Below are 72089 nucleotides of genomic sequence, written 5' to 3' on the forward strand. Positions count from 1 at the left end.
TATATATTATGCTTTAGGATAAATGTTTAAATTAAATTCTTTATTTGAATTTATTTTCCAGGATCAAACACACACACACACACACACACACATACACACATACACACAAACACACACAGAAGTGAGAGACACACAAAAGCCGAGAGATACAAGAGAGAAACAAAGATGGATCATGCTTCAGCTGAGGGCTCTCTTGAAGGAGTTATTAGTGTAGTAAATAACACCAGGGTCTGAAGAGAGAGGGGGTGACTTAGGCATCTCTAGACAAAGAAAGGTACCTATTTTTATCGATTTTCTAGGCAGGGATTTTGGCCTTGCACCATACAAAAGTAATCTAGTTTACAACTCACTCGTGCAATGGATCTCAATTAACTTGGTTGGTGTGATAAGAGTCACAAAGTCATTAGATAGTCAAGTAGAGCAGGTGTCGATAGTCAAGCTGCTCAAACATGGGGCAGCAGAAGGGTTGGACATTCTTGGATTCTTTTCATAGAACCAGGGGATTGAGGATGGTAGGTGAAATGAGTGACCTCTTCATTCAGAAGCACTAAGAGGAGAGAGAGGAAAAGTTAGGTCAGATACACAAGGAAGCAGTACATGGAAGGTCCGAGATCTGCTGCAAAGGCATTTCTTGGTCAAAAATTCCCAATGGCAGAGATCTAACACAAGTTGACTTCATAGAAGTCCTTATTTTAGGAACCTAAATCAAATCACAGACACAGGCCAGCCATGTTTTAATCTTCCAGGATTTCTGCTTACTTGATCAGTTCTCCACTGAACAGGTTTTACTTATTGGTGGCACAGTGATGAAATGTGTGTCTTAGACTCACATCCTCAGGGGTCAAAGATCAAGAAGATAAAAAGGATACTAAACCTTCAGAACATCTCCAAATTTTCTCACAACTGAGTATTAAGTTTGGGCTGCTTGTCTATCTTTGAGACAATCATCATGGCTACAATCAAAATCAACTGCACTTGAACCACGGTTACTGAAAATAAGGAAGAAACCTTTCTTTAGAGACCAATCGTAGGATAGAGAGAAAGAAGGTGTTAAGGGCAGAAGCCCATAAAACAACCACGGACAGACAATAATAATAATGTACTTTAAACTGGCCATGAAATATCTCAAAGTCTGATAGGACATTCTAGAAACCAAACTGCTATTAAACTCTCTCTCTCTCTCTCTCTCTCTCTCTCTCTCTCTCTCTCTCTCTCTCTCTCTCTCTCTCTCTCTCTGTGTGTGTGTGTGTGTGTGTGTGTGTGTGTGTGTGTGTGTGTGTGTGTTAAGTGTTAACATCTTTAAAAGCGCTTATTATTGGAGATTGAAGGAGTGGACATGCCATGACCTGAATGTGTGAGCCAATGAATAACTTGCTGAACTTGTTGCTCTCTTTCCACCATGTGGACTGTGGGGTTAAATTCATATCATCTGGCTTGGCAGCAAGTGCCTTTACGTTTGGGCCATCTGATTGGCTCAGATATGTGTTTCTTAAATAAAGGAATATATGCAATAAGCTTTTCTTAAAGTTTATAAACTATACTATGACAGTTTTAGATTTACATAAAACTTTAAGTGATGGGAAAGAGACTCCTTGAGAACCCCACATTCCGTTCCCCCTTTTATTGTTTTTTTTTTTAATTATCATACAAAGTAGTGTGATTTTTTTGTGGCATTTTTATATATGTGTCACTACCCCCTCTGTCATCAGTATCCTTCTGTCCAAATAGTACCTTTTCTTTCAAGTTGTATACATATATTTAAATGTATATTTCAACATTTGTATTAAAATATATATTTAATAACACATTTATATAATAAGTAGAATAGTTATTTCTATATAAAAACTTATTTCAGAATAGATATTTAAATCTATATTTCACATAAGAGAGAAAAGGAGACATTTTGTATTATTTTCTTTAAAAAATGTGGCAAAAACCAATATAGCCTTGTTTTTTTTATTAGATACTCTTTGTATATACATTTAAAATTTTATCCCCTTTCCTCACCCCATTGCTATCTCACTCCCCCTCTTCTTGTCTTCACAAAGGTGCACATGCTCCTAAACACCCTCTCCACCTCAGTGCCTTGGTATTCCCCTACATTGAGAAAACATGCCTTCTCTGGACCAAAGGCCTCTTTTCACATTGATTCCAGACACTGCTATCTTATGCTACATATGAAACTGGAGCCATAGGTCTCTCAAAGTGTGCTCAATGGTTGGTGTTTTAAACCATGAGAGTTGTGGAGGGTTTGGTTGATTGATCAGGTTGTTCTTCCTATAAGGTTGCAACCCCATTAGCTCCTTCACTCCTTTCTTTAGAACGTTCTTCGGGGTCCCCATATTCAAACCAATGGTTTTCTTCAAGCATGTACGGCTGTATCTGTATGACTCTGGTAGAACCCCTGAGGAGGCATCTCTATCTGGTTTCTGCCAGTAAGTTCTTCTTAGAATCAGCAATAGTGCTTGGGTTTGGTGGTTGCACATGGGGTGAATCCCATGGTGAGGCAGTTTCTGAATAATTTTTTTTCCAATCCTTGATCCTCTATTTGTCCCAGTATTTCCTCCCTTAAGAATTATGTTCTTGCTTCTAAGAAGGACTGAAGAATCCACATTTTGGGCTCCCTTCTTTTTGAACTTCATATGGAATGAGAGTTGTTTTTGGGTATTCTGAGATTTCTGGAGCTAGTATTCAATTATCAGTGACTGAATTTCATGTGTGTTATTCTGTGACAGGGTTATCTCACTCAGGATGATTTTTCTCTAGTTCCATCCATTTGCCTAGGAATTTTGTAAAGTTGTTTCTAATAGCTGAGTAGTACTCCACTGTTTAAATGTACCACATTTTGTGTATTCACTCCTCTGTTGAAGGACATCTGAGTTCTTTCCAGCATCTGGCTATTATAAATCAGGCTGCTATGAACAGGGTGGAGCATGTGTCCTAATTATATGTTGGAGCATCTTTGGGGTACATGCTCAGAAGTGAAATAGCTGAGTGTTTAGGTAGTACTATGTTCAGTTTTGTGAGGAACCACCAGACTGATTATCAGAGTGGTTATACCAGCTTACAACCCCAGCAACAGTGGAGGATTGTTCCTCTTTCTCCACATCCTCGCCAGCATCTGCTGTCATCTGAGTGTCAATTGAACCATTCTGACTGGTGTGAGGTAGAATCTCAGGGTTGTTTTGATTTTCATTTCCCTGATGACTAAGTATGTTGAGCATTTCTTTAGGTGCTTCTCAGCCATTTGGTATTCCTCAGTTGAGAATTTTTTGTTTAGCTCTGTACCCCATTTTTAATAGGGTTGTTTGATTCTCTGGAGTCTAACTTCTTGAGTTCTTTGTATATATTAGATATTAGCCCTCTATCAGATGTAGGATTTGTTAAAATCCTTTCCCAGAATGTTGGCTGCCGTTTTGTTCTCTTGACAGTGTCCTTAGCCTTAGAGAAACTTGTCAATTTCATGAGGTCCCATTTATTAATTCTTGATCTTAGAGCATAAGCCATTGGGGTTCTGTTCAGGAAAATTTCCCCTGTACCTATCCTAAGCTTTTCCCCACTTACTCTACTAATAGTTTCAGTGTACCTGGTTTTATGTGGAGGTCTTTGATCCATTAGGACTTGAGCTTTGTTCAAGGAGATAAGAAAGGATTGATTTGCATTCTTCTGCATGCTGACTGCCAGTTGAACCAGCACTATTTGTTGAAGATGTCATTCTTTTTCTATTGAACATTTTTACCTCCTTTATCAAAGATCAAATGACCATTGTGAGGGTTTTGTGTGAGGGTTCATTTCTGGGTCTTGAATTCTCTGTACCAATACTAGGCAGTTTTTAATACAATTGCGTTGTAATATGGCTTGAGGTCAGGGATAGTGATTCCCTCAGAAGGTTTCTTGTTGTTGAGAATAGATTTCACTATCTTAGGATTTTTTTTAATTATTCCAGATAAATTTTCAAATTGCCTTTTCCAACTCTATGAAGAACTGAGTTGGAATTTTGATGGGGGTTGCATTGAATCTGTAGATTGCTTTTGCTAAGATGGCCATTTTTATAGTGTTGATCCTTCCAATCCATGAGCATGAGAGATCTTTTCATCTTCTGAGATCTTATTCATTTTCCTTCTCCAGAGATTTTAAGTTCTTTTCATACAGATCTTTCACTTGCTTAGTTAGTGTCACCCTAAGGAATTACATATTGTTTGTGACTACTGTGTAGGGTATCTTTTCCCTAATTTTTTTTCTCTGCCTGTTTATTCTATGAGTAGAGGAAGGCTACTGGTTTGTTTGAGTTAATTTTATACCCAGCCATTTTGCTGAAGTTGTTTATCAGCTGTAAAAGTTCTCTGGTGGAATTTTTGGGGTCACTTAAATATACTATCACATTATCAGCTTATAGCATTATTTTTACTTCTTCCTTTCTGATTTGTATCCATTTGTTCTCCTTTTGTTGTCTAATTGCTCTGGCCAGGACTTCCAGTACTATAATGAATAGGTAGGGGGGAGAGTGGGCAGCTTTGTCTAGTCCCTGATTTTGGTGGGATTGCTTCAAATTTCCCAGCATTTAGTTTAATTTAGGCTACCAATTTGCTGCATATTTCTTTTGCTATGCTTGGGTATGAGACTTGGATTCATACTCTTTCCAAGACTTTTAACATGAAAGGGTTTTGAACTTTGTCAAATGCTTTCTCAGCTTCTAAAGAGATGATCATTTGTCTTTTTTTTCTTTGAGTTTATTTATATGATGGATTAAGTTGATGGATGTCCATATATTGAACTATCCCTGCATCACTTGGATTAAGCCTACTTGATCATGGTGAATGACCATTTTGATGTGTTCCTGGCTTCAGTTTGCAAGAATTTTATTGAGTGTTTTTGCATCAATGTTCATGAGGGAGATTGGTCTGAAGTTTTCTTACTTTGTAGAGTCTTTGTATAATTTAGAAATGAGAGTAATTGTGGCTTCGAAGAATGATTTTGGTAATGTTCCCCCTCTGCCTCTACTTTGTGGAATAGTTTGGAGAGTATTGGTATTAGGTCTTCTATAAAGGTCTGATAGAATTCTGCACTGTATCCATCAGGTCCTGGACTTTTATTTTATTTGGGAGGCTTTTGATGACTGCTTCTATTTCTTTGGGTGTTATGGGACTGTTTAGATGGTTTATCTGATCCCGATATAACTTTGATATATGGTATTTTTCTAGAAACATTGTTATATCTCTCCTTTTGTTTCTCATTTTGGTAATTTGGACACTCTCTCTGTGCCCTCTAGTTAGTCTAGCTAAGGGTTTATCAATCTTGATTTTTTTCAGAGAACCAGCTTTTGGTTGTGTTGATCCATTGTATGGTTCTTTTTCTTTCTACTTGGTTGATTTCTTCTCTGAGTTTGATTATTTCCTGTCATCTACTCCGCTTGGGTGTACCTGCTTCTTTTTGTTCTAGAGCTTTCAGCTGTTCTGTCAAACAGCTAGTGTATGCTCTCTCTTGTTCCTTTTGAAGGCATTCAGAGCTATGAGTTTTCCTCTTTGTACTGCTTTCATTGCATTCCATAGGTTAAGGTATATTGTGCTTTCATTTTTTATTAAATTCTAAAAAATCTTTAATTTCTTTCTTTATTTCTTCCTTTACCATTTTATTGTTGAGTAGCACATTGTTCAGCTTCCATGTGTATATGGGCTTTTTGTTGTCTTTGGTGTTATTAAAGACCAGCCTTAGTTCATGATGATCTAATAGGAGGCATGGGAGTATTTCAATCTTCTTCTATCTGTTGAGGCTTGTTTTGTGACCAACTATGTAGTCAATTTTGGAGAAGGTTCCATGAGGTGCTGAGAAGAAGGCATATTCTTTTGTTTTAGGATGAAATGTTCTGAAGATATCTGTTAATTCCAATTGTTTCATAGCCTCTGCTAATTTCACTGTGTCTCTGATCAATTTCTGCTTCTATGATCTTCCCCTTGATGAGAGTGGGATGTTGAAATTTCCCAGTATTATTGTGTGTGGTGCAATATATGCTTTGAGCTTTAGTAGGGTTTCTTTTATGAATGTGTTGCTCTTGTTTTTGAAGCATAGATGTTCAGTATTGTGAATACATTTTGACAGATTTTTTTCCCATAATAAGTAAAAAGTATCCTTCCTTATCTTTTTTGATAACTTTTGGTTTAAAAATCTAATGTATTCAATATTAGAATGGCTACTCCAGCTTTTTTCTTGGGACCATTTGCTTGGAAGGTATTTCCCAGCCTTTTTTTTTTTAGTAGTATCTGTTTTTGTCTCTGAGATGAGTTTCCTGTATGTATAAAAATGCTAGATTCTGTTTATGTATCCTGTCTGATAATCTATGTCTCTTTGTTGAGGAACTGAGTCCACTGATGTTAAGAGATACTAAGAAATAGTGATTGTTGTTTTCTGTTATTTTTGTTGTTAGAGGTAGAATTATGCTTGTGTGTTTTTCTTCTTTTGGTTTTCTTGCATGATTTTTTTTTTTTTCATTTTCTAGGGTGTAGTTTCCCCCCTTCTATTGGATTTTCCATCTATTATCCTTTGTAGGGCTGGATTTGTGATCGGATATTGTGTAAATTTGGATTTTTCCTGAAATATCTTGGTCTCTCTATCTATGGTGATTAAGAGTTTTGCTGGAGATAGTACCCTGTATTGACATCTGAGTTCTCTTAGTGTCTGTATGATGTCTATCCAGGACATTGTAGCTTACATAGTCTCTGTTGAGAAATCAGGTGTAATTCTGATTGGTCTGCCTTTATATGCTACGTGTCCTTTTTCCCTTATGGCTTTTAGTATTCTTTCTTTGTTTTGAACACTTGGTGATTTGACTATTATGTATCAGAAAGAATTTATTTTCTGGTCCAATCTATTTGGAGTTCCGTAGGCTTCTTGTATGTTCATGGTCATTTCATTCTTAAAAGTAGGGAAGTTTTTTTCTATGATTTTGTTGAAGATATTTACTGGGCCTTTTAGTTGATAGTCTTTGCCTTCTTCTACACTTATTATTCTTAGGTTTGGTCTTCTCATTGTGTCCTGGATCTCCTGGATATTTTGCATTAGTATCTTTTTGGTTTTTGCATCTTCTCCTACTGTTTTGTCTATGTTTTCTATGATGTCTCTGCCCCTGAAATTCTCTCTTCCATCTCTTGTATTCTGTTGGTGATGCTTGCATTTGTGACTAATGATTTATTTTTTAGTTTTTCTATCTCCAGGGTTGTCTTTTTTGTGTGATGTCTTTATTGTATCTATTTTCATTTTCACTTCCTTCATCTCTTTGGTTGTATTTTCTTGTAGTTCTTTGAGTGATTTCTCTTGGTTCTCCTGCAATTGTTTAAGGGAATTATTCAGGTGCTTCTGGAAGATCTCCATCATCATCATGAAGTATGATTTTAAGTCTAAATCTTGTTTTTTGTTTTTTTTTTTTTTTTCTTTTTCTTTTTTTTTTTTTTTTTTTTTTTTTTTTTCTCTGTTGGGAAATCCACTACTGGCTGTCATGGGAGAACTGGGTTCTGATGTTACCAGGTAGTGTTAGCTTCTTTTGCTTTCATCTTGCCATCTTGTTGTTTTTGATTATAGGTGATCTTTCTGTTTCTGACTGGTGCTTGTCCCTCCTGTGGGTCTGAAGGCCCATGAGCTCAGAATATAGAGTCTTCCTGGGTGTTCTTCTCTTTGTGGGCAGGCAGTGAGTTCTGTTGTCAGTGACTTAGTTCTGTCTTTGTGGGTTCAGGTGTGAGAGCTCTTGCAAGGCTATTCTATGAGCTCAGCCCTCTGTTCATAGGTCCTGAGTCCTAATGGTAGAGACCTGGCTGTTTCTCTAGGCCAGAAAGAACTCTTTTCCAGAGAGCACCACACTTCCTGTGCTCTGAGAACTCCCTGTTTTTTTTTTTTTTTTTTTTTTTTTTTTTGAGGACAGCTGGTGGACCTGTGTCAGTCTCATCCTTGGTCTAGGTGGAAAAAGCACATGTGCAGCTGATCTGGGAGCACTGCCGTCAGAGGGCATATCCTGAGTCCTGATGACAGAGACCCAGCCCTCTCTGAGGGCCAATAAAGAGCCTTTTTCCAGAGAGCACCGTGTTCCCTTAGCTTGGAGAACTCTTGATGTGACCTCCCCAGGCCTATGCCTCAGGCTCACCCCTCTATACTTCTTTAAGTATGTTATTTATGAACTTCTGAAGAATCTCTATCATCATCATGAAGTATGATTTTAAATATAAATTTTGTTTTTCTGGTGAGTTGGGATAACCACTATTTGCTGTGGTGGGAGAAATGGGTTCTGGTGTTGCCAGGTTATCTTCGTTTTCATTTTTTAGATGCTTGTGCTTGCCTCTTGCCATCTAATTAATCGGTGCTGCTAGGTGATCTTGTTGTCTCTGACACTGGTTCCTTCATAGTGTATGTTCATGTAGATTCATGTATATAAAGATACTCGGGCACACCCGGGACAACAAACAGAGAATCACATTGGTGCACACACTGTCACTCCACACAGTTGCACATGTGCACCATGAGAAAAATGCTCAGGACATTTGGTCACATATTCCAGATTGAGGGAGGTCATTCAGGATGAAGGAACAGGAAGATTGTGAGGCAAATAGGGAAGTGAAAGTCCAGTGTCCCACCCTGTCAGCAGGAATTGTGATATAAGGCATGGGTTTCTACAGACACACAGATCCTGTCAAAATGTCCAAGGGGTTCCTTCTCTTCTGGCTGGTGATGGAGCTATGGTGGCTTTATCTGAGTAAGTATTCTAGACACTTCTATTCTGGGCCCTGCAGAGTGAAGATTTTCTGTTAAAGAGGTTCCACTAAAGTCTGCCTCCTTGATTTGCATTTTTGTAGGATCTCTTCCTCACCTTGTAATGAGGGGATTTTTCTAGAGACTGATTTGGGTGTTCAGGGATGAAATAAATGGTTTAATTAACTGTTATTTCTAATGTAAGCAAAGACATAGAAACAAAGTATTAAGTAAACAGGTGTAAACAATTGTATCTGAAGGTGGTACAAAGCATGAGGCAGGGGCATTTTGTTCTGCTATGAGCTCTTGTTTTGACTCTGAATGTTCCCCTTGTGTTCAGGAGATTTTATTTGCTTCTTATTTTGCTTTGCTAGGGAGAGGTCTTCAAAATGAGTTTTTTTTTTTCTCCTTTTATTCTGTTGTTGGTTTTTTGTTTTGTTTTGTCTTATTTATTCTGAGACAAGGCTTCTCTATTGTGAAGCTCTGGCTGTTCTTGAACTCACTATGTAGACCAGGCTGTCCTCGAAACCACAAAGATCCACCTGCCTTAGCCTCTCAAGTTTTTTCAGTAAAGGAATGCCTCACTTGACTAGCCCTACTTCCTTGAGACAGGATCTTACTGTGTAGCCCAGGCTACTTGGAAGTCAACAATCATCCTGTATCAGCTTTCTGAGGGTTAGTACTAGAGGGGTCTGTCATGTGCCCAGCTAAGGGGAGACTTTTCTTCAGAATATTGATACAAATGAGCAGTTTGAATAGATATCCCAAGGCATGCAACAACCTAATTGCCCAGTGCTATAACCCTCCTGTTCACTGATGCTGACAATTCACAGTGAAACCCTCCAAGTCCCCAATACTGACAGTGTCAATATGTTATTCTGCTTCTTCCTCTTTCTCTTATTCTTGAATAGAGGTCAACACAGGTCTCCTGTAAACTCTGTAAGCTTTTCCTAGTCTAGCTTACAGGCTGCTTCAGGGGTTTTTCCTGACTTTATCTCTGAGGTTACTGTGTTAAAGACCTTGTTGCCATACTAAGTGTTGGCTCTATTGCCTTTATCTACAAATATTCTATACTTCCTGGAAGGTGGGCAAGGACTACTTCACCTCCTAAATTTTGGTACTGAATGCCATAAGTACATAGATATTCCAGAAGTGATTGATGAGACAAAAGCAACCACTTTTGTTTTCAAATTGACTATTGGAAATTTACCTGGGCACATTCAGTCTGCTTGTCTGTCTGTGTGTCTTTCTTTCTTAAATTTATTTACATTTATTTGAGATGGTGTCTACATCTAACAAGATAACTCAGATTGGACTTCAGCTTGATAGTTTCTGGCCGTATTGCTCTGAGTGCTGGGGTAACAAATGTCTGGTCCAAACAGTTCTGCTGTTGACATTGTTACATCCTGAAACTGCAGAAAAAAATATTGCTGGAGTTTGTGTCCTCGTGTCCATCTGTGGCAAGACAGGGATTGAATGAGGTTCCCGAACCTTGCTAAAAGGAGTTTGCATCTGGTGAACTGACCTCTCTGTTCACTTATTTGACTGTTGTTTGGCTTTGAAATAGAGTCTTGCAGAGTAGCACGGGTTACTTGGAATTTGTAGGCCTCCTGGCTTTGCTTACTAAGTATAGGGACCATAGGTGTGTATCACTATGCCTGACTTATTTATTTATTTTTAATGCATCATTTGCTTAAATGGTTAACTTGGAAAAGAACAGCTGAGCAGTTTCCAAGGATAAAGTAGATGTGTCAGAAGAGATGACGCATGACATCTTCACCCCAGCAAAACTTCAGTTTGGATAGGGGAATGACCAAAATGTTATAACTAGAGAAGAAACAGTCAGACCATGACAAAGAAGTCGAGCTCCCATTGGATCAGATGAGAAAATCACAGTGTAGTTGTGATTTCTTTTCTCTCGGGTATTTTATAGCTGAAGGAATCATTTCTCCTTCTGTTTCGGCATCTCATGTGTATGGTTCCTCATTCTGAAACATTTAGGTGTCCCATGAAGAAAATTTCATGATGCTTCTTGGCATATTAACTGTGGAACTCCTTTTGTGGCAGATACTGTTTTCTGGGCATTGTGATAGCAAAGAGTGTGGCTTTTTAAAGAACCCCACAACACACACTGGCTTCTAGAGTGACGTTCACATTGTCACCCTAATGGGGGATTTTTCTGCCACATCAAGTGTCTTGCTTCCTTTTTTATAGTAAATTTTGATTAAGTGAGTAATACTGATACTTTTGGGTGAAACGATTAAGAACATTGTGAAGTTTAAATTTCTTTTTCCTCTATGACCAGTTTCAATTATGTCCTTCCACCGTGGAGGCATGGGTGCTATGAGATTGCTGTTCATTCAGCAGATGCTTTATTGGTATCTGTTATACCAAAGTCCATGGAAAAAGGCAATGCTTTTGTTTATTCACTTCACAAAAGAAACATTATCAGAATAAAAATGCCTATTTCCAACATCCTAAATAATTTTTAACAATCTCTCATGCTCAAAATGAAATGCATTCCTGACATAGTAAAGCTAAGTTTAGATTGACGACCTGGTTCTGTAAACATAGTTCAAAACATTACATTGTACCCTATAAATACACACACACACATACATACATACATACATACATACATACATAAAATGCTTCAGAGCTCTTGCTGCTTTTCCAGAAGCCCTGGGTTTGGTTTCCAGCCCCTACATTGCAGCACACAGCCATTCTTAACTCCAGTTCCGGGTGATACCGTCTTCTAGCTACCATTCCACTAGACACACATGTGGTGTGCTCATGCAAACAGGCAAAATACTCATACATACTAAATAAAAACAAATATTTATGTATTTGATTTTTCAACACAGGGTTTTTCTGTATACACTGGATGTCCTGGAACTCATTCTGTAGACCAGGATAGTCTCAAAATTGTAGCGATATGCCTGTTTCTGCCTCCTAAGTATTGTGATTAAAGTTGTACACTACTAGTGCTGGGCAAATAAATATTTTTAAAGAGAGTAAGTAAGTGGAATAGAGGCTGTAACTACATGCATAAAACCTACACAAGAGCAAGCCAGAGAAAACCCTAGCATGAATGATTGAATTGGCCATAAAGTGCCACCCCTAGGAAAGAGGCTGTTGGCAATTCAGTTAATAGCTGCTAGGAGAGAGACACTCAGTTCTTTCAGGGCTGTGGCCCTGAGAGGCTGCTCATATGGTAGTAAATGTCTCTAATGGCCCTACATGAATTCACATATGGGCAACACTAAGTGTACATATATTTTTTAACAAGCAAGCACATAAGGTTTGCAATTTGCAGCCTGTGGAGCAATGGGTGAGAAACTGGAAAATAAAAGAATGGAAGATAGATCTCATCAAATATATATGCATGAGTGAAATTATTAAACAGTCTTGAAAAGAAAGTTAGGGCTAGCAAGATGGCTCGGTGGGTAAAGGTGCATGCTCTAGAGCAATGGTTCTCAACCTTCCTAATGCTGTGATACTTTAATACAGTTTCTCACATTGTGGTGACTCCCCAATCATAAAATAATCTTATTGCTTCTTCATAACTGTAATTTTGCTACTGTTATGAATCATAATGTAAATATCTTTATTTTCTTACTGGCTTTTGGGGTTCACAACCCACAGGTAGATAGACACTCCTCTAAAGCCTCAGGATCCAAGTACAGACATTAAGGTGGAAGGAACAAGCCGATTTACAAATGTCCTCTGACCATCACACACTCCCTGTAACATGTATACAACCGACCACACATGTACACACTATTAAAATTTAAAAGAATAGTCAAGAGGTGCAAATCCACAAACTCTTCCTATCTTTGTGTTACCAAAGTGTCTTAGTCAGGGTTTCTATTCCTGCACAAACATCATGACCAAGAAGCAAGTTGGGGAGGAGAGAGTTTATTCAGCTTACACTTCCTTATCACTGTTCATCCCGAGAGGAAGTCGGGACTGGAACTCAAGCAGGTCAGGAAGAAGGAGCTGATACAGAGGCCATGGAGGAATGTCACTTACTGGCTTGCTTCCCCTGGGTTGCCCAGCCTACTTTCTTATAGAATCCAGGTCTACCAGCCCAGGAATGGCATCACCCACAATAGGCTGGGCCCTCCCTCCTTGATCACTATTTGAGAAAATGCCTTACAGCTGGATCTAAGGGAGGCATTTCCCCAATGGAGGCTCCTTTCTCTGTGATAACTCGAGCTCCTGTCAAGTTGACACAAAACCATCCAGTACACAAAGTGATCACTTAATCCAGAATGAGCAATTCCCGCCTCCATTTTTAGATATAGAGTAGGACAGTGGAGTCAATTACCATAGCTGTCATTCCTGTCTGAATTTTGTCTGGGCTGGGCAACCCATTGAGACTTTCAAATTAGCAGCACACAACATCCACTTAGTGAGATGATGATGGTGGTGATGGTGGTGATGGTGGTGTGTGTCTGTGTAGCACAGGTTTTGGATGGCTTTAGATGAAACAAGTGACCTCTTCATTTGGGAACTGATTTAAAGACTGGTACTCAATATTGGAGCATTTAAATTGACAAAAATCTTGCGGTCAAGAAGCATTTAGAAATTTGGGACCACCTCTAATTTTGGAATGAAAATATAGGAACTTAAGAGTTCAACAGCCCAGGCAAGCATTTGTGCTAAAGGAACTAAGGATGCTCTCTCATCTTCCTAGGTGTGCCCTCTACGTGTACACAAATGGTGGAGCATATTTGAAAGATTTTTGTCTTTGTAACAGCTTTCCAACTTTCTCCCATAGCACCGGCTGCCTCTGAGGATACAATAATAGGGTTTTTGGGCCAATCGGTGACTTTACCTTGTCAGTACCCATCCTGGTCCCAGAGTCGCAACAGCATGTGCTGGGGCAAAGGTACATGTCCCAATTCTAAGTGCAACACGGAGCTTCTTCATACTGACGGAACAAGAACCATCTCCAGGAAGTCAATGAAATACACACTTCAGGGGAATATCCGGTTAGGTGATGTATCCTTGACAATCTCAAACACCAATCAAGGTGACAGTGGAGTGTACTGCTGCCGTATAGAGGTTCCTGGCTGGTTCAATGATGTCAAGAAGAATGTGCGCCTCGAGCTGAAGAGAGGTGAGGAAAGAGTGGGGCTCAACTCTGAGATAGAGTCCTGTAGTTTGTGGTAACATATTCATTCAGTGGGTTCTGGTGATGAAGCCATGCTTATTCGAGTAACAGGCAGAAAGGCTGCCTTTCAAATAGTGAGCCACATAGTGTGGTTAAAGAAACCCACATATTAATTACAGCCAGAACAGCTACATAGATGAATAAGAGATTCCAGATGATAAATAAAGAGTCAGACTAAATATTGGAGGTACGATTTATCTGGGCCTTTCCCCCACTTTGCAGAAATTTGGCTAAGTGTTTTTTGGCCTCTCAATTTTTATGTGAACCTTTCTTTCTTTCTTTCTTTCTTTCTTTTCTTTTCTTTTCTTTACTTTTCTTTCTTTCTTCCTTCCTTCCTTTCTTTCTTTTATTCTTTCTTTTCTTCCTTCCTTCCTACCTTCCTTTTTTCATTCTTTCTTTTCTTCCTTCCCTTTATTCCTTCCTTTCTTTTTTCTCTCTTTCTTTCTCTCTCCCCCCCTCTCTTCCCCCTTCCTTCCTTCTTTCCATTCTGTTTTGCAGATTATTTGATTTCCAAAGAATAATAAAAAATTACTGTGTGAACTGAATAATGTCCATGAATCAGTTTTAGCCTACAAGCAAATGATTTTTGATCCCTCACAGAGGGAGGAGGCATGGTATTGGGCACCACTTCTGACAGCTCTCATACTCTCTTTCCATTTCTATCCAGTGTTTTGGATAAAATTTGGCATGGGAAAGGACTCTTAAAGTTTTTGGCTGCATAGAACAGAACACATGAAGCTTATGGGTGATGTATGTAAACAATAGGCACATACACATGTCTCAGCCAAAGCTTTTTAGATTGGATTGGGCTTTGCTTCTGCATCAGCATCTCCTGTGGGATTTTTGAGTCCTAGGTTTTATATAGAGTTGGAAGGCTCAGTCTGGATGGCTGTGTTCTTAGGCTGTCAGGATGATTCTCATGTATTCTAGAGTTGTAACTAGATGCTTTTAATTAGTGAGCCCCAGGCACATTTACACACTTTACTCTTACAGCAACTTTGTGATATCAAAGAAGAATAAGGAGAAGTTGAATTAAATAAACTTTAAAAACTTTTGTCTTTTTTGAGTGAAGGATTTCCTTGTGATTCTGATAGTTTGGTGGGAGAGGCAGACATTAAGGAAACAAAGAAATGTGTGGTTATAAGATTATAATAGATGCCAGGATGGTCTAATATTGGGGCGACTTGTTACTGCACAGAAGAGAGCTCTCTTTAGCTGAGGTCTGAGAAATAAGTAAGGGCTATCTTATGGAAGAGGACAAGCAGTCAGAAATGAGGATGGGGTGTGGCAGATGCAGAATTTGCTGCAGCTGGAAGGTCATGGTGTAGTGTAAGAAATACAGAAAGAACAATTGGTCAAGGATAGGGAGATTCTCTTCCAGCAACATATGATGGGAAAAACAGAAGGGCAGGTGGTGCTTTAAAGGGCAATGAGCAGGGCCAAGTGTTTTGTTTTTATTTTTTGTTTGTTTTATTTGATAAACAAGGAAGATGGAAGTTGAATTTTAAGCAGGGCATTCACATTAGATTTGTGTTTTTGATAAGATTTCTGTAGCCGGAGTATGACAAATAGACCAGAAAGGACAGAAATAAAGACAAAAAACTCAGGTGGAATGAACAGTTCAGGCGAATGGACCAAGATAGGGCAATGGAAAGGATGGAAAGGAAATAATTTTTTATTTCTTTATGGTATTTCCTGTCCCTCATTTCTACTTGGTGACAGATGCATCTTCTGTTGGTTACAGCCACAACAACCAAAAAACCAACAACAACCACCCGACCAACCACCAGCCCTTACATGACCACCACCCCAGAGCTGCATCTAACAACAGTCATGACCACACCTGATCCTACAACCACAGCACCACCCCAAACACTGGCCACCACTGCCCTCAGTACAGAAGTAACCACGTACCCCTCAACAATGCCTGGCTCCTTCTCACAAGCAAACACAAGTTTTTCAACCATGGAGATCTTCACACAAGGATCTGCCATCACTGCAGGTGAGGATTGTCCATTTTGTTCCTTCTGCTGGTCAGAAATAGGGTGGTTTCTTTGAACAAGATGCTGCCTTCTACAATGCACAACCCAGTGACCTGCACGTGTGCTCATGTGTGTGTGTTTCTTTTCCGTTCTATTTTTGAAAAAGTCAGCATTTTGAGTTCTCTACTTGACCTCCGAGGAGTCTTCTGAATCTGTGTGTTGAAGGTTATTTTAGGTTAAACTCTAGTCAGGATTGGACCTATCCTCTCAGGAACAAAATCTCTGAGTGTTTGAGGTTTGTTGAAGTGAAATGGCTAATTGGTGCCTTAAAATTTGTAAGAAGAGGGGTCTCATGATTTCTACTTCTTTCCAACTCATGGTTGCTGAGAAAGAGATGTTCTTTAGAAGTATAGCCACTGGTATGCTGCCAATGCTGCTATAAATAATCCATCACCTAGGTTTCTGTAAGCAACTCTTATATCCTCAGTGGAGCACTCATGCACACGCGCACACACACACACACACACACACACATATACACACATATACAACACACACATACATGAGAGCATGAGTACATTCATACAAGTACACATGCATCCACAGACACAAATATGTGCACATGTACTCACACAAACAGACATATACATACACAAGCATGCATACATGCACATATGCACACACATGCTTACACAGACACAGAAATACACACAGACATGGACATATACACATATACACAGACTTATACACACACAATGCACATACACAAGAGAGACATATACACATGCATGCATACACATGCACATGCACGCACATGCTTACACAGATGCTAAAACACATACACACATGTACACACACAGACACAGACATATGCACATATACAAAACATACACAGAAACAGAGACAAAGAGATTAAGAAGAGGAAGGGATCAGCAAGATTGAGAAAGAGATAAGACAAGATAATGGGGTAAATATAATAAAATGCATTTTATATGCATATATGAAAATGTAATAAACCCATTATGTACAATTAACATATGCTAATAAAGCATTTTAAAAGAATATAATAAATTCCTTGACAGTAGATCAGCTATATCCTTGTTTCTTAACTTTACTTCCTTCTAGTTTGATTTGAATTTACCCTGTTTCTGAATCTTATAATGCTGGGTGACCTACTTCAGGGCTTGGGGTCTTGTTATAGCTCCCACCATACTTCTGATTACTAAGTAAGACTATCTGAAAGTCATTGTTATGTAGCTTGGCTGCTTTTCCAGGCAATCCAAATGCTTCGGAAATGTCTAGACAATTGAAGCAGCTTTCCAAAATAGCATTGGTGAATTCTACAATACTCTGAATAGTCAGTAAATGTTTTTGAGTTCTTAACTAATCACAATTTGTGTGTTTTGTGTGTATTTTTTGTTTCTTTTAAAACAGTCAATCTCTCTGTTTCTCTGTCTCTCTCTCTGTGTGTATGTGTGTTTGTGAGCTTGCTCGCATGCACATGCATATACAGGGCAGAGGTTGAGTGCCTTCAACTCAGTGCCTTTCTCAAATCACTATGCAACTTGGGTTTGATACGGGGTCTCTCTAAATCTGGGCTCACAGTTCCACCTGGAATGGAATACCTAGGAAGCCTGCTCCAGGGTTCTACCTGTCTCTGCCTCCCCTGCTGGAGTTATAGGCACATGACATCATAACCAGCTTCTTACATGGGTGCCAGGGATCCAAACCCTGGTCCTCCTGCTTGAATGGCTGGCACTTTCTATTGCCTCCGCCACCTCCCCAGCCTTACAATAGTCATCTTAAACCAAGAATGTACTATCTTGTTGTTTTTCATTTTGTTTTATTTTTGAGATAGGGTTACTCTGTGTAGTTTTGCTTGTCCTGGAACTTGCTCTATGGACAAAGTTGACCTCAAACTCGGAAATAGGCCTTTCTCTGCCTTCCAAGTGTCCCACCACTGCCTGGCTATAATTTCCCATCTATCTATCTATCTATCTATCTATCTATCTATCTATCTATCATCTATCATCTATCTCTGTTTGTTTGTTTGTTTTATAATTCCAAAAATTATCCTTGATTATTGAGAAAAACTGAAAATGTATCAATTAGAACAATGATGTTGGTAAAAATAGCCCAGACTCTCACCACCCAGTGAACTGTTGATACTTCAATTATTACTTTTTAGTAGCTTAATTTTTTTTTCAGAATCAGAAACTCTTTCTGCATCCAAGCACTCTCAAAGAAGCATGATGACCATATCTACAGACAAAGCCTTAGTCAGGCCCACAGGTATACAGAGTTTACTGCCTGCATCTTTCCTTCCACCTTGGGCTGGGGAGATGCAAACACTGAATAAGAGTGATCCAGAGATAAGCCCAGTTCCTTGTGTCACGGTATCCGCCTGGCACCTGTTGATATCAGGACAAGGTATTTCATTGGTTCCTTCCTGTGGCTTGGAGATAGAAGGGGAGGGAAAAGGGAGGAGGGGGAAAAAAGAGGGAGGAAGGAGAGCACCTTCTTTAATTCATGAATTTTAGGGGCGGCATTTGGCATGACTGGTATATTTACCATTACACTTCTGCCTAGACTTGAGGATGACTTTGTCCTCTCTTGTCTTCCAAGGGTCCAAGACTTGGATTCTCCCATCAACTTCACAGCTGACGATGCAGGAAACAAGTGAGTTTGAAACTTGTCAGCATTGAGGTCAGGGAGGTCTCTCTGCTTCTTGAGTGGTTTGCCTCTGGCCTTGAGAACAATCTTATGTCTGTCAGTGGGTCTTGGAATCAGGTATTTTGGTTCCCCTGTGGTTGTCTCCCACATATTCCAGCTCTTTGGGAGGAAAGTGAAGCATCCTTGCCTTCTGCTTTCTGCTTCTTTCTGAGGCCTCTCTTGAGGTCTCTCTCTCTTTCCTCTGCAGCTTCTCACTCAAAGCAAGGAACAGTAGTAAAAAATAAAAAAATGAAAATAAAACCACCTTTTATTTTTTACCCTGTTATTTATTTATTTTAAATTGCACAGAACTCATGCCATTATTATACTTCATACATTTATATAAAAATTTATATATTTGCTATTACAGTGTGTGAATAGTAACCTTTGTGCTACGGCATACACATGAAGGTCAGAGGGCAACTTTGTGGAGTCATTTCTTCTTCTAGTATTATCTGGGTTCTGGGTGAGTGAAATCACTCACTGAGTCATTCATTCCATTAGCCTATGTGATGCATTTAACAAGGATTTGTATACATGTAGGTGCATGTGTCTGTGTGAGTGAATGCCACATGTATGTGTGTGTTTGTGGAGGTATTGAATCCCTTGAATCCTCAAATACAGGTGGTTGTTAACTCCCAATGTGGGTGCTGGCAATAGAATTTGAGTCCTCTGGGAGATTAGAACTTGCTTGCAATTGATGAGCCCTACAGGATACATTTTAAAAGGAATCCTTGTAAGAATTTTCTACTGGTGTGAGCATGTACTGGTTGTTGTTTAGCTCATCAGTTTCTATCATGAACGCCACCCCTTCCACAGAACCCTACCAGTCCTGTTATCTGTAAGTCAGATAGCAGCATTTCAGCTTCTTATTGCCCCAAAGCCTGCAAACAGTGGCCAGGTCTGACATAGTGCCTTGATATTTCTTATCTATTCTTGTTTTCTAGTGTATGTCTTTAAAAAAAATTATCCAGTGATACCACACAAACCCTTTGCATTTGATTTTATTCACTTTGCTTTTACATCAGACAACCTCTTTTCTCAATCTGTGTAGAGATCTACCTTTTAATGTTTAGCTGATGCTTGTGATTTCATTACCCATTGACTGGCATTTCTGTTACCCAGTGTTCCCCTATTATAGACAGCATAACAGTGCACTTGTTTCTTCAGCCTTTATGCTTTCTTAAATAGCTATGCGAGTGTGTTTTTTTGTTTGTTTGTTTTAGGAAAGTTGGAAATGGAGTATAGATGTTATGTTGAAAGATGTGCACTATTAAATTTAATAGCTATTACCAAATTGTCCTTGGGAAAGGCTGAGCCAGTTTGTTCTTCCACCCACATATTATCTGCTTCTCCATATCCTCCCTACACTTGATCCCATTTGTCCACTTCGTTCTTTCAGTCTCCCAAGAACATGTCATCTTGTTCCTCTGTTGTTCTGATTAACAGAGTAGGAGCATCTTTCTTTGTGTTTATTAAAGAAAATATATATCTTTTAACTGTGTGGGGGAGGTAATATAGCAACCCTCTCAGAGGCTCAGAAGATAAGATTGGAGGAGACAGGCAAGAATGAGTGGAGGAGAGATAATGGGTCTTAATGTAGGACTAAAATTCAAGAGGAGTGTGTTCAGGTCTGATGTTGAAAACCTTTGACTTGTACCCACTCATGGAGGAGGCAGATAGAAATCAGAATTAGGAGTTCACAGCTTAGCAGAGATTGGCTGTTAAGAATCATTATTCTTAAAAAAAAAAAAAAAAAAAAAAAAAAAAAAAAAAAAAAAGAATCATTATTCTTTGTCCATGGGATAGGGTAAATGTGGGTACTGTTTTCTAGTTAGAGAAAATGGAAGGATTAAGTTGATAAAGGATGAGAAGAATGTTCACAAAGCTATTACCTTTTACTCTCTTTGAATCTTAAATTAGTTTATATTGAATTACAAAAGACCCTGTTATTTTCCTTGCTAAATTATTCCTGATAATAGTCAGTTCATTTCTCCATGGCCAAATCCAAATAGACAGAATTCCTGTTGGTAGGCTACAGTACAAAAGAGAACCATGCTGTAACAAAAGTCTGTCTCTACATCACATGCCATTATGGAAGAAACTGGGATTCATTTAGCATATATTTGGTACTGGGTCAAATAAGGAATTTTCATAGACCACTTCATTTAAGATCTGTTTGGTAGATAGAGTCTTGTTTTACCTAAATATCTTGGGGTCACACAGCTCTCAGATGCCAAGTCCAGAAAGCCTGCCTCTGATAGTCTTAGTATGGTTTGAACATCAAGTATTTGGGGCTCTCCAAAAGTTCATGTGTTAGGGATCTGTATCCTCATATAGTAATGCTGACTAGTGTGTGTGTGTGTGTGTGTGTGTGTGTGTGTGAGAGAGAGAGAGAGAGAGAGAGAGAGAGAGAGAGAGAGAGAGAGAAAGAGAGAGAGAGAGAGAGAATACATGCCACATGTATTTGGGTTCCCACAGAGGTCCCAAAAAGGCATCAGATCCCCAGGAGATGGAATTACCTGAGTTGTAAGCCACTCCACCTGAGTTCTGAGAACTGGACTCTGGTTCTCTTGAAGAGCAGGAAGAACTCTTAGGGCTATCTCTCAGCTCCTAGTGTTGCAATTTTGAAAGGTTCTGGAATGAAAAGTAGCTGGAAGAAGTAAATCACAGGAGTAGGTCTTTGGGAGTACCCAGCCTCTCATCCCTTTTTTGTCTGCTTACTCTCTGCAAGAGATGAGTAGCTTTATGTGCCATTTAAGTCTCTTAAATACTTCTGCAATTCTCCAAATGATTAGGAATTATAATTCAATTGTAATTACAGCCAAAATAACAAGACAAACTCGGAAGAAGGTTGTAGGTTTCCTTTCCTTTTTGGATGCAGACATTGCAGGATTCTCCAACCCCAATCCTTTGTGCTTCATAGGAGAAATGTGTGACATGCTTCCCAGTTGTCCTTCATGATTATGGGTTTCTCAGTTCCTTGTCCTAGTGTTCCTGGAAACCTTCTGCATAGCTTCTGTCTTGGTTAGGGTTTTTACTGCTGTGAACAGACACCATGACCAAGGCAATTCTTACACAGACAACATTTAATTGGGGCTTGCTTACAGGTTCAGAGGTTCAGTCCATTATCATCAAGGCAGGAACATGACTGCATCTAGGCAGGCATGATACAGAAAGAGTTGAGAGGTCTTCATCTTCATCTGAATGCTGCTAGAAAAATATTGGCTTCCAGGGAGCTAGGTGAGGGTATTAAAGCCCACACCTTCAGGGACAGACCTGCTCCAATAAGGCAACACCCTTTATTAATGCCACTCCCTGGGCCGAGCATATACAAGCCATCACATTCTCCAGCAGGGTTAAATGGAGCTTAACATCACAAGAGTATACCATTTTGTAATGATTTCTTTCATTTTTAATAATTTCAGGTGAATTACTTTCTTTGACCTTTGCTAAATCAGTTTCCTCAAAATATAAAATGCAGGTGATAGTGGTGCTTCTATCAAGGCTATTGAGAGAGGAAATGCATGAGATAGAGACCTAGTCTATAATTGTTGACTGGCAAATAATAGTCATCATCAAGAAATCCTTCGTTGATTCTTTACATCCCTGTTGCAGCCACCCCAAACCTCCCTTTTAGGCTAGCAGAAAGGGGGGTAATAAGAGGCAATTACACCAGCTTTTGTCTAACTCCACATTCCTACTAAGAACATAGTACATAGGTTTATGATATTTTTAAAACTGCTAGTCACACTAGGGTAACAACAGAGAAGTGACAAATTATGAACTATGGGAAGTTTCAGAAGCTTTTAAAATTTTACAGTTGTAGTTCTCAACCATTAGAGAGAGGGAGGTTTTAAAAGCTTTCATAGCCTCCTTTCTAGTCTGCTCTGTAGATCTTTCAATCACTGCTTTTATTGCCACAGTGGCAGTGTATGGGGAGCGGAAGGGGGAGGTGGAATCTTTAGTCCCCTGTTGCCTCTTGATAGCTTTGTCCTTTTTGTATTTCACAGTCTGTGGAGGTTCCACTGTACAGTTGAGGAGTGAAAAATCAAGTCATGGCTATAAAAAGAAAGAGTCACAGTCCAGTTCTCTATTAAAGAGCTTCTAGATTTATGGAATTTATTTTATAAGGCAATTCTATATATCTTCTAGGTGGATGTTCTGTAAGTTCAAAGTATTTGGTCTTCAATGGAAGCCTTTCATGGGGTACTACATTGTCATCTCCTCTGTCTTGCTGTGTGAAACTGGTGGTACCCAAGATCAGACAGCTACATAAACAGAGAGTCAGGACTTATGCCTGCAGGGATCTTCATTTTAACTGTGGTCTAAGAAAATAAGATTTCGAGCAGCAAAAAAAAGCAACATTTGTAGAATAGTGGAAATCTGATTCCATAAAGGGCTGATCTTAAAACAAAATAAATGAACAAGAACAAACCTTTTTAATGTGTGTTTAATACATGTGTATGTACATGTATGTGTGTGTACATGAGCACACATATGTGTGTATATGGGTTGGGTGGATATGCCTGTAAATGAATCATTATACTGTTGTTAGTGTACTATGTCAGAACATATGTGTACAGTGTTTTGTCACAATCTCAGAATTTACTGAATAACAGTTTCACAAGATACATTGGTTTTGTTGGTTGTAATTTGCCAAGGGTTCTTGAATTTCCATCATAGCTGCTGGTTGCAGGTTCTTTTATATGAATTTTAAACACTAATATTAACTCTCAGATCACACATTACATATTACACAGCAATATACATCTACATATTTGTACATATGAGTGTTACAGAATGGTTACAAATGGGTTAAAGACCCTGAGGATGGGGTGGAAAGTAGCAAGATCAATAACACCATTTAAGCAATTCAAAAGGCTTTTTGCTGACAGAGGCAAAGGGCTACTAGAAATATAAAAAAAGCATTTCTGTAGATACAAGATAATGAGGCCCTCTGGAGGTCTGCTAGAGGCACGAGTTCAAGTCCTGCTACAGGACTGAGTTGAATTACAGAAGGGAGATGTGGGATCATGGAGGTCATAGAAATATAGGGCAGCGCAAGGAATGCTAAATGGAGAGACAGACAGCAAGCAATGTGAGTTAGCTGTGTCAATATCAAGCTCCTGGGACACTTGGGAGTTCTTAGCCTGTCGGTTGCCTATACATTAGGCAGTCAGATAACTGTACTTGCCATTTTAGTGGTAAATGTTCTGTTGATGGGTTCCAGGTGTGTTGCCCTTGCTGCCTGGCTCCCACTGATAGCCAGCCCTGATATACTATATTGTAGTAGGACTAGGTGCATCTTATTCTTTTGATTATTCTCATTCAAGGCAGCACAATAAGAGAAAGAGACCCACAGGCAACTAACAAAGTCAGAGACAGCTTCCGCTCTTACAGATTGATGTCCTACATGAAGACCAAACTACATATCCTTACCTATGTGCACTGGACCTAGGTTTGTCTCATACATGCTGTCTGTTTGCTGGTTCAGTGTCTGTGGGGTCCTGTGGGTCCAGATTAGTTGATTCTGTAAGCTTTCTTGTGGTGTCCTTGACCTCTCTGGCTCCTAGAATTCTTCCACATCTTCCACTTCATCAAACTTAACTTAATGTCTGGTTGTGGGTCTCTGCGTCTGTTTACATTAGTTGCTGGGTGAAGCCTCTCTGATGACAGTTATGCTAGGCTCTTCAAGTAAAGCAGAATATCATTTGCAGTGCTAGGGATGGGTTCCCTCTCGTGGCATGAGACTTAAGCTGGGCCAGTCATTAGTTGGCTACTCTCTCAATTTTTGCTCTATCTTTACTCCTGAAGATCTTGTAAGCAGAACAAATTGTAAGTTAAAAGTTTTGTGGCTGGGTTGATGTCCTTATACTTCAATTGGAAGTTTTGCCTTCTTATAAGTGATGGCTGGTTTGGGCTCCATATTCCCCCATTGCTAGGAGTCTTAGCTAGAGTCACCTTCATAGATTCCTGGAGTTTCTGTTGCCCCTGATTTCTAGCTTATACCAAATATGCACCCATCCCATATTCCCAATACTCCCTTCCTCTGTCTCTCCTGTTGTCATTTCCACTACACCCTTGTCTGTGCCCAGTTCCATGCCCTCCACCCTGCACCCCTGACCCCATCCACCTACATTGTCTATTCCATTTCTTTTCGTTTGTTTTTGTTTATTTTCATGTGTTTACTTGGTTTTTATTTTTCTGTTTTTTAATAGTTTCCTTGTTACTATTTTTCTTTTCTTTTTCTATTTTCACATATATATATGGATTTTTAAAATTTACATTTCAAATATTATCTCTTTCATGGTTTCCCCTCCATAAGCCCTCCCCCTGCTTCTATGAGGTGTTCCCCCACCCCTTCCCACCTCCCATCCCTGACTTTCTCCTGAGCTGGGGCATTCATTGAGCCTTGGCAGGATGAAGGGATTCTGCTCCCATTAGTGCCCAACAAGGCCATCCTCTGCTACATGTGCAGCTAGAACCATGGGTCTGTCCATGTGTACTATTTGGACGGTGGTTTCGTCACTGAAAGCTCTAGTTAATTGGTATTGTTGTACTTATGGGGTTGTAAATACCTTAAGCGCTCCTTCAATTTATTCTCTAATTCCTCCACTGGGGACCCCATTCTCAGTTCAATGATTGGATGTGAGCATCCACCTCTGTATTTGTCATGATCTGGCACAGCCTCTCCGGAGACAGCTATACCAGGCTTCTGTCAGCAAGCACTTCTTGGCATTAGCAATATTGTCTGGGTTTGGTGGCTATATATGGGATAGATTTCCAGATTGGGCAGTCTCTGGATGGCTTTTTCTTCAGTCTCTGCTCCAAACTATATTGTCTCTGTATTTCCTCCTGTGAATATTTTTGTTCCCTCTTCTATGAAGGACTGAAGCATCCACACTTTGGTCATCCTTCTTGAGCTTCATATGGTCAGTGGATTGTATCTTGGGTAATCTGAGCTTTTCAGATAATATTCACTTAACAGTAATAAACATCACATCTGTTTTTTTTTTTTTTTTTTTTTTTTTTGGTTTGTTTGTTTGTTTTGGTTTTGGGGTTTTTTTTTGTTTTGTTTTCTTGTTTTTTTGTGATTGGGTTACCTCACTCAGGATGGCATTTTCTAGTTCTATCCATTTGCCTAAGAATTTCATGAAGTCATTGTTTTAATTGCTGAGTAGTACTCCATTGTATAAATGTAACACATTTTCTGTATCCAGTCTATTTCATTTTAAGAGTTAGTTTCTTAAGTAGGCTTGAGTCATGGGCCAAACTATTTAGTTTGTTTACTATGCACTAGGAACTATTTGCTTTTTCAGAGTAGGGAATGACACTTTTGGTTATGTCTAAAGAAAATATTTTTATCTTAAAATGTGTGGAGGGTTTATTAGATGGGATAAAGTCTGGAGGCAGGTAGGCTATACTGTCAGCCCCTAAAATGCTTGAAATAAGAGAACAGCTAGCTTAGAATGGTGGCAGCATTGTTGGTAGATAGGAAGGGGATCAAAGACATTTAGGAATCCAAATTTAGTGCACATCCGGTGGACAAAACAAGATTGCATGCTGACTAACTTTCCATATCTAGAAAACCGTATTAATGAGAAATATAAACTAGTAGAGGAACCCACATGAAGAAGAATGCAATTTGGTAGAACTTGAATTTTAAGTGCTTCTGAACAGTGCCTGATTGTCAGCTGTGTGCCAGGGATGATTTGATTGTGGGGCAGAGATGTGTGCCTTTAAACAATGGCTCTTCTTTCTGACCAAAATATTACTCACAGGGTAAGTGCTGAACAAGAGCTTGTTGGAATGCCAGTCCTTTCTTGTATATTATATCCTAATGAGGAGTTCAAAGCTAGAGATGTAATTTTGGAAGTTGCTTCCAATAAATGACACTTATCAAGTACTTATTATAAGCCAGAGCTGGGATCAGGACTTTTAACCATTGTATTATTATAAAGCATTGTCTACCGGGCAGAGTTGGTTAAAAGAAATGGGTTTGGAAAGGCTAAGAAATTTGGCAGAGTTTGAAGCATAGGTCTGTTTGATTCTTTGAACCAGGACTTTTAAATATCTTATTGTATTTCAAATGATAGGTGTAGGAGATTAAATGAAGTTTCTGTTGGGTCATTTACAGACGTTGTGCGGTGATAGCTGGGTGAAGAGAGGGATGAAGAACAGCAAACATAAGACTCCCTCCCCACCCCTCACATTAAGGAAATAACATTTGGGAGAGAAGAATAGCCAGCTTAGGGGACAGAGGAACTCGCAATACCTCGGGTGGACTCCAGAGAACAGAAGATCGGAGTCAGTGTTACTGAACTTGTGGGTCCCAACCTCTGTCCAAACAAGTTAGTGTCAGTTCCTTCACTCTTTCTCACAAGCCATTTTCAAGAGCTAAATTAAAATCATGAAGCAGAAAAGGGAAATTTACTAAGTGAGGCCACATTGGGAAGAGGGACAAGGAAATCCAATGCATCCTCCTCTCCCAAATCCATCTTCAGGGTATTATTAATTAGATTCCTCAGCTCATGCCCAGACAAACCACACCAAGTCAACATGGTTCCATGTGGAAAGGTTTAATAGAACAGGGGCTGGACAGGGGTGAGGGACAAGGGAAGAAGAGAAGAGAAGAGAAGAGAAAATAGGCGGGGTTAGTCTTTTATAGGGATAGTGACATTATTTGCTCCCAGATGAAGGTGGGTTTCTGAACAGTGTATCTTGGGAATGCTTTGGCTGTTTCCATGGTGATGGATGTGCCTGGTTCCTGTCACCCGTGAGTGGTACCAGCGCTGGGGGTAGGTTTTGCTAATGTCTTAGGTGGGATTTTATTGCCACATTGAAACAGCATGACCATAAAAAAAATTTATTCCACTTACCTTTTAAGGTCACAACCTACCATTGGAGGAAGTCAGAACAGGAACTCAAACAGGGCTAGAAACTAGAGGCAGGAGCTGAGACAAAGGCCATGGAAAGGTGTTGTCTCCTAGCTTGCTTCAAATGGCTTGCTCAGCCTGCTTTCTCATAGAACCTAGGACTATCAACCAAGAGATGGCATCACCCACCATGAGTTAGGACTTCCCCACATTGATCACTATTTGAGAAAATAACCCACAGCTGGATCTCATGGAGGCATTTTCTCAACTGAGGCTTCTTCCTTTCAAATGACCCTAGTTTGTGTCAAGTTGATACACAAAACCCAGAGGGTATAGCCAGGCTGGCTGGCTGGCTAGCTAGCTCTCAAATCTCATAGTGTCTACCCCCTTCCTATAATGCTGGGGTTACAGCAGTGTCTTGGAGATTTGAATGCAGATTCTCATGCATTCAAATCATCTTGCCAGCTGTTTTCTATGTGCTATTTTTATTATAGGGTTTTATTATAAACATACTGTGTTCTTGGTTGCTTTGTCTCTGCTCTGCTTTCTAGCATTGCTTTCACTTTTTGGCCTCCCTGATGGTCTCTTCTGTTTTGTTTGTTTGGTGTTTCCTCTCTGCCTCCTCCCAGATCACCTCCTAATTCTGACATTTGTCAGGATTTTCCCCTTTCTCATGGTATAGATGTTCTGAAGACTTGAACTGCTTGCTGGGTACTGACAATTCCCAAAGAGTACAGTGTTCTTTTTACAAAATTGATTCAGATCTAAATAGATCAGCTGTGTAATGGTACATACAGTATGTGCGTATGTGTGTGTGTGTGTGTGTGTGTGTGTGTGTGTGTGTGTGTGTTTGTGTGTCTCACTGGTATAGTAAACACAGTACCTCTGACTGTGGTTCATAACCTATCTCCCTCAGGAACCTACCTCTGTTGCCTTGTTCTCCTGGTTAGGCTTCTGTACAGTATAAAATTCCTGTGGCTATTAATAGCCTGAGAACTCAGTGGAAGTTTATAATGCTAAAACAAATTCCTTCACAGCTAGGTCATCTCTAGGTATTTCTGTTCCATGTTCCATCTTCACAATTGCTTGTATGTCAGCAATTTAAGTAGTACATAAATTATCTATATCTACTTGCACATATATAATATGCATATATAATTTACACACATATAATATACATATGTGTGTGTTTGTGCGTGTGTGTGTGTGTGTGTGTGTGTGTGTGTGTGTGTGTGTGTGTGCACAGATATAGTGCCAGGAAAATGTTAGTCATTCCCCAAAAAACAGACTGGAACTGATCTGATGCAACTATTCAAGATTTAATAAAATCACTTATACAAAGAGAAATTGATGTTACATAATTAAATATTATCTGGCTAATTAGGTGGCTTAGTATACCTATTTCAAAAGGTGCTTGTAATTTTCTTATAGGAAGTCTCACATTTTCCTGTCTTTACTTTCCCAGCATTAAGAACGACAAGAGAGTCTTTGAAGGAGGTAACTAAATCATATCAGGTAAAAGTTCTGAGATGTATTGGAAGCATTTGGCTTTGGATTAAGAAATTGCCTAGTAGAAGTTTTCACCGATGAATTTGGGAGAATAGAATATTGCTAAATGGCAAGACACATAGTATCTATTATGAAGTGGTCAACCTTCACTCGTGGCAGAAGTACCATTGATTTTTTTTGACATGCACGGCACAGATGTTTTGAAAGTAGGAAGAAAATTGTTTACAGATACACATAAAATTACCATGTGTCCCTTGTGTGAAGCCCAGTGTTACTGATGTGATTTTGGTGCCAACACCTGCTTCTGCCATTGCTCTTGTATTTTGAGGTTTCCTTTCATTTGTGTTTATTGCAAAAATGGTTTAAGTGGTTCTGAGAAAAAACATGAGGAATGACAGATGGCTGTAAAAGCAGTCTTTCCTTGGAGACAGTCATGTCTTTGCTTCTGCTTCCAGCTGATTCTGAGCTGTGTGCTATAGAATGAGATGGGAAGAAAGGAAGGAAACAGTTTGGCTGCCCCAAGGGAAGTGGGAATGTACTTCTAAGATACCCAATGCCTGGCTCAGTGCACAAAGCATTGTGACGCCAGTTGCCCTTTAAATCCCTTACATTTAACATTGATAATTTGTTTTGCTTACTATTGTGGACAAAATGTTACAGCTGTGATCACTTTTAATTTTCATATATTCTGAAAGAAAACCAACATTAATACATTTATTGTTAAATAAAGTATGATCATTATAAATTGTTATATTTTATCAAAGCTATAATTGAATGAGGAATAAAATTCACAACATAAATAAAAACCAAAAAAAAAAAAATGTGTACAACACCAACAAAACACAGGAAGTCTCCATAAATGAAGTGACTGTGATAAACAAGACAATTTTTATGAATTTTGTTTTAACCTGTTGTTTTGTTTTCTCACAATTTCCTTTGTCAACATATTGGGGACTATTTTTTTCATTCTTTTTTTAATGATAGTTCTTGAATTTTATCAAAACCCAGTTTTTCATAATTTATTACCATTATATAAAATAACATTTTAAATTTGCGAAAAAAAACATTGATAATGTTCTATTTTTAAAAATGTATTAATTTTAAAACCAAAGACAGGGAGCTGGAGAGATGGCTCAGCGGTTAAGAGCACTGACTGCTCTTCCAGAGGTCCTGAGTTCAATTCCCAGCAACCACATGGTGGCTCACAACCATCTGTAATGGGATCTGGTGCCCTCTTCTGGTGTGTCTGAAGACAGCCACAGTGTATTCACATAGATAAAATAAATTTAAGAAAAATAAAATAAAATAAAACCAAAGACAGCAAACTCATTACATCATTGCCCAAATAGCATGTTTTCATAAAAACTGACAATTCCTTTTCAAACAAAAATAAAAGTGGGAAGAATGGTACTACTGACACTTTGTCAAATCTCATTTGCATCTGGCTTGATGGTAGTGTTTGGTTACTGGGATGCTTATTGTGAATTGTCAACTTGACAGAATTCAGAATCACCTATAAGGCAATTTTCTGGGTATACCTTTTGGGGACCATCTTGATAATAGCAACTGAAGTGGAAGACCCATCTACCATGGCATCATTTCCTACTATAGGCTGGTGCTGTGTAAGGGGAGAAAGGGAGCTGAGTGGCACCATGGACCTGTTTCTCTCTGCTTCCTGGTTGTGGATATGATATGAGCAGCCACTTCAAGCCCCTGCCACCTCGACTCTGCTGCCATGATGGGTAGTACCCTGAACTGTGAGCCACAATAAACCTTTCTCCCTTAAGATGCTTTGGTCGAAATATTTATAAGGGGAACAAGAGAAGAAGCGAAGACAGTTTTTTGTTGTTGCTGTTGCTCTGACAGAATGTAAAGAAGAAGGAACTTAGAGGGGATGAAAGAGTAATTTTGCTTAGGGTTTAGGTGGTTCCTTTCATCATCATGTGGGGGGCATGGTGGAGCTCAGCAGCCCATATCATCTAAGCCAGGAAACAGAGAAAGAAGGACGAAAAAGGAAAAGGAACCAATTAGAAGAGCGAATGTCTGTGTTCTTGTTTTTATCCCCCTTCTGTTTCATCTAGCTCCCCAACCTACTGAAGGTATACAGCCCATGGTCAGGGAAGGTTTGCTCTATTTAGTTAATCTTTTTTGGAAACATTTTCATGGACATGCCTCAAGGTGTGTTTCATCAATCTCCCAGGTGCTCTTTACTGTGATGCAGCTGACAAAATGAACCATCATAAGGAGACAGAGATGCATCTCATCCCTGCTCTCATGTTCTGCAGGATGAGACATGAGTGAAAATGCCTGGTGCTACCACACCTTTGATCCACCTGGGAAACTGCAGTTGTGCTCATGAGACAACACGAGAAAGGACAAATCAAGTCTCCAGCATACTTCAGTGTACTGGGACCCCAGGCTGTACCTTCTGATAGAAAATTCAAAATTCAGCTTCTTCTTCCTCTTTATTTATTTTTTCTAGAAACTGAAGTCAGCCATGGAAAGAAGTACACAGGTCTAGGAAGAGCCCAAAGGCTCTAGGCAGTGCCAACAAAGAGATTTGACAGTGGAAAACACGGCTCACAACATGATTATTAGTTTTAGTCCCGTGACCGCTGACTGCAATAGCTTAACATACCTGATGTCTCTGAGATTTGAATGATCCAGGGGTATGGGCAAAATGCTTTGGGCTTTTAGTGGAAAAATTAAACCTGATTTAAGAACTCTTAGATTGTTTTGACTTGGAGACACACGAGGCCAAGTAGCATGAGGTATAATGACATTGTGGGTTACTGGAAGGCATTCTTGGGATAAGATGTGTCCCAAGGTACTTTCTGGAAATGACAGTACTCACTCAGCAAGAGGTCAATCACTTCGCCTGTGTCTTGGTAGATCAACAACATACAGACCTACATCTCAATCATTGCTGGCTGTGTGGGATTTGTGCTGATGGCGTTATTGTTTTTGGCATTTCTTCTTCGAGGTAAGGTGGGCAGAGCCAGAAGTAACTGGCTTGTAGGGATGGGCATTTGTAGGTGGACTGCAGAGCTGAGGTGACTCCAAGAGTGTCATGGGAGAAGGGTATTTCTGTTTCCCTCTCTTTCCTTTTATCTCCCAAAGGATTAGTTCTCTCACTGTCCTCACCAGAGCTGTGGTGGTGACAGGTAAGATTATCACCACCAAATGGTTTTCTATATTGTCCTCCTAGTAAAGCTGACACTTTGATGATGAAAAATGAGACCAAGAGGACACATTGATAAGGCACAGATGCTTGCATAAGTTGTGTCTAATTTGTTCTGTTACTGCCTGTGTAAAGGACTTGTTGCCTTTTTTTGAAAAAAGATTTATTTATTTATTATTTATGAGTACACTGTAGTTGGCTTCAGACAGAAGAGGGCATCAGATCTCATTACAATTGGTTGTGAGCCACCATGTGGTTGCTGGAATTTGAACTCTGGACCACTGGAAGGGCTGTCAGTGATCTTAACCATTGAGCCATTTCTCCAGACCTCCCTTTTCTTTTCTTTGTCTACATTTTCCCCCCAAGGCTAGATTTCTCTGTGTAGCCCTGGCTGTCCCAGAACTCACTTTGTGAATCAAACTGGGCTCAAACTCAGAAATCTATCTGCCTCTGTCTCCTGAGTGCTGGGATTAAAAGCATGTGTCACCATGCCTAAATACTCACTTTTTAAAATTATTTATTTGTTGGTTTGTTTATCTGCCTATATATTTATGTACGTGTGTGTATATATGTATGTATATATGTATGTATGTATGTATGTATGTATGTATGTATCTATCTATCTATCTATCTATCTATCTATCTATCTATCTATCATCTATCTCTGTGTAAGTGTTTTGCCTGCATGTATGTCTGCAGATCACATGTGTACCTGGTGTCCTTGGAAATCAGAAAAAGGCATAAGACTGTAACTAGAGTTACAGTTAGGAACTATCATGTGGGTGTTAGGAACTGATCCTGGGTCTGCTAGAAAAATATCTTGTGTTCCTAACCACTGAGCAATCTCTCCTGCCCTGTTACTTCTTTCTTAAAATTAGAAACACCCCTTGGTCCCTCCTGTCTTATATTTTCCAGAAATGTTACAGGTGTAAAACTATCAACAATCTTGCTCTTATATGTGCTGTTAAAGCAGGCTTGCTTAGGGACCACAGATGGCCTTCAGGAGAGAGAATCCTGGGAAATGCTTTGCCAACATGCCTGCACTTTTCAGAGAAAAGTGTCTAAAGTTTTTATGAAATTCTGAAGCTGGACTATGATTTACACTTTCTCAACCTCAGAACACAAACAGAAAACTGTAACAACTGCAAAATGGAGCAATAAAATAAGCATTATGGTTTTCACATAAAGCACAGGCATGTGGCAGATACCCACTACTGTTATAAAACAGAGGGAAATTGGTGCTTTATGAGATTATTCTCTATCTAGCCTGTCCTTGGAGAGTGCTGCAAACACTATCTAGAACTTCCTGGAGGCTTGGGGTTAGCCCTTATGTAAAGTCATAGATGCTGTTTGGGATGATTCTGGGTACATTTCACAAAATGTGCTTTAATACCCAGATGATGTGCTGGGGAGGTAAATTAAAGTGCTTGTCACTGAAGCACAAGGGTCTGAATTTTAGTCTCAGAACCCATGTACTGTGGCATTTGCTTATAATCCCAGTGTTGGGGAGTAAGGGACTGGTGGTGGATCTCCAGGGCCTTCCATCCAGGCAGAGTAGCTCATTGTCAAGTTTTAGGCCAGTAACAGCTCATTTTTCAATGAACAAGGTAGGCAAAGCCTGAAGAAAAAGGATCAAAGTTGACTTCATGCTTGTTTATAGATATATCCAGATAACTGCAAACACATAAAAGTCAGCAGCATAAAATACAAATATGAATATTCACAGACATGCATGCATACACACAAAGTCAAATTACTTGAATCTGTGTTACTAAGTAACTCAAATCGTTGTTCAGCCTGTACCAGGGAAGCCTCCTCTTGGAAACAACACAGAGACCCACAATTGGACAATGTGCAGAGATTGAGACTTTGGAGTACTCACCCTTAAATGGGATTGTATCAAACCCCTCCTCTCGGGGATCTATTTAGAAGGAAAGGTTATGAGAGCCAGAGGTAGTGGGCAACTCCATGGAAACAGGGTGTTTCAGACACAGCAGGCCTAATGCACTCTGAAATCACAGAGGCCATGACACAAAGCATAGAGCCTGTACACTGCATCCACAAGGCCTGCACAAAATTTCAGCACTGAGAGGGACAATAGACACAAAGTTCCACTCCTAACCCAGAAGTTATTAAAATTGATAGAGTCTGGGAAAGATTGTTTTCTACAATGCCGTGTCACTGGATATAGCAACCACTCTCTAAGGCAGATCCCATGCCTGGAAAGAGTTGGTCAACACAAAATTGTTATGTTTATTTGTATGTGTGTGCATACTCTGTTTTGTTTTATAATTTTGTCTTATTGCTTTCTTCTCTTTTTTGGTGTTTGATTGTTTTGATTTCATATTTGTTGTTGTTTTCCATAATTTTTGGGGTTTTTTTTTGGGGTTTTTTTTTTTTTTTTTTTGTTTTGTTTTTTTTTTTTTTTTTTGAAAGAAAACATGAAGTAAGGTGGGTCTTGGGGTGGAGGAAATTTGGTAGGATTTGGAGGAAAGAAACAAAATGATCAAATATGTTTCATAGAAAAACATCTTAAAATAAAAATGTATAAAATTTAGCACCTTTATATATAACCTATAACACAGAAACAGTTTTGACATGAATGGTTGGATTGAGGGCCAGAAGCAGCAAATATCAACAGGGGGAAAGATGATATCCTTGCCTACGCTCACACCAAGGCCTTGTCTTTTCAGGAAAAGGAACAGAAGCCAGTTGTTTGCAGAGATACAGGAGGTAATTCTTCTTGCATGGCTGATTGTTGTGTTGATTATACAGCCTGTTACACATGATTGGATACCATTCAGTGGTTTAATGGCTTATGCTTGTGTTCTGAGTAAACATAGGGTTGGTTGGAGAGACATGGCATTAGAGGCAGAAAGAGCAGTAAAGACTTAACTCACATTAACCTCTGTCTCAGTTAACACTATATGTGTGTCCAAAATAAAACTAAGGAAGGCAGGAGGACCTAACGGAAGTATAGCATGCAAAAGAAGAAGACGCATGCCATTGCATTCTGTGCTTAAAGCTGGTTCAGCACTGAGTGGCTCATTTTAAAAGTACATTGTTTGTGTGGAATCACTGAGAAACGTAATGTAGAAATTAAATAAAGTACTTGCAATATTATTCCTGGGCTTCGGTTCCTTTGCCCATAGACCAGCATGGTTCATGGCTTGCTTTGATTTTGTAAGAGTCTATAAAGACTGTCTGGAATTAGATTTTGAATATCTGTTCTCTTTATAGCTTTTAGGGGAAAGAAATGAAAAGCCTTGGTAAAAGCCTCTGCAATAATTAATTGCATCAACACCACATCCTTTATTAACAGTGACCCAATATTAGGTGAAGAATCTGAGGCCCTTCAAAGTGACTTTCTGAGTTCAAATCTGGAGCTCCCTTAGGATATCATGATCATGATTTCATACTTTTTAAAGCAAGTTGCAATCTCTTTATTGTAAAAGGATGGCAAAGTCCTCTGTGCTCTATAGCCTCAGTTTCCCCTGTTGCGATTCTGTAAACCCCATTGCCAAGTTACCTGGCAGTAGCCAGGTATGCTCCCCTCAGTTACTTAACACTATAAAAGAGGCTGCTTGCCCCTCCCCTCTCTCTTGCCCTCTTTTCTCTCTTGCTCTCCCACCCTTACCCCTCCTCTTCCCCTTCCCTTCCCCCCTTCCTCATGTGCTCATGGCCAGCCCCTACTCCTCTACTCCTCTCTTCTCTCTCCCTCTCTGCCTCTACTACCCTCTTAACTCCCCCATACCCCCATGACCTGAATGAACTCTGTTCTGTACTATACCATTGTGTGGCTGGTTTCTCAGAGGGAAGGGATTCCCAACATGGGTCCCTCAGAGGCACCTCCCTGGGCTATATCCCCCCCCCACACACACACATGCACTCTCTTCATTCATTTCCTAACATTGGTGCCAAAACCTTGGATGTCATCTTTTAACAATATCCCCACCTACAAAATAGGAAGCTTGGGTAGGATGAAGTCTGAGTCTTCTGTGCTCAGCCTGAGTTATTGGTGCTATAGCGGAGCAGGTCCCGTGATCTTGCTTGCTCTGTTTATTTAATCTGGTTTCTTTTCATTTTGCAGGCCAGACAACATTGAAGATAATAAGAGTGTCCTCAATGACATGTCACAAGGGAGGGATGATGAAGACAGGATCTTCACTCTCTGACTTGACATCTTTACTTAAGATTAAGCATAACGAATAACACTTGAATTGTCAAAATAAGTTTGGGAAGTTGTAATTTTCTTTTAAAGTCTCATTGTTTACTGATGCTTTGGGTCTGTCTCATATCTTCCCACATGATGGTGCTTTAGAGACACATCTTCCCTGCCTAATGCTTTAGTCATCTCTATAGTTTTGTGGTGAAGTAATCTTTCACATTGGGGTTAAACACTGTCAGTGATGGTGAGCCCAGTGCCACAGCCTTGGGAGTCCCTTCATTCTCCCAACAGTAGAGGGACTTAGAAATAGCCAATGTAAAATCTCTTTTCAGACACCATCTGCTTTGTTGGTGGTAGCTGAACTCCATTTACACAGAACTCACTTAGCCTGTCTATCTTCTTGGTATCTAAATTGCCTTTTGTTTTTTGTTTTTGTTGTTGTTATTGTTGTTATAATATTAACTTCTCTTCATATTCAAGTGTCTTTAAAGTTGACCATAGTGGTGTCTGAACTCTTGCTAGAGAGACTGAGTTTTAGAAGCAGTCAGGTGCCCATCAGAGCAAGGGTGTCAATGACAATGACTGAGGACAGAAAACACCCTGAAGCTATCCTAGTAAATTCCTCTAAGTATAATTCATTTTACTGCAGTGCAGAAAGAACAAATTTATTTTAAAACTTTAATAATTACTAGCATGATGAATCCTGAAAGAGGTGGCTGTTGAATAAATAAATGTAAGAAAATGTGTGTCTTAGCAAGGGTACTCTGGCTGCCTACTGTGGGAAGCTAGCTAGATCTGAAAGGCATTTTCAGACATGATCCTTATCACTCACCTTTGCATTTATACTCATCTAACAGTACTTTTAAGAAGAAACAGAGACTGTGAAATGGATCAGCTGGAAAAAATGAGCTTGCTGCCAAGCTTGATGACTTTAAGTTTAATTTTTCAGGCCTCCATAGTGAAAGGAGAGGTCCTATTTTTGCAAGTTGTCCACATATGTGCCATAGCATGTACCTTCCCATATTATATACATGTACACACACACATACACACATAATAAAATAAAACATACAGACACACAAGGGCAAATGAAATTGTGCTCATGGTACAGCCTACAAATATATTATCCTGTTCATTGACATTGCATGATTTAACTGGAAAGAACCCACTCCCAACCCTGTTATGGACACAGAGCAGCCCAGTTTATCCTATTGTACGGAGCAGGAGGGATAGGAAATATTAGCTACAGAGCAACAGCTACCCTCTCTCTCTCTCTCTCTCTCTCTCTCTCTCTCTCTCTCTCTCTCTCTCTCTCTCTCTCTCTCTCATTTTATTAACTCATCCTAAGGTTAGTTGAAGCTGCTGAAGTCTTGTCATTTAGAAACTAAGGTGTACCATAGGTCTAAAGTCAAGTTCAGGAACTCAGTGTTGTTACTTGGAAAAGTAGAGGCTGACCAGAAGACTTAATAGATAATCAGCTGTAGTACCATGTAAGTCTGTGGAATTCCTCTTCCCATCTTAGTTCCAACTCTCACTCCATGTCCATCTTTTAAACCACACCCACCAGCAGTTTTCAACTTAAGTTTGACTAAAAGGAAGACAGGAGGAAGGTTCTAAACAGTATTTAATTTGGTTCAATGACTATTATCAATTATTCTCTAGTATTGCTCTTAAAATTCCTGGGTCACACTTCCATGTACATCTACTGCATTTTAGATGTAGTTATGGCCTCCAGGAATCTTGACATTAATAACTTCCCACCTTAGGAGAATTCTGCAGTCAAGTGAGGACTTTTAAAAATAGGAAAATCTTTTGGTTTCAGTTCTATAAAGATTCTTTTGTGGTTAGTTGAACATCCAAAATAATTTTTAAGGATCCAAAGAAATAAAACCAGAGATATTACCAGAATTTTGGAGTGATTCTCTGAGAATTACTACATGTTGCTGGGAAAATTGTGGTCTTAGAATTCTTAGTCTACTCAATAAAATAAAAATTTTAAATGGACTTAAATAGAAGCCAGAAGATAGTTTCATTGGAAGTTTTTGCTTGTTTGTTTCACTTTTGTTTTTAATAAGAAAACCTTACTGAACCTGCTAACACATATCTTCAATCCCAGACATGAGCAGGCAACTCTGTGAGTTAGAGGCCAGCCTGGTCTACATAGTGACTTGGAGGACAGCCAAAACTACATAGTAAAAGTTGTCTCAAAACAAAATAAACAAACAATCAAACTAACAACCAAACAAGTTCTCAAATTCTAAAATAGAACAGTTATAAATCTCCATAGCTGCCTGTAGGAAGAAGATAGTGAGGATGACGAGACAAAGCAAAGACATGACCTCTGAGTTAGACCTGCATACAAGCCAGCCACATGATAAGCAAACAGCCACGTGGAGAGATGCACTTTAAAGAGAGAGAAGCCAGTCTGGCCTCAGAGAGAATGCACCTAGTTCTGCAGTTGTGTCAGGGTGGTTTGATAACCAGGGAGGGCCTCTCCCTTCTCAGAGGAGATGGGGAGAGGAGTAGAGAGTAAGGGCTCTGTGTGTGTGTGTGTGTGTGTGTGTGTGTGTGTGTGTGTGTGTGTGTGTGTCTGTGTGAAAGAGAGGGGGAAGGGGAGAGAAAGAGAGAGAGGGAGAGAGAGAGAGAGAGAGAGAGAGAGAGAGAGAGAGAGAGAGAGAGAGAGAGGGAAGGTAAACTAGGAGGACAGGTGGATGGGCTGTGATCCAGATGTAAATTGAATGAACAAATTAATGTTAAAAAAAAAAGAAAAGGAAAAGAAAGAAACCTAAAACAGTAGGTAAATGGTGCTAAGGACAGAGCTAAAAAGACACAAATGTAATGTTATACTTTTTGAGTAATTCAGACAACTGGTCAGACTTAAGAAGCTGCTTGGCTTCATCTCTATAAGTGACAGAGAGGAAAATCCTGAGAAGGAAAAGAAAAACCTCATGCAAGAGGTTACTTTTCTTCATTTCTCTTTAAGGAGGCTTAAGCCAAACCTGCCTTTCTAAAGGGTGGTGATTGATCAACCCAACAGGCTTAACTGCCCTGGGAGAAGGCAAAAGCTTGTTTCCACTGCAAGTAGTTTCCATTCTTTAAGGTGAAAGTAGCACCCACCCCTGTGCCATCCAGGCTATTTTTAAGATAAGTACTTCAGTCCAGCAGACACCACTCCTGCTGAGCTTATTAGACATGGGAATTCTTGCCCTCATTCTGTACTTGCTGAAGCACACACTGTAGGAGAAAACTTGGGGACCTGTGGGTTAGCAAGCTCTTGCACAATAATATCTCCCATCAGGTGGGGTCTCCCTCTCTCAGACATTATGGTGGCAACCTAGGATGAAAAAGGTTTAGGGGTTTCCTGGATCAGCAGGCAGGGGGATTCCCCTCTCAGATGATGCACCTGGCTTTTAAAATAGATTCCTATGAGGACCTACCAGCTATACCTTATCCCTGCTGTTTTCTCCAGGATGTTTCTCCTCAGTACCAGCCAAAGGTTCCTGGCTCCTAATTTCCAGCTCTTAAATCCACATAGAAGAATTGAAAGACTCGGAGAGCCTTTGTATACAGGAGACCCCTCTCAAGGAGACACAAAGACAGCAATTGATGCAAAAGTAAGAGGTTTATTAGTCAAGTACACTGGGGTGACCTTCATCTAAAGGAGAGGTGACCCCAAAAGGCTGTTACAATTTTTATACTTTTTAAGGGTTCAGGTTACACCAAAAAGGTAACAGTTTAAACTTATTGGCTAAGCATATTGGCCTTTGAATCTATTGGCTAGCAAGCACGTGACAGACATTCAAACGCTATCTGGAACCAGAGGGTCAGGTGACTATCATTCAGTACATTCTGTGGTTTTTCAAGAATGTTCCTGCTCCTCCCAAGACTTGTGGGTGAAGAATGGAGCTTGGCCAAGCCTTGACCTGAGGTGGTGGGCGTAAGGCTGGTGAACTCCCCTAGGGTCTCTCAGAAGTTCTTCCCGGTGTAGGTGTAGATGATAAACTGTTGACTTCAGCAGCCAGGCAGTAAATGCAATGAATAGAGGAATTTAAGGCAATTGTAAACAACAACAATGTGCATATGTTAGAAAAAAAGATAAAAAGAGTAGGGGAGATATGTTCGATGGAGGTGTAGTGAGGTGTGGGGGCAAGATGGATGCCTCTGGTGGGAGCCATCACAGCAGTATATGTCTAGTTAAAAATATAAAAATTTATTTAGTTAAACTATACCCCATGCAAGCAAACACATAGCTGTAGGTTAAAACAAGGAAGCCACCTTTAGACTGGATTTATAAAATGATGAGTTAATTTAAACACTGGGGATGTAGGTCAGTGGTAGCACATGTGACTAGCATAGACAAGCCTCTATATCCAGAGTTGTATAAGTATACTACAAGGGCTGGAATAGAGGGGGCTGTTGGAACAGTTTGTTTCATTATCTTTGAGTAGTCAGGATAAACTGGTGGCTGTATACAATCAATCTTCTAGTATCGATTTTGTACTAGAATAAAAGAGAGAGTGAAGGAGAGGGAGAGGGAGGGAGAGACTGATTATTAAGAAGTTTAAAGTCCAAATAAGACAAAGGACTGGAATGCTGTTGTTTCCCATTTTCATAAGGAAAGACTTTGATTTGCTGTGGTTCTTTACAGTTGATGTGTATAGGGGAGAGCCACAATATAACCATGGGATTTATAGCAACCCAGTTTTTCAACCTTGATCTGGAATGAAATAGGTAACACAATTGTTAGATGTCTAAACTGCATTCTGGGCACTCTGCTAAGGATTTCAAAGCAGTCACTGAATCTGGAAGCAGTTTAGGGAGGCAGCATTGTTATCCTGAGCTAGGCTGACTCTATGTCAGGCTTCAAATTGGCAGTTCAGGAAACTAGGCCTAAATCTGTTTTCAAGAACTGGGCAATTCCAGGTTAGTCCAGGCCTTGGAAACTGCCCTAACACCTGGACTTATGCAAGGACAATGGGTCAGAATCAGTTTCCAGACTTCTCCAGTAACAGTTTTCTGCCCTGCCCATGCCCCAGTCAAGGTTCTGGAATGTAGGAAGAACAGATTAGGATACAGGCCATCTACCCCTTCCAGACTTCCCTTAATAAGCTTTAAGTTGGTGTTTAAGAAGATGTAAATACCATCTTTGTAGATGGTAGAGCCCAGAATGCTGGACTTCTACAGAATAAAACATTCATTGTGCTTAGATACTATTTGAATCCAGGTTATCTTTCTTCCAGGATCCTTACATTCCCTCAATCAGAGCTGAGAAAACTGAAGTGTAGAGTTGAAAAAAACTCAGTAAAGGTCACATAGTCCAACCTCATGCAGCAGAGCCAGGACTTAATCCAAGCCTGTAGGACTCCACACTCTTTGTTTTGCTTTGTTTTTTCAAGATAGGCTCTAGTGTGTTCCATGTTGGCTTTTAACTTTTTATGTAGGGAATATGAGTTTTGAGCTCTGACATCTGTTGGGATTCTTTAAACCCCACCCCTCAATTACCTGGCAGTAGCCAGGTACGCTCTCCGCCACAGTGACCTGATGCTATAAAAGGGGCTGCTTGTCCCCTCCTCTCTCTCTTGGCCTCTCTTGTCTCCAGGCTGTCTTGCTCTCCCACCCCCTATCCCTCCTCTTCCCCTTCCCTTCCCCCTCTCTCTCCACATGCTCATGCTCATGGCCAGCCTCTACTCCTCTAACCCCCCCCCCCTGCCTCTACCACCCTCTTAACATTCCCATGACCTGAATAAACTCTATTCTGTATTATTCTATTGTGTGGCTGGTCCCTCAGGCAGAAGGGATTCACAACATGGACCCCCCAGAGGCATCCCCCTTACCCCCAGGCCTTGCCCGCACCTCCACTCTTTTCATCCTTCCCCTAACATTGGTGCTGAGACTCTGAACATCGTCTTTTCACAACAACTTCCCTGCCTCTATTTTTTAAGTGCTGGGTTTATCCAGTACTTTCATCTCTACCCTGAGCTTTTATCCCAGTGAAGACTTTAGTGTGTGACTTTATGTACTGCTTCCCCAGCCTGGACCTTCATTGGACCCAAATGGACTTTAGTTTACTGTGATCGCTGGCAATTTGAATTTACAGATTGTCTCAACCTGTTTGCACCTAGGTCTTCTTTTTCCCTTTGTTATTGACTCAGAACCCAATTTGCATTTGCAGAGAAAGCAGCAGAGGAGAACCAAGCAGAAGCCTTAATGAAGCCAGGTGGGACACGTTTAAATAGAAATGTGTGGAAGTAACTCACAAAGAGCTGAAACCAGCTGTCAGCAGGTTTAATGAAGGGTTAATGGGAATTCTGCAATGGCTGGCTGGGGAGATTCTTTGTTTCTCTAAAGAAAGCAGCAAGTTGAGAAGTGGGCTCCCTGGTTGGACACAAGTGCAGAAGGAGAAAGCCACTTGAAACCACAAGATAGAATCTGTAAGTAGAGTTTTGTTTAGCTTTGTAAACATGCTACAGTGTTTAAAGACGGAAAATGCCTAGAGTCTTCATTGTTCTGAGCATCAGAGGACAGCAGGGGGAACTGTTTCCAAGTAAAAGGATTGCTAGTATTATATTGAAGAAGCCTGGAGAGCACCGACAATTACTCATGGAACAGAAGGACGGTGCAAGCCAAAAGGCTCTGTTCTGGACCTGTGCACATTATCCATATCGGAAATGTAGTAGCTGGGCCAGGGACCAGTATACTGCTTTCCTTTCTTTCATTCTCAGCTAAAGAAACCGAGGCCATTGAAGGGGGTGAAGTACTGCTCTCGGTCAGACAATAAGAAGGCCAATGCTGGGGCATTGACTTGAACTTCATTTTTTAAAGTCTGGAGATGTCATTCACTTGATTCTTAGACATTTTTCAAGTTTATAGAATCTGCCTTGTCATTGCTCCCATACCCACTGAAATCTGCTGGTCCATTATGTTCTTATAAGTGTTGTTGGGATTCTGTAAACCCCACCCCTCAGTTACATGGCAATAGCCAGTTATGCTCCGCCCCAGTGACCTGACATTATAAAAGGGGCTGCTTGCCCCCTCTTTTCTCTCTTGCTCTCTCTTGCTCTCTCTTGTTCTCTCTTGTTCTCTCTCTTGCTCCCTTCTCTTCCCCTACCCATTATCCCTCCTACTCCCCTTCCCTTCCCCCCTCTCTCTCCATGTGCTCATGGCCAGCCTCTACTCCTCTATTTCTCTTTTCGCTCTTTTTCTCTACTACACTCTTATCTTCCCTATGACCTGAATAAACTCTATTCCATACTATACCATCTTGTGGCTGGTCCCCCAGGGGGAAGGGGTTCCCAACATGGGTCCCCCAGAGGCATTCCCTATACCTTCAGGCCTCACTGAACCTCCATGGGCCATATCACTCCCACTCTCTTTATCCTTTTCCTAACATTGATGCTGAAACCCAGTACATCATCTTTTAACAACATTGGTACCCCATGTGAGGAGATTAGACTTCTTTATGACCAGATATCTTTTTTTCCTTTCAAGTGTAGCCACATACCTCAATAATTCTTTTCCTGACTATATGTACCACTCCACCTCTCTCAGCATGTTCTGATCCATGATGAACTACTGCTTCCAGAAAGAGGAACTGGAGTGTGGGAATGCATGGCCAGGCTGTTCTGTCGATCTCTTATCCTCTTAAACATGGGGCTAATGTGTCTAGGTTTGCCTAGGTCTTTTCCAATTTCAAAATTCCTTAATCTAGCATGCTGGGAACCATCCAATGTCCTGGGAAAACATTGATGACTGTTTAGTCTATGTCTACATTAGATGTCAGAGACAAACACCCCTGAGTCTTCTTCTCTGACTGACCCTAGTGGGTCTGAAAGATGTTTTCAGGTAAACAGATTTGTGAATCTTGGTTGCAAGGAAATGAAGTCCCTCTGGAGAAAATTTGGGATCCCTCTGGCTGAGATTGTAATTTAGGGACCCTCTGGAGGATTGAGGTTCATCAGATTGAGGGAATTGGGTTTGTAGGCTGAAAGTGACCACTTTTTCCTATGACTCTGTAGTTGCTGAGATTCGGTGTTGGGATAGACTACTATCAGATATAAATTCTAGGACCTTCCTGCCAACAAAATCTGGGGCTTAAATCACCTGCTCAGAAGTCAGAATCATAGACCTCACTCTAACCACATTGGACCAGAACCTTTAATATTACTTGTAATATCTTTATCATGTCAGTTCTACAAGTTCTAGTTGATGGCATTCATTTTCATACTTGGCCACAATCATCTGGGGGACTTAAAAGAGTACCATTGTGTGGCTTTTCCTCTGAGGTTCAAATCTAATTGATGTGGGGATCCCTGGCCATCAGGAGTTTTAAAAGTGCCAGTGCTTGCCAACCACTTTTCTGACAAAGGTAGCTTTGCCCCAGACAATAATGTTGATTAATCAGGATAAGTCTTGGCTTAAAGTTGCAACAATTTGTGTTTTCAGTGCTCCCAAATGATTTTGATCAAAGAAATGATTGTTAAAATGCTAAGAAAAATCTGAGAGTCGAGATAATCACCACTTACTGTAAAAGACTTCCATTAAGGTAAGTAAAGCTGGGCTGGGAGATGGCCTAGTGTATGACTTGCTTTCTGCACAAGCATGAGGAGCAGAGTTCAGAGTCCAGCAATCACAGAAAGGCTGCCTATAATCTCAGTGCTCTGTAGGCAGGAAGGGGGATTCTAGGGCCAAACTCATGAGCTGGATAAAATGGATCTGTAATCTTTGGATTCAGGTAGAGACCCTACTTCCAAAAATAAAGTATATAATGATGAGAAAGAGACTCAACATTAACCTTTGGCCTTCATACATACACCTACACAGAAATATGCATACAAGTAAAAGCCATGATCTACTCCATATATATATATATATATATATATATATATATATATATATGGAGTATATATATATATATGTATATGTATATATGTATATATATATATTAATTGGTATAAAGGTATATCCCTTTATATATAAACACAATGAAAGAACCTCATCTATGAGTAAAAATATTCATTGTTTTCATGATATTGTATTCAGCTGCTAGGAAGGAGATATAAAATTAGTAGCAAGTTTGTTAAGACTGGATTGATTCCATGTAACTATAAGATTGAGAATAAGACTGTTCCAAGTTTGGTTTATTAGCTTAAATGGGTTGAGCCATGATTCTATGACTTTCTTGGCTGTTGCTTCATGGTTGCAGAATGGCTGTCACAGCTCATCCTGGCATTTACACAATGTATCGCATACAAGGAGGTGGGTGGCTAGTGAGGATTTCCCCCAGATGTGATGTTGTGCAAAAATGAACTATCTCACTTAATCTGGTAGAAAGTGGCTCTTATGTTTCATTGTCTGGAATTGGGTAATATGCATGTACCTTGGAAAAGAGGTTGACATTGTAAGGGCTCATACACATTTACCAGGACCTATACATGGCTAATCAAAACTCAGACTGGTTAGTAGGAGTGAAACTAGAAGGCTGGAAGATCACTTTGACTTGACTATATGCACTCATCCATCAAGGGCCTGTCAGTTGGCTCCTATGTTCTAAAAAGTCATGCAGGGTTCTGGGGTGTAACAAGAGCAACAGAGCTCTAGGCCTTTTTTCTAGGCAGATTGAAGTAAGCACGACCAATATATATATATATATATATATATATATTCTTATCTTTTTGCTGCAATTTAAGCCTGAAAATGGTTAGAACATTTCTGATGTCCCCAAAGCACAATAAAAGGAAGAAATAGAAATTCAGAAGTTCTGTGTATATCTTTTTTACAAAGCTTGTCATAGAAAAACATTGGGGGTGTTTTGAGAATGGATCTTTCCTTAGACAGCTAAGAATTCCAGAAACTCAGTAGCCTTCAAAGCTGCCTAGATCCAGCTTACAAGTTCTCATCTCATGGATTCTAGCAATGAAATTCATGGACCACAAAGGATATATGAAGAGTCAAGTTAAAAGGATAGATGGCAGGATGAATAAGTACACATACATAAAGCTCTTATATAGGAGCAGTTCCAGAAAATAAGGTATAATAAAGCTGCTGGCCTGAGGATTTTTAAAGCACTTATAGAAAGAAACATGAGGAATAGGGAGGCCAATGAGCTGCTCAGTCTAGTTGGCCACATCCAGTTGTCCAAGTGCTTCTCTGGGTTTTTCAGTGCACGCAGAAGGGTAACAAAGAAACAGGAACAGAAGTTTGTTCTGTCATTTCTGGTCTCCAACAAGGACATTCATGGGACAGCTACTATGGGGTCTCCTTCTCTCGTTACTTTCAAACCCTCCTTTTGATGTGACATATGTCATTGCCTGAGGAGGATGAAAGTTGAGATCTAGGGGCTGGAGAAAAATTTCAGCAAGAATTTTTAGCTGTGGTGAAATATTAGAAGCTTGGCATAGAGTTATTTTATCAAAGCACAAATCTGGAAGACTGGAGCCCACCCCTTTCTCTTCCTATTTCTGTGTTGTATAGTGTCCTGAATATTTTCAAACCTGTTGTGCTCTGTGTTAGAGGAAGGATGAATTCTAATTTGATTTGGTGTGTGTGTGTGTGTGTGTGTGTGCATATAACACAGCATAGAAGCTAAGCAACTACCTATGGTTCTACAAGAGCAAAACTCAAACATCTTAGACCAACCTTGATTCATTAGATTAAGAGCACTTCTGTAGAATGCTTATGCGCCTAGCTTATTTAATCATCCAACTGTCAGGCACCATCACTAGTGTTATTTAAGCATTTAAAGAAAGCCAAACACCTCTCTAAGCTATGGATGGTGTTCTATGAAAACACAATCAGTAGCAGAGCTTTGGTCTTTGAAAGGCAATAAAGAAGTCTGGTTCAACATCACGCAGTAGCTGGTGTTGGTTCAAACTTCATGAGTCTGACAGTGTGTAGTTTATTTTAGGCATATTTACGCATAGCTCAATTTGAGGAAAGTTTCATGAATAATTAATTTAACCCCATGTGTACAATAAAACTTGACATGATTGCAGATCTTTAGTGACCTTAGTAAGATGACAAGATGACTTGGGTTTTTTTTTTTTTTTTTTAGTCTATATTTTTTTCTGAATATTTCCAATCCAGGGGCTGATCTAGGGGACCCTGGGTCTTGCACTCTTGAGGAGAGTCATGTTTTTATTTACACTCATCTCCAAATGAGGCATAGATGTGGCTACAGAGAAGGGGTGATGAAACTGAACCTTTGAATTCTGATGCAAATTTAACCTTCGAATTTAAAATTATACCCTCTAAGTTAACTTTCAAGACTTCACAGGAACTGCAGAGGCTCTGGAGATGTTGTAGTTAGTAAAGCCCTTGTGTGTAATCAGGAGGACCCTAGTTCTATGTCCAGTACTCACTACACAGCTTGAAAAATGGACCAGCATTTGTAATCTGTATGCTGGCATGAGGGTTTGGGAGAGGGGTGGAGGTAACAGGTGGGTCCCAGGCTTTGCTCGCCAAAATTTTGGTAAGCTCTGGGTACAAGAGAGATCATTTCACAACACAACAAAACAACAAAGCAAACTCAAACAAGAAATTCCAGGATAGATAGCAATTGAAGAAAATCCCAGTGGTTAAGCTTTGTTCTCCACATGTATATAAACAAACATGTACACACACACACACACACACACACACACATATATATATATGTATGTATGTATGTATGTATGTATATACCATGGTAAAGTTAGAGCAAGAGACAATAGACAGACCTGCTGTTCTGAAGATTCTCTTGGCTGGCCATCCTCCTGCTTGGCCTTGCCTTTATTCTGACTTTTCTGTTTCTACCTCTTGTATCTCAGATGCTCTATTCTTCCCCCTCATCCCTCAGAGATGAGTAATGTTTTATCTCCCTTCCTCAGCCCCATTGACAGCATCATTTTTATTTCTCTTCTTACTCATGATGCCTCCTCATCTTTTTCATCTGTTCTGTGCTTTGGTTTCCTGACTTAATTGCAGGCAACTTGTTTCCTGAGATGAGAGGAGATTCCTGAAGGAGATTACAGAAGCTGCAAGCACCATCTGGGATGGGGAGCAAAGTGATTAGAAAAGACAGTCAAATCTAGCCGTGCCACAGTTCTTCAGGTTTTCCAGAGTGGAAGAAGTTTCTCAATTGCTAATTCAACATCAACTACTGCTACAGCTACCATTACCCTTTTAAAGCCGGCTATTGAAAAGCAGGCAGTCATGTTGAGGCCAGATAATTGGGAAGGGGCTACCGGCCATGAACTCTTTCCAACTCAGGTTTCTTCACTTGTTCACCTGCTGAATCAATTCTCTTTTGACTCTCCTTTATGTCTCTTAAGCCACCCCACTGGACTTCTAATAAAGACAAAAATCTCAGAAAAGTGCCATGTGCCATTTTGAATCTGAACAATGGTCACAAAGCACCAGATACGTAGAATGTAGACAATATGTTGAGAGTTTATTATGTCTACGAGATATGCTATAAGTTACTTTTATAAAATTATATTTATTTTAATTTTATGTCATTAATTTGTATTAATCAAAATTAGTAGATTTTAATTAAATTTAATACTATTGTTGATTCCAATTAATTCTAATTAATTACTATTAATTTTTTGCATATATATATATATATGCGCACCATGTATTCCTTTGTGCAAGAGGAGGATGTTGGGTCATGTGAAACTTGATTCTCAGCCATTTGTGAGCTGTGACATGGTTAGTGGAAACGGACCCCACAGGCCCTCTGCAACAGCAACAAGTGATTTTAGCTGCTAGACCTCCCTAGGCCCTAGAACTTAATTTTTACATTTCACTATTTTAGACTTACTATTTTACTATACACACACACACACACACACACACACACACACACACACACACACACGTGATAAAAAAAATTCCGGCATGTATAATTGTTCCTGCTTGGCATCCAAAGAGGACGGAAGTTGTCAGATACTCAGGAGCTGGAGCTACACATGGCCTTATGTGTACACCATATGCTTGGTGAAGACGAAACCTGAAACCTCTGTAAAAATAGTAAGTTCTCTCAACTACTGAGCCATTTCTCTAGTTCTATATTTCAATTTCAAATTAATCTTACCACTCAGCTCATGGTGGAGTTTTTCCATTTTCACTAAAGATGAATGGAAACTAGAAGATAAATGTTCTGGGTTCTGTCTAGAGTCTAGTTGTTCTAGGTTTCATCGTGTGTTGAATCAGACATCATGCCATTATTTAACCGTATATTTCCTGAACAGTGGAAAATAGCACAGGAAAAAGCAAATGAAAATCACAAATCAAATCCCACTTTAGACAGACATGTTAGGCATTGTGGGTTACGACTTCAGTCCAGCACTGGGGAAGGAGAGAACAGCCTGGTCTACATAGTAAGTTCAAGGACAGGTAAAACACCATAAAGAAACTCCATTTCAAAAACAAACTGTTTCAGTAAACAATCAAAAAAGCATCAAGGTAGTACCTGCTGGCACTGCTCCACACTGCCCTGGCGCTCTCTGACCTGGGCAGTCCTCAAGCCGGTCCAGCATGGCACCTGACACACTGCTTTCACCACACCAGTTCCACACACCTCAATTCTGTGGGGGGCTCGGTGTGTCCAGCAATTGCACCTTCTCTTGAATTCAATTAAGTCTCCACATGAGAGAAAACACCACACAATAACGTCTGATCCAATCGATATGATATAATTTTTCCATCTAGAAAACACAAAATTCTGTACACAACCACCCCTTAAAAATATTCATGAGAACCTGTATCTATGCGCAGAGAAGAATCTTTCCATCTGCCTCCATGTTCCTCCCAGCACCATATCCTCTGGCTCCTGCTCTTTCTGAAACTTTTTTTCCCCACCCATCCTTCCTTCGTGTTCAATGACAGACCGTATCTTATCTTGCACCTGCCTTAGTACATAAAGACATCATCTTACACAAACAAGCAGACAATTAAACAATAACTACAAACACAAAAAACATAATCACAAGCACTTCAAGGGTTGGGAGAAATCATAACCTTTACACACTGTTGGCGAGAGTGTAAGATGGTACACAACTCTTGAGAGTATGTCTAAAACTTGGACAATATTCTGCCTTGTATAACTATTTTATAACCACCAACAAGTATAAATAACCCTGTAGTCAGTGAACTGATGATTTAATGATTGTGTGTATGTGTGTGTGTGTGTGTGTGAGTGTAATAGATTTGTAAAAAAAATTCCATTAAGTATTAAAAAGATATGAAGCCATTGATTCAGTCTACAAGAAGGTTGCTAAAGAAGCCAGACAACCTGTGACCTACCTAAAGCATGGCTTCATTTACATGAGAGACCTGAATATGTAAATCATTAGTGAAATAAAGATTCGTAGCTATGCTGGCGGTGAGTGCACAAACTAGGAATGATAATCATGGCCTTTTTTGGGTGAAGGAATGAAAATGTTCTAAAATTAGCTTACATATGATTCTTACATAATTCCACAAGCATGAGAAAAACCATTGTATACTCTTAAAATGGGAATTTATAATATGTACCCTGTAGTTCACAGTGTTGGATGAATATGGTTGAATATTGGTTGAAGTGAATGTGGGAACCTGTCCACTCTAGAACAAGGAAAGTACATTTACAAGTTCACAACTGAAGATTATAAAATTTTAAAATGACAATGTCTTAACTAGTTGTTTCATATTGAATTTGTGCTGATTCAAGTTTTTCTAATGTGTATTTCTGAAATATTTCTATAAATGTGACTAGGAAAATTCTGAAAGTACCAGGAGGCAGCCTTCTGTGCTTGGTGTGTGTGTGTGCGCTCATGGGTCCACCCATTCCACATAGGAAGGAAAAAAAGAAACAACAAAGGAATATTGCTGTGTGTTTGAGGCCAGCCTGGTCTGAGCAGTGAGTTCCACACCAATAAGGGCTATACAGTGAAGCCCTGTTTCAAAACAAACAACCATCACTCCTCTAAAACCAATCCAAACCAAACCACAATAAACCAAAAACTATTGATTAAATAAAAAATTTAAAAATTAGTGTTTGTTGACTTTTATCTAAAAATCAAACACTGGTCTCTTAGACATCATCTCTATTTGGAGAGCCAGGCTTTTGTGGGGCTAGTGCATTGTATAACAATTCCCTTTGGGCTAAAACATTCCCACAGGAAGGGGAAGGAAGTCTTGTGATACACAGGAAATAGCACATGCCTGGGAAGGATGACACTTAGAGATTCAGGAGGGCCCCTCCCTAAGGTGACAAAGGCAGCAAGGAACTAATGGTAAGAACACTGAGCAGTTAAGCTCCTGAAAGGAGACTCTCAGACCTGGTGAGCTACCTGTAACTCTTGCAGAGAGCTATGTGGACTTGCATTTTTTGAGAGTCATCCTCATGTTGACTTTTGGTTGTATGTAAGTCATCTCATCCTCTTGCAAAGTTTAACTTTGATAGAATCATTACTTTGGTCACTCATCTGCACTGTCTGGGGTGAGTCGAGACATATATCATGTCTCTCGAGAAAATATTCAGACAGTAGTCTATCTGCTGAGTTACAAGTAACAGAAATCTGGAGATCAAGCCTGATTGGACCAAGAGAGAGGATACCCTGACCTGGGCCAAGAGAATGGTTAATCTCACAGACGGCAACAAGAAAGACCTCTGCGTCAAATTATCACGACCAAATTAATTACAATAATGTTTACATGGACTGTTTCTCCCCAAATGAAGGGTTCAAGAGATCAGCAGTGAACATGGGAAAATAATGATTTCTGTAATTTTGGAGTAGTGGGTTTCCAAGTGATTTAGCAAACAAATAGGCAGGGTTACAGTAACATTACATAACAAGTTGGTCATAACAATATCCTAAAATGAAGACATGATTAAAAGGTAGCTATCACAAGGTAGTTATGACAAGGTAGTCAAAATAAGATGGTCAAAACAACATGGTCATAATAACCGTTTGAAACAGACATAGTTGCCATTTTCTGGAACAGGCAATACAGAATCATTTGTATTTAAGACATAGGTCTGTGTGTGGGTGGTGAAGAATAGCACAATCCTTGAAAACCAGATTTAGTCATAAACAGAAAAGAATCTAATGTGTGTTTACTATACAATGGCTTTTAAACCTAAAATGGAGGCAGACTAGTCTATTAGATCTACCTCTATCTTCCTTCTGAGAAGCACAAAACTCTTCAGCTGACACTTTTTCCACTAAATTAAAATAAGAGACTGAGAAACTTTGTGTTCTTGTATTAAGTGCAATGAGATCTTATGACTTGATGTCTCTGTTAAATGAAGAGTGTCAGATTTAATTTCAGATTTAATTTTAAAGAGTGGTTTACTAAAGTCTCTCACAGATAATCTCAGACTTTACTACTTTTCTAACATCTCCATAAGATAGTTCAGTTGTGTAGTTATCCAGCTGAGACAGTTCAATTGTGTAAATATCTCTCCCAGATTGGAAGGCACTTACAAAATAAGTGTTTTGAGTTCTACACTTAACTTTGTTATTTATCATTTCCTTTAGTTCAGGGAATAGTAATTTTTAATTATTTTGTTAACCTTTTGATGTATTAAATGGTATCTTGCTTATAATTGCAGGAGGACCTGGAGGATTATGACAAACGGTCTTCTGGACACAACTTGGATGATACATTCCTGAGCATTGACAGCTGTGGTTGCCTGTACAAGACTTGTACAGAGTCACACAGTCAGCATTTAAGCATGGGCAGATAAAATGCTCCAAAGACCCGCTCCTATTTGAAGAACTACAAACAGTGGATGGTTGCAGAAGGAGGGAGAGGCAGGTTTGTTCAGTAATGAGCCTTGTGTTAAGTTATCCACAGGCCAGTGGTCGGCTCAACACCCATGTGCATTTGGGCAACACTAATTAGATTCATTGTGGGTTATATAATAATAATAATAATCATAATAATGACAACAACAACAACAATAGTAATACTAGCAAATGAAATAGAAGAAGAGGACATGAGTTTGAGATGGAAACGCAAGGACCGTAAGAGAGGAGCTGAAGAGGGAGGAAGGGGTGAATATATTGCAACACATTGTACTCAGGTATAAAATCCTCAAACAATTTGTTTTGGTGTTTTGTTTCAGCACTAGGCTAGTGAGCCTGAACTACCTAGTTGGCATTAACAAAACTGATTGTCTTTGAAAATATGTGTTTTTTAAGGAGCGTTATTAATGCTAATTCTTATCAAATTTATTAAGGAAATATTTGTGTTCAAAGTCGAGATAAGCGGAATGAGCAGTGATGTGATACATTTGTCCCTCATTATCTGTGGGGACGCTCTTCAGTATCCCCATGGTCACTGGATTTTGAGGATACTCAGGCCCCTTATAGAAAATGGTGACATACTTACCTATCACCTATTCCCTCCAAATTTCTTTATTTTTCTTGGATCTATTTATCTCCCGAGTCAATGCATAACACACCTGGAAAAGTATTTTATAAACTGGATATAAATCCATGCATGTTATTAGGTAGATACTCATGGACTTGCTAACTTCAAAGGGACTCTCGTAACACAGATTTGCTATCCTCAGGATCAAGTGTGGCAGAAGTGATTCCTACCCAGGCAGGGAATACCTTTTTAATGTAGACATTCACAATGACTAATCTTGGACTAAATTACTTATAGAGAGTTGGGTTATTTACTTTGAACTAAATTAAGTTGTCTTATTTACACAAAGCAAGACTCCCTGACAAATGTACATCATAGCTGGAGCTGATTAATGCATTTCTATGTCAGGATAAATTATTGATTAGACCTTTGTATCATCTACTAGGAGGTGACAGAAAGTGATTTGATTTAAAAGATTTTTAAGTATTCAGACATCTAAATAAATGAACTTTTGAGAACTGTGCTTTTAGCTCTCCATAGTTCATCATCCTGTGGATATTTATGAAGACTTGAGCTGAGTTTATGTCACAGTGTTGAGCTATTTTTAGGCGAAATAAGTAATATTCTCCATCTACAGATTGAAATGCTTTTCTCCTTTGGTAGTTATAATTATAACCGTTTTAGGTCCAGATGTTTTATTTTTTAAAGCAGAAAAATTTCCTTTCATATCAACTGAAATGCCAAGTACTTAACCATGATGACTTACATTTCTATGAGGTGTTTAATTCTACAGAATGTTTCCACCCCAAGTTCCGCAGTGCATAATAGTTAATTAGCATTTAGTATGTGCTGAGTACTTTGCTGGGGATGTTAAATAGCTGTACCATTCAATTCTTACAAAACACTACAAACTAGCTACTATTAATATCCCTGTTTTATGAATGAAGAAACTGAAGTTGTAAGGAATAGCTACTTTCTCAGCACCAGAGGAAGCTAGAGTTTAAAAATACATTAATTTACCTGGGACCTAAGCCTTTGACCAATATTCTAAACAACTTTTGCAAATCCCAAGGCATTAAAATTTTAATACAGCCACCTGCTAATTTCACCTATGTGAAATTCTTCCAGTGGTTTTAAGAAGTCACTGTCCTATTGTCTCTATTCTTCAGGAGAGGAAAGTAAGACTAGACATAAAAGTGACACAACAGGGGTCACAGTGCAATTCATTGGTTGTAAACTCCTTTCATCAGCACATGACATTAAAGTAGTATCTTCACTTAGGTAGCTCTGGCTAAAGCAAAGAAGCCTTTGAGGCATTTCACAAGACTTCAGACTTCTAATGACTTTTAAAAAATAACGCATATAGTGTAAAATAACAAAGCATTTATTACATTTTCTCTAAATCAGCCTCTAAACTTACAATCCAGTGGACTAGAAGGAAATGACTTCTACTCAATTTTGGAGGCTTTCTTCCTCTCTGCAGGGGACACTTCAAAGTTGTAGTAGACAGAACTCAATATTAGTTCTTCACAGAACTCACCACCATGTCTCATTCATGGAGGGGTTATGTAGAAAGATTGGGCCATAGATATTTATCCAGATAATTACCCAATATTATTCAGATATTTATCTAACAATTACAGTCCCAAGGCAGATGAGTATGTCTGTCTGTCTCTTCCTCTATCAGCTTCAACTCTCTCCACTCTTGAGTCATCTGCTCCCCTCCTTTATTTTAGATTCAAAGGCATTCCCCTCTTTCTGATCTTTCTGTCACTATCCATCCCCATCCCAAGTTTTTCAGAAAGATAAGATTCTAGGACAAAAATGAAGACCATAAAACAGGGTGATGTCACACCCTTGCCTTTGCAAAGGGAACAGGAGGGTGAGCATTATACTACCTTGTCACAGCAGACAGGAAGAAAACAGGTGCTCTTATCTCAAGACATCACCTTGCCTCATAATACCTTCTCTTCCAAGAAGAGAACCAGGAACAGTTTACAACTGAACTCTCTTCTTGCCTAGACTAGGGATTTGAAAGTTCAAGTGACAGTCCTAAAAGGATCTCAACCCACTGGAGTTAAGATCAACAGTGTTACTTGGCTTGGTGAATGAGTAAAACTACAAAACACTGCAGAAGAAGAGGAGGTGCTATGAGGTTTTATGACAAAGAAGTGTTGAGAGCATAGATCCTAAAACTGAGAAAATTTTCTAAGGATCAGGTGGCATGTATACGTTACCATTAAAGCAACAGTTTCTTCTGGTACAGGTGTTTAAACATTGATCTATCAGTATATTGTAATTTCTATTTAAGCATAATCTGGGATGCTTGATCTGGATCTTGCTTATGGTGCTAGGGTTCAAACAAAGGGCTTTGGAATATGCTCTGCCACCAAGCCACACTCCCCAGCTAAGGTACTTGACATTTAAAGAGAATTTAAATCCTGGGATATTTGAGTGTGTGAATGAGTGTCTATATATGGTCTTTGTTCCCTTATGTTTCTTTTGTACTATTCCAGTTTGTCTGTCTTTGTTTTATATTATTTTATTTTACAGAGAAATTTTTTTTAATCTAATTTGGAGTCACTTTTAAATTTTCATGGCAGATAGTAAAAGAACACAACCCATAGTGGGTTTTGCGATATCCTTGTAGATTTATGTTAAGTTGATTCGTGATTGGACAGTGGAGTTAGGCAGAATAAAGGTAGGAAAACAGAAGAGAAACAGGGATTGAAAAAAAAAATCAAGATGGAGCAGGGGAAAGCAGACTTAGATCCTCATGGCTGTAATTGAATATAGGTAGATACAAATATTTAAAGAGATTCTATAGGTCTTTATCTCATATGGAAGGGCAGTTTTCATCTTTGTCTACTGGATGTAATCTTATTGTGTAGAGGGTTTGTGAATTGAAAAGTTTCCAGGCTTTGAAGCAATGTGTGATGGCCAGTGAAAAAAAAGAGGACACCAGCGTGGTAATTCCACCTGGGACAGAGACAGTAGGACAGGTGGAATGAACTGCATGGGAAAGGAATCGAGGGGGCGTTATGCAGACTGAGTGAAAGAGTTCATGCACGTGACTCCATACTACAGTGGCATTCCTGTAGTGAGACTGTGAGTGCCGATAAAAGATTAAGCCTTCTATTTAATATTTACTGTGACATATCCTTATTGGTTTGGGGAAGGAGCACTTTGAAATGTATTGAGAATTTCTACTGGGGTGATACATGTCTGCCTTTTGGGAAATGTGTGATGGATGCTAAAACTGCAATCTGTGTCTTCTCTGTTGCTTGTGATGATCTATTTAGTTACCATATGAATAGATAAAAAGAAAAGCAGTGTATATTGTATAAAATGAAAAAATAAAGATTTAATACTTTGAATCATTATGTATCAATACCTCTTAAATGGTCAAATAAATATGTAGCTTTTTAAGAGAGTAAAAAAGAAGAAGAGAGAATAATCAGATGGGCTTACAGATGGTAGAGGTTTCAGACAGTTAAGATGGTTAATTCTACATGATAACAGCAGATACTCTTGTTTGTTCTTTTTTTTTTTCTTCTTACAACTTTATTTTTAAAAGACAGAGATATGTGTACAGACTTTTGATAGCATTTTGCCATAAAACTATATGAATATATTTTTGTCAGTACTTGTTTTTTTTAAAGGTTTGATAGTATGCATTGAACTCTTTTTTTTTTCTTACCACTTTATTTTTAAAAAAAGGAGGATACATATACAGATTTTTAAAGGCATTTTGGCATAACTTTATATGAATATTTTTGTCAGTACTTAATTCTCTTAGAGGTTTTACAACATGCTTTGAAATCCCACTAGTTACCATAAGCATAATGATCTGTGAATACCAAAAATTGTGACAAGGCTTAGCTCTTGGATTATTAAAGATTTAAGGTCCAGGTGTACCATATTCTGAGAGGGTGCTATACAATTATTTTATTCCTAAGAAGGTCTGAGGCTTTTTCATACAACTCCATTTTTAAAAGATAGAGATACATGTACAGATTTTTGATAGCATTTTGGCATAAAACTATATGAATATATTTTTGCCAGTACTTGATTTTCTAAGGGTTGATAGTATGCATTGAAATCTTATTAGTTACAATGATCATAAAGTACATGTAATACAAAACATAACATCGAAATAGTCAGTGTTTCCTTGGTGTGTAATGATTAAACATAATATTTAAATACCAAAAATTGCCACAAGGCTATCTTCTTAGCTCTTGAGTTATCAGTAATTTAAGGTCTAGGTGTACCCCACTCTGAGAGGGTGCTATACATTTGTTGTTGTTGTTGTTTTCTTTTTTTTACTAAGAAGGACTGAGGCTTTTACTTTTTAGTCTTCATATTTATGAGCGTCATATGATCTGTGAGTTGTTTTTTGGGTATTCAGAGCTTTCTGAGGATAGTATCCAATTATCAGTGACTGCATATTGTGTCTGTTCTTTGGTGACTGGGTTACCTAGGATGAAATTCTCTAGATACACCCATTTTACAAGGAATTTTATGCAGTCATTGTTTCTAGTAGCTGCGTAGTACACCATTGTGTACTATACCACAATTTTTGTATCCATTCATCTACTGAAGGACATCTGGGTTCTTTCCAGCTTCTGGCTAGTATAAATAAGGCTGCTATAAGATGGTGGAGCATGTGTCCTTTTTGTATGCTGGAGCATCTTTGGGGTATATGCCCAGAAGTGGGATAGCTGGGTTTTCAGGTAGTGCTATGTCCAATTTTCTGAGGAATCGCCAGACTGATGTCCAGAGTGGTTGTACCAGCTTACAACCCCACCAACAGTGGAGGAGAGCTCCTCTTTCTCCACATCCTTGCCAGCATATGCTGTCATCTGAGATTTTGACCTTAGCCATTCTGACTGGTGTGAGGTGGAATCTCAGAGTTGTTTTGATTCCCTTTTCCCTGATAACTAAGGATGTCGAGCACTTCCTTAGATGCTTCTTGGCCATTTGATATTCTTCAGTTGAGAATTTCTTTGTTTAGCTCTATACCCCAGATTTTTTTAAATAGAATTGTTTGATTTTCTGGTGTCTAATTTCTTGAGTTCTTTGTATATACTGGATATTAGACCTCGATCAGATGTGAGATTGATAAAGATCATTTCCCAATCTGTTGGCTGTCATTTTGTTTTCTTGACAGTGTCCTTAGCCTTACAGAAACTTTGCAATCTCATTAAGGCCCATTTCTCCAGCCTTGATCTTAGAGCAGAAGCCACTGAGGTTCTGTTCAGGAAATTTTCCCCTGTGCCGATGTGTTCTAAGGTTTTCCCCACTTTCTCTTCTAATAGTTTCAGTGTATCTAGTTTAATGTGGAGATCTTTGATCCACTTGCACTTGAGCTTTGTACAAGGAGATAAGAAAGGATCTATTTTCATTTCTCTGTATGCTGACTGCCAGTTGAGCCAACATCATTTGTTGAAGAGGTTGTTCTTTTTCCATTAAATGTTGTCAGCTCCTTTGTCAAAAATCAAGTGACCATATGTGTGAGAGTTCATTTCTGGTCTTCTATTTTGTTCTATTGATCTACCTGCCTATCTCTGTACCAATACCATGTGGCTTTTAACACAATTGCCTTGTAATATAACTTGAGGTCGGGAATGGTGATTCCCACAGATGTTTTTTTTTTTTTTTTTTTTTTTTTTTTTTTTTTTTTTTGAGAATAAATTTCAATATTTCTAGGTTTTTTCTTATTCCAGATAAATTTGCAAATTGCTCTTTCTAACTCTATGAAGAATTGAGTTGGAATTTTGATGGAGATTGCATGGAATCTGTAGATTGCTTTTGCTAAGATGGCCATTTTTACACTGTTCATCCTTCCAATCCATGAGCATGGAAGATCTTTCCATATTCTGAGATCTTCAATTTCCTTCTTCAGAGATTTGAAGTTCTTGTCATACAGGTCTTTCAGTTGCTTAGTTAGAGTGAGACCAAGATGTGTCATATTGTTTGTGACTATTGTGAAGGGTATCTTTTCTTTAATATTTTTCTCAGCATGTTTGTTCTTTGAGCAGAGGAAGGCTACTGATTTGTTTCAGTTAATTTTATATGTAGCCATTTTGCTGAAGTTGTTTATCAACTGTATAAGTTCTCAGGTGGAATTATTGGTGTCACTTAAGTATACTATCATGTCATCTGCAAATAGTGTTATTTTTACTTCTTTCTTTCTAATTTGTATCCCTTAGATTTCTTTTGCTCTCTAATTGCTCCAGGCAGGACTTCCAGTACTACTTTAAATAAGTAGGGGGAGAGTTGGCGGCCTTGTTTAGCCCCTGATTTTAGTGTGATTGCTTCAAGTTTCTAACTGTTTAGTTTGATGTTGGCAATTGGTTTGCTGTATATTGCTTTAAAATGTGAAAGACCCCCGAATTGGCAAAGACCATCACTCAAGTACCGGGAGACATGAACCCAAGAGCTCACAGAGAGCCTATCTTGATGCAATCAGGCAAGAGGTTTGTTTCCAGAGCTCTGGGGATGACATGTATCTCTCACAGGAGATAGAGGAGTCGACCCTGAACTCAAATGGGGAGAAGTATTTATAGGGAAAATCACATAAGCAGTTAACAACAAGCACATAGCAATTTTATTGATTCATTCATATTGGCAAACTCTGCCTATTTTGGACACAATTCAAATCTAAGCCACTCTATTTTGGAGCACGCTGACCTTTGTACTTATTTTTCTCAGGACTGCGGAGCCAGACCTAATCGAGTCCAGATGGTCTGGAGTTGGGCTATTTCTTTGAACATGTTATTTTGTTTTTAGCTGTGAGACATACTTGTCCTCAAGGCAGGGTCAGAGTGGCCAACTTAAAATTTTAGCTCTTTCAGTGTTTAGGTATGGGCCTTGGATTCCTGCTTTCTCCAAGACTTTTAACATGACAGGGTGTTGAGTTTTGTCAAATGCTTTCTCAGCATCTAGTGAGATGACCATGTGGTTTTTTTCTTTGAGTTTGTTTATATGGTGGATTATATTGATAGATTTCAGTATATTAAACCATGTCTGGGTTTAATGAAGCCTACTTGATCATGGTGAATGAATATTTGGATGTGTTCTTGGATTCGGTTTGCCAGAATTTTGTTGAGTATTTTTGCATCAATGTTCCTAAGAGAGAATGGTCTGAAATTCTCTTTTTTTGTAAGGTCTTTCTGTGGTTTAGAAGTGTGAGTTATTGTGGTTTTGAAGAATGAGTTGGGTAGTGTTCCATCTCACTCTATTTTGTGGAATAGTTTGGAGAGTATTAGTATTAGGTTGTCAATAAATGACTGATAGAATTCTGCACTGAACCCATTTGGTCCTGGGCTTTTTTTTTGGGGGGGGGGAGACTTTTGATGACTGCTTCTATTTCGTTAGGTGTTATGGGATTATTTAGATGGTTGGTCTTGTCTTGGTTTAACTTTTGTATCCAGTAACTGTCTAGGAATTTTTCCATTTTCTCCAGATTTTTCAATTTTGTTGAATATAGGCTTTTGTAGTAGGATATGATGATTTCTTTAATTTCCCTAGTTTCAGTTGTTATGTCTTCATTTTCATTTATGATTTTGTAAATTTAGATACTCACTCTTTTCCCTCTTGTTAGTCTGGCTAAGGGTTTATCAACCTTGTTAATTTTCTCACAGAACCAGCTCTTGGTTTTGTTGATTCCTTAAATGGTTCTTTTTGTTTCTACTTAGTTAATTTCTGCTGTGAGATTGACTATTTCCTGTTGTCTCTTTGGTGTATCTGCTTCTTTTAATTCTACAGCTTTCAACTGTGCTGTCAAGCTACTAGTGTATGCTCTCTTCATTTTCTTTTTGGAGGAACTCAGAGCTATGAGTTTTCCTCCCAGTACTGCTTTCATTGCATCCCATAGGTTTGGGTATGCCATGCTTTCATTTTCATTAAATTCTAAAAAATCCTTCATTTCTTTCTTTATTTCTTCTTTGACCACCCTATCGTTGATTAGATCATTGTTCAGCTTCCATGTGTATATTGGCCTTTTGTTGTTTTTGTTGTTATTAAAGACCATCATTAGTCCATGGTGATCTGATAAGATGTATGTGAGTGTTTTGATATTCTTATATCTATTGAGGCTTGTTTTGTGACCCACTATATTGTTAATTTTGGAAACGGTGTTTTGAGGTGCTGCAATGAAGGTGTATTCTTTTGTTTTAGGATAAAATTTTCTTTGGATATCTGTTAATTCCAATTGGTTCATAACCTCTCCTAGTTTCACTGTGTCTCTGCTGTTTCTGCTTCCATGATCTGTCCATTGATGAGAGTGGGGTGTTGAACTCTCCTACTATTATTTTTTGTGGTACAATGTATGTTTTGAGCTTTAGTAGGGTTTCATTTATGTAGATGGGTTCTCTTGTATTTTTAGCATATATGTTAAGGACTGCAAATTCATCCTGATAAATTTTCATTGTAGTGAGTAAAAAGTGTACTTCTTTATCTTTTTTTTTGATAACTTTTGGTTGAAAATCTACTTTATTTGATATTAGAATGGCTACTCCAGCCATTCGCTTAGAAGGTTTTTTTCCCCAGCCTTTTACTCTGAGATAGTGTCTGTCTTTGTCTCTGATATCAGTTTCCTGTATGTAGCAAAATGCTGGATTCTGTTTTTGTATCCTGTCTGATAGTCTATGTCTTTTTATTTGGGGAATTGAGTCCATTTATGTTAACAGATATTAAAGAATAGTGATTGTTATTTCCTGCTATTTTTGCTTTTAGAGGTAGAATTATGTCTGCTTGTCTTTCTATTTTTGGTTTTCTTGCTTAGTTATTTTCTTGCTTTTTCTATGATGCAGTTTCCCTTCTTGTACTTGGGTTTTCCATCTATTATTCTTTGTAGGGCTGGACTTGTGTTCAGATATTATGTAAATTTAGTTTTGTCTTGGAATATCTTGGTCTCTCCATCTATGATGATTGAGAGTTTTGCTGGAGATAGTACCCTGTACTGACATCTGTGTTCTCTTAGTATCTGTATGATGTTTATCCAGGATCTTCTAGCTTTCATAGTCTCTGTTGAGAACTCAGGTGTAATTCTGATTGGTCTGCCTTTATATGTTACATGTACTTTTCCCCTTACTGCTTTTAGTATTCTTTCTTTGTTTTGAACAGTTGTTGTTTTTATTATTATGTGCCAGGAAGAGTTTCTTTTCTGGTCCAATTTATTTGGGGTTCTCTAGGCTTCTTTTTTGCTCATGGCCATCTTATTTTTAAAGGTATGGATATTTTCTGCTATGATTTTGTTGAAGATATTTACTGTGCCTTTTAGTTAATATTCCTCATCCTTTTCTATTTTTATTATCTTTAAGTTTGGTCTTTTCATCGTGTCCTGGATTTCCTGTACTTTTTGGTTTAGTACATCTTCTCTGACTGTTTTGTCTATGTTTTCTATGTTGTTCAGCCCCTGAAATTCTCGCTTCCATCTCTTGTAGTTTGTTGGTGATGCTTGCATCCTTGACTCCTGTTTTCTTATTTAGATTTTCCATCTCCAGGGTTGTGTCTTTTGTGTTTTGTTTTTATTGTTTCTATTTCCATTTTCAATTCCTTCATCTGTTTCGTTGTGTTTTCCTGTAGTTCTTTGAGTGATTTTTGTGTTTCTTCTTTAAAAGCTTCTATTTGTTTATGTGTCCTCCTGTGCTTGTTTAAGGGAGTTATTTACATGCTTCTCAAAGATCTCCATCATCATCCTGAGGTATGATTTCAAGACTGAGTCTTCTTCTTCTGGAATGTTTGACAATCCACTGCTTGCTGTGATGGGAGAGCTGGGTTCTGATGTTGCCAGGTTATCTGGTTTCCATTGCTTAAGTTCTTTCATTTTTCTCTTGCCATCTTGTTATCTGTGATTATACCTGGTCTTGTTGTCAGTGACTGGAACCTGTTTCTCCTGTGGATCTGAAGGCCTATGGACCAGGAAGAAAATTACTTCTGAGTGTTTAGCTTTTAGTAGGCAAGCAGTGAGTTTTGTTGGCAGTGACTCAGCTCTGTCTTTGTGGGCTCAGTTGTGGGAGCTCTTTTGAGGCTGTTTTGGGAGTTCAGCCTTCTGACTCAAGGTCCTGAGTACTACTGGCAGGGACCTGGCTCATTCTCTAGGCCAAATCATACCCTTTTCTTGATAGCACAGTACTCTCTGCTCTCTGAGAACTCCTGGTGTGCTCTCTCTGGGCCTATGTGCCAGGCTCCCCTCTGGTCCAGGTTTATGAGGGCCTGTGGAGATGATATTCAAGCACTGCCTTTCAGGGGCAGACCCTGATTCCCACTGGCAAAGCCCTCGGCCTTACTGTGGGCTGGAATATAAACTTTTCCTCAAGCACCGCTAAACACTCTCTCCGCTCTGGTTTACTCACAGTGCAATCTCACCAGGCCCACAGATCTCTGCTGGTCCAGGTGGAAGGGAACTGCGTGCATTTAGTCCAGGAGTATGGGCTTTCCCACTCTATTTGCTCTTATGCTCTGTGAGTCTATTGTTCTCATTCTGAGAAAGACCTGAATGTATGGTAAAAGTTCAGATGTCCCAGGCAGATGTTTCCTGTGAGTGGCTCTGTGAATTCATTTAGGAAAGTCCAAGAAAGAAATAGACATCTGTCTTAAAGATAAGCAAGAGGTCTTCTGTAGAAAGATCTTGGTTAATTCTGTATTCAGCAAAATTAAATTGTAGGACAGAGCTTCTCAATCTGTAGGTCAATACCCATACTTGGGTTGCATATAAGATATCCTGCATATCAGATATGCATATTATGATTCATAACAGTAGTAAAATCACAGTTTTGAAGTAGCAATGAAATCATCTTATAATTGGGGGTCAGCACAACATGAGGAACTGTATTAAAGACTCACAACATTAGGAAGGTTGAGAACTCCTGCTCTATCATAATCACAACAGATTCTATTCTTCTCACTGATGGAACTGCAGACTGGCAGTTCTCTCTCAAATGCAAAGGTCTCTCAAATGAAAATCATCCTCTAAAGTCTGTGGGTCACATGTGTGTGGGGAGGTATATTCTGAAAGGGACCAGTAATCTGAAAACTATTTAAAGGTTTTAGTGCCTTAGTTTTTAGAGCCCAGTTTTCTGCTTCCAACAGAGAACCCAGACAGATTCTTTTTGCAGAGATGTTTTCTCTGAGCATTGGTGTCCTGCATGTCATCATCTGAGATAACAGTGATTCCTGAACATTTTGTAAGCTGAGACTGAAAAGGGAGACTCTTCCCTCATTGTTTGTATTCAGAGCAACAAATGTGTCTGCTCACCACTACTCCATGTTAGAAATACTCCAACTGCAGATGCTTGTGAATCCCAACCCTTACCACCACCGCAGGATGCTCTTGTTAAAACACACTGATCCTGGTCTTGAATCTCTGCTGGAGCATGCTATCCTGCATCTCTAACAAGCTCCAAGCAGATATACAGAACTAGACTGACTTGCTGCTATTTAAAGGGGAGGGGCTGCCATCACCTCATGGATTGTTTCTAGCTTTTCTTGGCCACTCCTAAGTTGTAGGACCTACACCTGACAGACTCCATGAAGGCAAACCCACACAGAGTCTGTGAACTCATTACAGGCAGAAGGTTGCAGAGAACCCTTCCAGGCTTCTTCCATGCACAGAGTTCACAGCCCAGGTCAGAGTTTGTACTGAGTTCAGAGGATTCAGTTAAGTTTATTTGGCAACCACTGCCAAAGTCCTACTGTATTCAACTTCAAAGTGTTTCCAACAGTGAGGCTTACCAATGCCCAGCCCTTGAAGCATAAGTTCCAAGAGAGATGCTTTGGGGTTTTCCTCATTGCTTTAAAAATCCAAATTGAATCTATCAGCCCTTCACATGTTGAGTGCTTTGCCTTCCGTCCTTGCTTCCCCCCAGTCTCCAAAGAAACCCAGTTTTCAGCCTAGAGAAGTTCATTCGAAGAATGTCATTATCCATGTGCCATTCATAATTCAATACTTGACCTTGGTGAATGGCAGGCATTGCAGTTTTGAACAGCCCTGCTGGAATAAGAATCATAGGGTTAATAATCTCTGCTTTTTGTGAGTAATTGAAAAAGTGGTATCCTGGTAACAAGACATTCACAGAAATTAGGTGTTTTTTTTTTTTTTTTTTTAAAAATCAATTTCTATAGCATATAAAATGGTAAGAGGTGACTGAAATAATTTCATTGTGAGTCTCTTCTTCCTTGCCTCACTCAGCACGGGGATGGACTACTGCTTCCTGATGTTGACCATTTGTAATTGGAGAATCAATGTTTCTCTACTAGAGCTATTGGAAACATTATGACCTTAGAGAGTCCCTTTCTGGGCTCCAGAAATGGTTTCGATTCATATCACCTTGTGTCTGGTTGCTTCAGTTAACAATGGGCTTGTGCCATGTCAGCATCTATGGGTCTGCCTTGCCTTGAAGTGGTTTCAGATGTTAGATGAGGCTCAACTGTGTGGAGAGTCTCAAGTCCTAAATTGATCAATGATAGACATGTGGGATGTTTCTCAGTATCTAAAACTCTGCAGGTTTAAGAATGGGGAGAAGAGCAGGAAGCACTGAATTCCTTGTTACTACATATGAGGGGGTGTTGGAGAAGTGGGCCAGGTATGAGCAGTAATGTCTCTTGCAGAGGCTTAAGAAATTATTGGAAGGGACATATTTCTCCCCAGTAGCAGATGGTGAAGGGAAGGGAGAAAGAGGCAATAGTCCTGAAAGGAGAATGAACAACCCAAGGTCACGTGTGAGACTTTTAGGGAGGGAGGGAGGGAGAAATACAGCGCAAAGGGCTGGAACTGAAGGAAGGTGCCCACACTGCATTTCAACAGAGGCACTCAGTAGAGTACAATTCTTGCACTTAGAGTCAGACGCCACAGGGTGGCAGGCTACCCTAGCAACTGGCCAGGCTGCACTTTTGCTGAAGAACTTGTGTGTAAGGGGAAAGCTCTTTTTAGGAATGACTGATTGACTTAGGTTGGTGTGAAGAGCCATTATCTCTCTCTCTCTCCCTGTTTCTCTCTCTTCCCCCTCCCTCTCTCTTTCCCCTCTCTCTCGTTTGTTTGTTCCTTCCTTCCTTCCTTCCTTCCTTCCTTCCTTTGCTCCTTCCTTCTTTCCTTTGTTCCTTCCTTCCAGCTTGATTGTATGTATTAGGTAATTGTTACTTTTCTCATTTCTTTCATACCTGAAAGAAGCAAGAATCTAGGGTGGAAATTTTTATTTTGTCTCAGAGTTGGAGAAAGTACAGTCCATTGTGGTGTGTGGTGGGGGTTCATGACTATTGGAATGTGTGGCTAGTACTCTTTATATCTTGGGAGATGAGGAGGAGAGGACAGAGAGAACCAGATTGTGCCAGGACCTAGCGATTCCCCTTCTGGGATGACTCAATGCTGGTAAAACTACCCTGTAAAGGTGCTACAGTCTCCTTAAGCAGTGCCACCTATTGGGGATCAAGTGTTCAAACATGTATGTTCCTATGAGATACTTTACAACCACAACAAAGTATTTTGTTTAATAAGTGAATTCACTATATTTTCAACACCATTGTTTCTTTCTCTTTTTTCTGCTTTGCATTAAAAGTAGTGTGAGCTTAGAGAAAAAAAAATGGATGAATTTTGCAGTTTTTAGAGTATTTGCAACTGTCCAGTATCTGTTTCCCATCTTGATGGCATTTGGAATCCATTGTATTCAAACGGGTTGTACTGTTCCTCCTCACAGGGCTTTGTTGCATCTGTCTTATATCCTAGCTGCCTGGTCTGCTTTAGGCCCTAATAAATGTCTGTCTGTATGATCACAGTGGCCTCTTAACTGACCTTTATGCCCAGGATATATTCCACTGTGGTGTTCATGGGAACTAATAGTTCCAGAGAAATTTTTTTTATTTATTTCAGATACAATTTTAAGGTTGTAATTAAGTATTTGTGGGTACATATATACACACACACACATATATATGTGTAACAATAGTATAGGAAAAGAGGCTATTATTTTGAGGGGATAGGAGAGAGACTAGGAAGGGCTGTAGGGAGGAAAGGGGGATGTGATACAGTTCTATTTTAATTAAAATATATTTTTGTTGTTGTTGAGCTTCACACAGTTTGTGAGTTGTTTCTGGGGTGTTCAGAGCTTTCTGGGGTTAGTATCCCAATGTCAGTGACTGCATATTATGTCTATTCTTTTGTGACTGGGTTATCTCAATCAGGATGATATTCTCTAGATGCATCCATTTTCTTAAGAATTTCGTTAAGTCATTGTTTCTGATAGCTGAGTAGTACTCCATTGTGTAAATGTACCACAATTTTTGCATCCATTCATCTACTGAAGGACATCTGGGTTCTTTTCAGCTTCTGGCTATTATAAATAGAGCTGCAATGAACATTGTGGTACATGTATCTTTGTTGTGTGTTGGAGCGTCTCTGGGGTAAATGCCCAGAAGTGAAATAACTGGGTCATCAGGTAGTATTATGTTCATTTTTCTGAGGAACCGCCAGACTGATTTACAGAGTGGTTGTATCAGTTTACAACCCCACCAGCAGTGGAGAAGTGTTTCTTTTTCTCAACATCCTTGCCAGCATCTGTTGTCATCTGAATTTTGGATCTTGGCCAATCTGACTGGTGTGAGGTGGAATCTCAGGGTTGTTTTGATTTGCATTTCCTTGATGGTTAAGGATGTTGAGCACTTCCTTAGATGTTTCTCAGCCATTTGATATTACTCGATTGAGAACTTTTTGTTTAAGTCTGTACCCCATTTTTTATAGGGTTGTTTAATTCTCTGGTGTCTAGCTTTTTGAGTTCTTTGTATACCTTGGATATTAGGCCTCTATCTGATGTGGTGTTGGTAAAGATCTTTTCCCATTCTGTTGGCTGCCGTTTTGTTTTCTTGACGATGTCCTTAGCCTTACAGAAACTTTGCAATCTCATTAAGTCCCATTTGTCAATCTTTGACCTTAGAGCTCGAGCCATTGGTGTTCTGTTCAGGAAATTTTCTTTTGTGATCCAGAGAAATTTTTAAATCAATGCTCTTACTTCTTCCAACACCCAATTGTTCATCTTTTCTGGAGGACACCATTACTGGGGCTTAGATGGTATTTCTATGGGCTTTGAGAGTTACCCCCTAACATCCTCCGCATCATCCTTCCCCCACCCTGTTGCCTATCCTACTTCCCAGGCTTAGTTCTGATGGTTTCCCTGAGTGACTTCTATGCTGACCAAACCTTCAATATAGAGATTCAAATGCAGATTGTCTACAATGCCCTTCTACTACCAACTTCTTTCATCTTGTCTTATTTACAAATGTATTTTAGGTTAAACCTCCCCCACTTGTCTCTCTGTGTTTGTTTATTTATTTATTTATTCATTTATTTATTTTCTTTTCATGAGAGACGGGGAGGGAAAAAGAGGATAACTTTGGATATTGGTTCTTACTGTTTACCTTATAGGAAATAGTCTTTCTTGTTATTCACAACTGGGTGTGCTAGCTGAGATCAACCTTGAGCTTCTAAAAGTTCTCTTGTCTCTACCTCCCACTGCCCTGTATGAATTCTGGGATTACGGAGAGGAATGCTACTCTAACTGGTTTAATTGGGTCTCAAATTAGGCCATCAGGCTCCTAAGCCAAGTGTTTACCCACTGATCCATCTGCCCAACTCCTCTTGACACTTAATGCGAAATAGTTTAAGAGTTAATTCCACATCCTTCTCAAACCAGATGACAGCATGTTCCAGCAAACTATCGATGTACCAGGAGCATATTCAATGAATGCTGTTCAGCCTCAGAAGGGAAGTAATTGAGTTGAGCATGAGTTGCATTGATTTTTGTCTATGCACTTCTTTGATTTGCTGCCAAGTTTGGTTTTCTTTTCCTCCAGGAAAAAGTTTTATTTGCTAGTATACTTCACAGGGAGAAAAGAAAGTAGATTGGAAGAATAGCGAAGGGTGTTATGTGTTTCTTCACTGCCCAACTCTACTATGGATAAAATCAGATCTAATTCAATCACACCCAGATCTTTCTTTTTCTGTGTTTTACATTTTTCCATTGGATCAACTGATATTTATGTGCATAGTAATTTAACACAGTTGTGGCTAGCATTAAGGTGTACCAGGTAATTTATTTACTTTTTTTTTTTTTGGAATCTTTCTACCCCTTTATTTTTTGTGATTGATTGTTATATTTACTCTTCTTGTTAGCAGTACATTTTACTATGCTATTTTCTTGTTTGCAACAAATAGGTAGTGAAAAGTGAATTTAGTTATATATTTTAAGTAGCACATAGCTTTGCAGAAGGAAAGGGAACTGTCTGTGGTGGTACACATCTGTAATTTCAAAACTCAGAGAGCTCAGGCCAGGGAGATCATGAGAGTAAAGCCAGCAGGAAAGAGAGAGTAGGAGGAAGGAGAGGAAGAAGGGAGGAAGAAGGGAGAGGAGGAGGAGGAAAAAGAAACACAGGGATAGGAGAACAGATTTGTGTTTACATGCCAACATTTAAAGAATGCAAAGATATTTCTTCAGTGTGCTGGAAGATTCTCAAAGAAAAGAGGTTGAAGAACTGGAAGCACACAATTGATCCAGGGGAAGGGTTGAGGCAAATTGTTTTCTTTGAAGTGATATGAAAGAAAATTTTAAAAATTAAAGTTTTATTGGTGTTTAAGGATTAAACATAATGATTTTTAAATACCAAGGAATGCCACAAGGCTGCATTTTTTAACTCTTGAATTATTAATGATTTAAGGTCTAGGTGTGCAACACTCTGAGAGAGAGCTATACACTTATTTATATATTTTTCTAAGAAGGACTGAGGCTTCCACATTTTGGCCTTCCTTCTTTTAGAGCTTCATATAGCCTGTGAGTTGTTTCTTGGGTATTTCTGGGGCTAACATCCAATTATCAGTGTCTGCATATTATGTCTGTTCTTTTGTGACTGAGTTACCACACTCAGGATGATATTCTCTAGTTTCATACATTTGCCTAGAAATTTTGTAAAGTCACTGTTTCTAATAGCTGAGTAGTACTCCATTGTGTAAATGTACCACACTTTCTTTATTCATTCATCTACTGAAGGACATCTGGGTTCTTTCCAGCTTCTGGCTATTATACATATGAACATGATAGAGCATGTGTCCTTATTATATGCATGGTCCCAGCTTTATAACATTGATGAATTACAGAATTGAAGTGCACAAGTGGAGTGTAAATGTCACTAGAACTAAATGCTACTACCACACAGACTGTGTTTCTTCAGAGCCATTTGTAGCCCTGATTTATCCTTGAGACTTTGAGGGAAGCTATGCCATGTGTCTGAAACTCAGTGAAGCCATGATTAAAAGTTCAGTTTCAAGCCAGTACTAGAACTCTTCATATGAGTATGGGAGATGCCAGTGACAGCCATGATACATCATATGGTAGACACTTAGTAGGGCAGTTGATGCAGTTAATGTAGTGGGTATTGATGTCCCAAGAATTATCTAGAAGGCTAATATTACCCAGCTGAGCAATACTGTGATGTTGTTGGTGTGTATTGTTGTTGTAAGTAATGAATAAAAATGTTTACAGGAAATGGTATGAAGGGGAGGAAACAAACTATTGCTAGTGAATTTCTTCTGTAATTTTAAATATTAATTAATCAGTACAGGATCTTTGGTAGCCTAGGCTGGTTCAAATGTGCCGTGTAGCCAAGAATAACTTTGACTTTCTGACCCTCTGGCCTATTAAATTATAGTTTTAAACTATGACTCTTAGTTTCTGTAATGCTGGGGATGAAACCGAGGACTTCCTGTGGCAAGAACCTTTCGCTAATGAATAAATAATGAGTAAAGATTTCAGGGTACCAATCACTGGGTGAGGAGTACATGGGACTTCTGATTGGAGAGAGAAAGAGGGGAGGCAGGAGAGAGAGAGAGAGAGTCTGCTTTTGGACAGAAAAGAGGATGGAGAGAAAATGTAGGTAGGGAATGATCCTGTTCAGGTGGTGGGTCTTTAGATTGGTTTACTAATTAGAATACTAGCGTCTGCTCCCAGCAATTGTTGTTACTTGGTGATTCTAAACTAAGATTGTTTGGTGTTTTCCTTCACATGGCAACTAAACTGATCTCCAGAAAAATGTTCGGTGGCAGTAGACACCAAGCCTGCTACAGAATTGGGATGTGTAGGGCTGGTGTGACAGCAACCCACTACAGGAACTTAGCAAGCTGGGTGGAGAAGTTTTGAGAGTTCTGGTCCAGAGAGTCTGCTGAGATAAAAACACCCTACTAGTGCCATGTGGTGCTAGCAGAAGATGGTGAACTGACATTATTTATATTTACTAGTACACTTCATGCTCGGTAGACAACCAAGCTTTGCCCTCTGTTCTTTATTTTCTTTATTGGTTAGAAGTAAATAATACTTTCAACCAGCATGGTAGACCATTCTGACTTCTGAGACATTTGATATGTTCT

General features: G+C 39.3%; 1 protein-coding gene across 3 annotated transcripts; it reads left to right on the forward strand.

Annotated features, from left to right (window-relative positions):
• Nucleotides 1–8662: 8662 nt before the first annotated feature.
• Nucleotides 8663–36373, forward strand: LOC308425625 (T-cell immunoglobulin and mucin domain-containing protein 4-like). 3 transcript variants are annotated; one of them, XM_080923034.1, is made up of 9 exons: nucleotides 8663–8734; nucleotides 13514–13855; nucleotides 15654–15911; nucleotides 18100–18321; nucleotides 18517–18570; nucleotides 28948–28997; nucleotides 31884–31974; nucleotides 34866–34905; nucleotides 36263–36373. In XM_080923034.1, the coding sequence occupies exons 1-9, from the start codon at nucleotides 8677–8679 to the stop codon at nucleotides 36345–36347; spliced, it is 1200 nt and encodes a 399-aa protein (XP_080779160.1). In that variant the 5' UTR covers nucleotides 8663–8676; the 3' UTR covers nucleotides 36348–36373. The 3 variants fall into 3 exon arrangements, with proteins under 3 accessions (XP_080779160.1, XP_080779161.1, XP_080779162.1); XM_080923035.1 differs by having other exon boundaries at nucleotides 18100–18183; XM_080923036.1 differs by having other exon boundaries at nucleotides 18100–18183; nucleotides 28948–28979.
• Nucleotides 36374–72089: the final 35716 nt, after the last annotated feature.

The sequence above is a fragment of the Micromys minutus genome (assembly GCF_963924665.1).
Source record: "Micromys minutus genome assembly, chromosome: 10".
NCBI classification, from domain to species: Eukaryota; Metazoa; Chordata; class Mammalia; order Rodentia; family Muridae; genus Micromys; species Micromys minutus.

Bases quoted from the DNA above. Each gene is read 5' to 3' on its own strand.
- LOC308425625 (XM_080923034.1), top strand. From the start codon at position 8,677: ATGTCCAAGGGGTTCCTTCTCTTCTGGCTGGTGATGGAGCTATGGTGG. The intron at 28,998-31,883 runs GTAAAAGTTCTG...GTGTCTTGGTAG, and splicing joins AGGTAACTAAATCATATCAG to ATCAACAACATACAGACCTA. The intron at 31,975-34,865 runs GTAAGGTGGGCA...TTGTCTTTTCAG, and splicing joins TTTGGCATTTCTTCTTCGAG to GAAAAGGAACAGAAGCCAGT.